Source organism: Thamnophis sirtalis, unplaced genomic scaffold (genome assembly GCF_051295495.1).
Source record: "Thamnophis sirtalis isolate CommonGarterSnake01/CBP01778 unplaced genomic scaffold, rThaSir2_p1.2 scaffold_5, whole genome shotgun sequence".
NCBI classification, from domain to species: domain Eukaryota; kingdom Metazoa; phylum Chordata; class Lepidosauria; order Squamata; family Natricidae; genus Thamnophis; species Thamnophis sirtalis.
The window spans coordinates 88025146-88097234 of NW_028261385.1; the positions used below are offsets into that span (position 1 = coordinate 88025146).

The window sequence follows — 72089 nt, forward strand, 5'->3', positions numbered from 1 at the left end:
TCTGCTGGTTTCCTATAGTTCCCTCCTATTCCATGTGTACTTTTCTCTTGAAGCCTTGTAGGAAGTTAGACCCCATTCCTCTCCTAGAAAAATGAAATATTTTAGGAAATATTAAAAAGGCAGAATATTAAATTTCCCTGGATGAGAAATGGATAAATATGTTTTAGGCAGTAAACAGACTCACTCTTAATAGCCTCCACCATCTTCAATAGCCCATAGCAGCTATCTTAAGAGATAAAGAGATAGCTAGGTCTATTCATAGGTAAATGCCCTCACCCAAGATTCAACAAAGGTAGGATTAACCCTCCTCCCATCTCACCTGGGAGGATTATATCACCTAGCAAGGCTCAACCAAGCCTGGGACTCTGGGCAGCCGACAGAGTTGCCCCTGCCTGGCCCCATGGGAATCTGACAACCAATCAGAATACAAGCTCAAATTCAAAAGCCCAGAGAGGGTATAAAACTCAGGCACTCTCAGCATCTCCCCACCACCACTTCTTCACCCAACATTTTCAAGGCATGTGATCCTGTCCACCATTAAAACCATCTTTCCAAACAGCCACCATCTTTCCAGTGTTTTTCTCCCCACTTGGAACCAGTGACGTGTGGTGAGCTTTATGGCTGGTGAGGCAGCATTTTTTTTAGACTTGTGGACTTCAACTCCCAGAATTCCACAGCCAGGCATGCTCAGTTCTGATTTAAAGCAACAGCATTTCCCCCCCTTGCAAAATAAGTTTTCCTTCATTTTTTTTCTTCTCCCTCTCCCTCCTTCCTCCCTCTCTCCCTCCCCCCCCTCTCTCAAACAGACACATGCACACAGAGAAGTTGGATCCCTCTCTCACTCACTCACTCTCAAACAAACACAAACACAGAAGTTGGATTGGATATATTTTCCAATGGCTTGAAAGTAGCTCTTCTGCCATACCCCACCTTCCCCTGCTGCCATCCGATCCGAGCCTTTGATTGCAGGTGGAGCCACGTTGCCTTTTCAAACTTGTAATCAGTGAAGCTGGGCTTATATACTTTTATCCAGCTGTGTGTGTGTGTGTATGTGTGTGTGTGTGTGTGTGTTGAAAAGGCAACGTGGCTCTGCATGCAATCAAACTTTTTGAATTCCTCCCCCTCCCCCCACACACGCACCTTTTCCAGCTGTTTCAGAAAGGATTTCAACTCTGCTCTTGCCTGCCCTCATGAAAAGAAAAAAAATGTGAAAGGAGAAAGGCAAAAGCTCTGAGATCAGACTGAGCTAGTTGCTCCCAGAGAATTCTAAAAAGCCTCTAAAAATGCACTCTACAGGAGGCAAGGGAACCACATACCTCCTTTGCATAAGGAATTTTTCGCCTTTTAACCCTTGCTTAACTCTGCTCAAGTGATCATAAAATTAGAGTAAAGGAGGCACGTGGTTCTCTCGCCTCCTCCTGCAGTTAAGCACTAAGCAGAGTCATCCACTGTGACTCTGTCAGCAACTACCTTAGTCTTTTTCCTTTTACATTTGTTTTTCTTTTCATGATGACAGTGGTGAGGCCCTGCCTCCCCTGCCTTTCCTGACTGAACATCCCTGCTTGGAACTGAACCCAGAAGGACATGTCTTCCAACAGCTTCTTCAGCCTTCTGGCATGCGGCTTCTTCTATCATCTTTCTCTGGCACCAGGCCTCGTTTCTGTATTCACAGTGGGAGGGACAGGACGACAAACAGTCTTCTAGAAAAGGCTCAGGGGCTGTTCAGAAGTATCGATCCTGAGCTAGGCCTTGTCAAATTTCACAAGGAAAACTACAGTGACAAGCCTTAGATGTAAGCAGTTCTCTGTTAGCAACTGCATCACTTAGCAACTGTTTGCAATTTCAACAGTAATGAAAAAGAAACTGTGATCAACCCCTCACATTTATAACTTCACAGATCTGTAAAGCAGAGGAATCCTGAAGTAAGATCATCAGCACAACTGCTTTGCTTAATGACCAAACTGCTGGTCCCAATTGTGGTTGTTAAACAAGATTTACCTGTATAGTTTAGGAGGCAGACAGCGTTCCTTTTCTTTTATGCAGGCTCAACTCTCTGGAAAGGCTTTTTTTGTGGTTTTAGGCCGCTGAACTTTTTCGAGTGATATGTCTGGGACTTGATGAAGTGTAAGAGGAATTTTCACAACAAATAGATGTGGACATTATACAACCCCAACAGCTTCTGCTTAGAAAAAGTAGTGTCTAGATATCTTCTGAATTATACTCCTGGTGTTGCCAGCACTTTTGAAATAGTTTTGCTCAGATCCCTGAACATCTAAGATTTAGGAGTAGAGAAACCTGACTCTTGTACATAGGCATGTAACGGCCCACCAATGCAACATAACTGCTTTTCCAGACAGCAAATGCTGCTGGATGTGTTTGATTTGTATCTGTCAGTTATCTCAAAATGCACACGGAGAGTTACCATTCCTGATTATCTTTGCTAATATGCTCTTTTATAATATCGATCCATTTGAATTTATAAGAGGAAAAAAACCATTAATTACTGTGTTCATTTTTATTATTCAGAATGGGCTTGTCCTCCTATTAAAAATTACATTTATTATTCAGTTCAGCCCTTCTCAATAGTCGCCCTGTAGTTGCACTGGGACTTCAGAATTCCAGGAATTTTAGTCCCAAAACATCAGAGAACAGCAGAGGTGTCATCAGGGTGAGAAAACTCATTCAATTCTTTTCAATAATTTCCATTTGCTTCTATTGCCCATTGCTTTTAGTGAAGGAATCAAATAAACTACCAAGGCAGCATGCAACAAAACGGCCAGATCTGTTAACTTTGCAACATTAAGAGCCAATCTAGTATTAAATTTCCAAGAGATTTAAATGGAATGGTTGTATTCAATATAATCTATTGTCAATTTAAATACCCATTTTCTATTTTCTATTATAAAGTGTATTTAAATCTCAATTCCATTGAGAATATCTCTGAATGAGTAAAGAATAAGCAATACATATTTGGAACTGTGGTCACTTTATTTCAGCACAAATAAAAAAATTATTTCAGTCATCTGTATTTGATTCATTTGTTCCAGAATGAATGCATATCTCTAGTCAATTTACTAATTCATCCTACTTTAGAGGCCAAAATAGATCAGGCTGTTCTATGTTGAATGTTGATGGCTTCAATTCTGTATCCTCTCCCTAATTTTTCCTACATTAATTTTGGCCACACAAAATGTGCATGCCTACCATATTAAAAAAATGTTTTCCAAATAAGACTTGGTTGGGGTGGAGAATTGTTGCTAGTTTCTTCTTGTTAAAATAATGAAAGGCACAGTCACATACCACATATCAAAATCCAAGAACATATCCTTTACTCACTCCAAATTTATGTTGGAAATATGAACAATATAAGGGGGCATTTTATCATGTTCAGTGGGATATATAAAAAATCCCAAATTTTTTGAAACAAATACATGCCTTAATTCAGAAGATTTCTAAATACTAAAGAATAATTGAAAGCAGAGGCTCTTCTTTTGCAACTAATGGACAGACAGAAGAATGCCATGTACACTGTCTTTACATGACAACTGCAGCAAGATTATAATATGTTCAAAGGTGAAGAGGTTCAACATACCCACAATGCAGAAATGGTGGGTGGAAATGATGGAACTGGCAGAGATAACTAAATTAACTTCTTTGGTTAGAAAAAAGATAATATCTACATTTATGACTGACTTTTGCATGGAACGGGGTGGTGGTGCATTAATGAATTCTGGTGTTCATAATTAGAAAAAAATGAGATAATAAAACAAAATAAGTGTTTCTGTTTATACCCATAGAATAAGAGATAACTTTGTAATCACCCTTGTATTTTCTGCAAAGAAAATCAGAAGCAGCTTTTATTTCTTTTTAACTTTTTTTCGGCACCTTTGACTTTTTCTTTGTTTACTCTATATTAGTTTTTGTTCGCTTACATCTTCTCTTTAAAATGTTTAATAACACTTAGATAATATCCTTTACTCACAAAGGGGATATTCACAAATAGTTGGTCTCCACCTCCTTGGTGGTGATTCTGAAAAACTGCCAAGTTAATTAGGAGGTCAGCAATATAAATGTTGAAGAGAAAATGCTGGTTTTAGACAGCTCATCACTAGGGATGTTGGGTTTTTTAAATGAGTTGTTCGTTTACAATGTTGGGGACAGGAGTGAAGAATAATCTTGCCAGAAACAGGGCAAATTCTCTTCATCCCAGGGTTTAATTAAGGAGATGGAACATTGGATTTTGTCAGCCAAACCTTGTGTAATTCCATCTGCTCTGAACTCAACAGGACAGGAAGCTTTGACAGGGCACTTGGGGCCTACATCTGGAAACAACATGTTTGAAACTTTTTTTTTTTTTTAATAAACCTCCACTTGGGGGGTGGGGGGAGAAAAGGGGAAAAAGTAACATGAAAAATAGATAAAGCAATTGAAACATCTAGAGGGAAAACAACTCACCCCAAAACAGGTATTTCTTTTAAAAGAGGCAGTTTGGAAGTGCATAATTAGCAGCTCTGGACAGTTTGTCTTAGGAAACAGAAAGCAGGAGACTGGAGTTTTTATTTTTTCAGTAATTCTGAAAAGATTTAAGCTTCCAGGACTGGCTTCTGTCACAATTGGGAACAAGCCAATTCTTTGTTCATTCTTACTCACTCTGTTAGGGGGGGGGAAAGGCAGGCAGGCAGGCAGGCAAGCAAGCATTTGGGGTCATTAAAAGCTGGCTTAGTCCCACAGTTGTTTTGTGACATGAAATCTCCATACTGTTTTCAGTACCAATATGGTGTCCTTTATTTAGTTTAGTGATCCGCCCGCTCTAAATCCTTAAAAATTTGTTCTTCATAATTTGTACAAACTAAGAACTCCTTTATTCATACACTTTTCAGTACTGATTTGATTCACAACTGCCTTCTCAGATCAACAAGAATCTGATTAATGAATCAATAAAAATATTTTTTACAGTTAGTGCAGAAAATTTTGTTTGGGTGAACATTTTCGTATCTTTTAATCCAATGTTTTATTACAATGAACATTTATTTTTAAAATGTATTTCCAGCGTAAAATGCAATGTTTAGAGTCCCCCCCCCCCAAGCCCCAAGCCGGGTAACTCAGTTAATTTCTGGCTACATGCAAATGACCTATTAAAAAGCATCATCGTTCCTTTTTTTTCTTGCCTAGGTTAACAATTGTGAAAGATTACCATTTTATTAAATTTTGGAAGACCAGATCATAATCAATTTCGTTGTATTTAAGTACAGTGACAATAAAGATTATACTTATACAAAAGAAATGATGTAGTGGGCCATTCTCAAAAGAAGGTTCTTATCCTATACATTCCATACTTAAAATACTACTTATTTATTGTACTATTAATACTAAAGGTACATTATTGTGCTATTAATTCAGTGATTATGGTAAAGTTTTCACTGCATTGTTCATGCATACAATTTTGGAGGACTAAATCAGGAATATTTAATATTTTAATAACCCATTATGCACACTTGCACAAAGATAATGCTGTCAATGCAAGAGCAAAGATATAGACACTGTTGAATGTATAGGATCATTTTAGGCGTTGATAGCATACCCAGTTGTATTCAGAGGTACCTAGCAGGATTTGGTTTTGAATAGTTTATTACGTTCTTACTCATTGTGATATCACCTCCCTCTATGTACTTTAAATAATAGCATAATGCAGTTGTGTCTAATACATAAAGCAGGTAATAAGTGTAGTAGTAATGGCAATAAACAATTTATGATGTAAATGGAATTTGAATGGGTTGCATTCAACAGCAACCAAGGTTTAGTTGGGTTTTCAGGGTAAAGCCATATGGCATCTATCATTCTGTTTCCTTTTCTCTTTTGACCTGTTATAGACGTTCAAAAGAGGCCAGGGTTGGGTTTCTGTCTGTTGTCAATTACTAGCACTAAACAGATATTGCTGCTTGGGCCCCTTAGGAGATGGTCTTTCTCCAATAAAACTCCAAGAGGATTGACAAAAACTGTTTCACCATATGCCTGTTTCAGCCACACCTCATTTGAATTTATAAGGATTGACTGACTATCCCTTCACACGATTGCTGCAACATCATACAACCAGCTCCATAAGTTGTAAGAGAAAGTATAATATAAGAGAGTTTTGTAAGAGAAAGCATAACATCAGAAATAGCTTTGAAGGAGAGATTGTTCTAAAACAGATTCTAAACTTGTACTTATATACTCCAAGCATGGGGAAAAGGTAGTTCAAAATACCAGCTCAAATGTACAGGTATTGGGTATTTTCATTCTTTGTCTTCAGACTCCAACTGGGAAAATCCAGGGAACTCCAATTTAAATTCTACAGAGGAATTCTTGAGTCTGTCATCTGCGCCTCCATAACTGTCTGGTTTGGCTCTACAAACAAACAAGACAAACACAGACTTCAACCGGATAATTAGAACTGCAGAAAAAACAATTGCTACCAACCTGCCTTCCACTGAGGACCTGTATACTGCATGAGTCAAAAAGGGGGCTGTGAAAATATCTACAGACCCCTCACATCCTGGACATAAATTGTTTCAACTTCTACCCTCAAAACAACGCTATAGGGCACTGCACACCAGAACAACTAGACACAACGAGTTTTTCCCCGAATGCCATCACTCTGCTTAAAAACTAATTCCCACAACAGTCAAATAATTTACTAAGACTGTATTACTATTATTCTTCTCTTCCTTACTAGCATGTATCTCTTCCAACTTATTACTACAACCATGTTGCTTGTATCTTTCAATTAATATTGTTTTTGTTTCCTAATACGAGTTGATAGCTTATTAGTAACCTTGACTATCACTAAGTGTTGTATCTTTTTATTCTTGATGAATGTATTCTATTCTCTTATGTACACTGAGAGCATATACACCAAAAAAAAATTCCTTATGTGTCCAATCACACTTGGCCAATAAAGAATTATATTCTATTTACATTCTATTCTGTTTGCTAAATTCCTGGAAAATAACCCTGCCTCTCCCAAAAATATTCAGAACTAGCTTAGCAATAGCAATAGCAATAGCAGTTAGACTTATATACCACTTCCTAGGGCTTTCAGCCCTCTCTAAGCGGTTTACAGAGTCAGCATATTGCCCCCAACAATCCGGGTCCTCATTTTACCCACCTCGGAAGGATGGAAGGCTGAGTCAACCTTGAGCCGGTGAGATTTGAACAGCCGAACTGCAGAACTGCAGTCAGCTGAAGTAGCCTGCAGTGCTGCACTCTAACCACTGCCCCACCTCGGCACATTCAGCTTCACTGAATCTCAGCCTGTCTCACTCAGTCAGGCTGAGAAGATACGCTACAGACCCCGTTAGTCAAAGATTTTTGACTGGTGGGAGTCTAAGAAGAGAGTCTTTTCGGCTGTCAGTCCTGCTTTGTGGAACATTCTGCTCCCAGAGGTGAGGAAAGACCCCAATCTCTTGGCCTTCCACAAAGGCATCAAAGCTTGGTCTGCAGCCTTGCATGGGGTGGGTGGGTACACCCACCCCACACAATTATGGGGTTGAGAAACACACACCCCATGCCTGTAATAATCCAACATTAAATGACCATTTTAGGATCTCCCCCCTTTTGATGTCTAATTGTCATTATTCTATAATTTTTTTTAAAAAAAGCTAATTTATTTTTTATTTTAATGTTAATTTTTCTACATTGTTTTACTTATTGGTTATTTATATTGTACTTCACCCAGACTTCCTTTTTGATGGAGATGGGTAGATAAATAAGTAAATAAATATTCAACACACCCACACACCCACATAATACATCCACAACATATCTTGCTCTTATATTGCCCTAACACCTGCCTGTGTTAGTATATCTATCTGCAACCATAGTAAAAACATGGGACTGTACAGGCTGCCTCTTAATATCTTAAAAGAAGTGCAATAGCATAAATCATGAGGTCAGATATTAACAACATTCCATATCAAATATTCAATGATGATGCCAAGTGGAAAACCTTAAGATCAAATCTTATCAGATGTGATAAAATATTCAAAGGGTATTTTTGTATTCAACCAAGATTGAAATGCTTAGATTGTATCTCATATGTATTCGATAGCAATGCTGGAGGAAGATAATTTGGGGGAGCAAACAGATTTCATCAGTTTCTAATCAAGCAGGATACCGTCCTTGCTGTGGAAATGTAGCTTCATTAAGTAAGAAGCATAAATACATCATATCACACTGGCAGTTAATGAAATGAGGAATCCTACTCAACACTCATCTATATCTTCATTAATCTCCAGATTACTGGATGCTTACATTCTTTCTTTTATGCTGTTCTGGAAAAAAGATATACTTAATCTATCAAGTTGATTTTTTCCTCTCATTTCTAGGTGGTTTGCATGTTAAACCTGTACACATATTTATATGCATTTTCCTTTACTTTGTTCATTTTTGGAATGTAATTTTACCTAATTTAATCAGATTCTGTATGTAAAAAAAGTTTCACATAAAAAAAAACTTAGGGATTTGAACTACATTATAGAATTCTGAAAATTGTTTTATCAACATGTAAATGCATTCAAATACCGGTACATATGTACTGAAGATTCAATAAGTGCTTTTGGCAATGTATAATCAAAAATAAAATGCAATGCCTCAATTGGTTCATATTGAAATTGGTTCATACTGTAATGCAAGCTGAATTAATTTCTAGGGGGAGAAATACAATTTTAATTTTGCCTAAATATGATGAATGTTAATAAAAATGGATACCTTTGACTTATATGCAGACCTACTAAAATACTTGTAATTTATTTTATTGTATGGTTTCCTGTAATTTCTGGTCAATTAATATATTCCTGTAGCATTTAGACATCAATATTTAGCCATCTCATCTAAACAGTACAGGTAGTCCTCAACTTATGATCACAACTGACCCCAGAATTTATGTTGCTGAGTAAAAAATTGGTTAAGTGAGTTTTGTCCCATTTTATTTTTCTCGCCACATTTGTTAAGTGAATCTCTGCAGTTGTTAAATTAGCAACAGAGTTGTTACATGGATCTGGTTTCCTCATTGACTTTACTTGTCAGAAGATCGCAAAAGGAGATCACGTGATCCTGGGACAATGCAACCGTCATAAATATGAACCAGTTGTCAAGCATCTGAATGTAAATCACATGGCCATGGGGATGCTGCGATGGTCATAAGTGTGAAAAACGGTCATAAGTCACTTTTTTCAGTGATGATGTAACTTTGAATGGCCACTAAATGAACTGTTGTAAGTCAAGGACTACCTGTATTCATATAGCAGGCTTTAATTTAAGACTCAGTCTCTCCCTAACCTTGTATTGCTTCTCTTCTTTATATCAGTTGAGACATCTTTCATATAGTGGCATTAACAAATGCTAACTGAATCTCATTTCTGTTCAGTTCGATTAAGTGAACATGTTAGATAAGAGAATATGCTTCTGATCAATATAAGAAGTCCAAGGAAATAAACACATAGTATGCATTTGTTCCCCAGGCATTTGTTTTTATATTTTTCCCTCTTTTTCTTTTTTGAATGATCCATTTTCTTTGGTGTTAAGCTTCCCCAATGAACAATATGTTTCCAATGAACTAGCATGATTACTATTTTCCAAAGAATTTCTTGTCTCTTGCCAGGGATAGCTCAGTAATTAATTCAATATACATTTTTTCCCCAACGGAGGAATAGATTTCCCACATTTATATAATTTATTCAATTATTTTAACATTGAAGAGATATGCCATATTCCATTCTCTACCTGAATCAATATATGAATTATTTACTAAACAGATTTAATCTATGAACAAGCCAGGAGACAGGTCAATATTATTCCTATTTTACAGGCACAGTAAGTCTAAGAACGTCTTTGTGTTTATAATTCTAAATTTCTAATGCAAAAGTGCCTCAAAAAATGGTTCTCCTTTTTCAAGTAATTTTTATTTTATTTTAATGTACAAATTTTTTCTTTTCTTTGGAAAGCTAAAAACAAGAATAAATTCTCTGTGGTGGGGTCAAAACTACTAGCTGTCATACTTCTCCCAACTGGCTAGGAAAGAAGCTGAAAGGACACCCATTCTCTGACAACTAGATTTATTGACCCTAAATTAAGTAAGCTATAATAAAAATTTCAGTAATGGATGTGTATCAAATATAAGCCTTAACATAATAAAACAAAGGATCATATTTGTGCACCTTTCTCCCACACCATGGTGTAATGGACTACCGGCCATGCTGGTTTTTTTGAGTGGGACAGGCAATTTTTATCTTTCTCAATTTAATTATGGACTAATTTGGTATGAGGCTGCTTTCATGTAACCGTGGAAGAATTTGTTCTCATGTAGCTTTGCTGGGGATGCTTTCTCTTTTGTAAGTTTCTTTCTTGTCCAGTGGACTGATAACTATTAGTTGTCGGCTGCTGTACTTAAAACCCTTGAATCATTCGGTGCTGGATTTGTAAACCGGCAAGCTACTCATTAGGTCCAAACCAGATATGCTGACATAATTGCCTATTCATTATTGGGTTTTTTGCTCCACTCAAATAAGAAGCTTTTCTTTTAATGCTTTACATACAATAGAAAATACAAGAAGAGTGTGAAAAACTGACCCTCCTTTCTGATTTTAACCATCCCAGTTACACTAGCTTCAAAAATTAGGCTAGGTAAAACATGTGTACGTACCCGGGGGGGGGGGGAGAGAAATAGCAGGAGAAGGGGTTTTTTTTGGCGGGAAGAGGAGGAGACAAGTGAAGTGGAAGAGGAAAAAGGAGGGGTTGGTTGAAAAAAAAGGAGGGGGGATTCTGTGGGGCAAGCCAGAGGGAGAGAAGTGGGATAGGATAGGGAGGGGCTTCTGTGGGGCAAGTATGAGGAAGGGCTTTTGGGGGGGGCAAGTGGGATAGGATAGGAAGGGCTTCTGTGGGGCAAACCTGAGGGAGAGAAGGAGATAGCATACAGGAGGCTTCTGTAGAGCAAGCAGAGGAATCCATGAAGAAGCAGTGGAAGGAGAGCTCAGCGGGCAATTCAAGAGAGAGGAGAGAGAACGAAAGGAAGGAAGGAAGAAGGGCTGACCAGCCACATGAATACCATCTCATCACATGACCCGCTGGCCATCACCCCACCATATGACCTGCCTGCTGAGAGGACACTGATCACTATGACACTACATGACCCAGGCCAGTAGAGGTGCCTGAGCGAGGGACCAGTGTAGACCTGTGGCTATATCAAGAGGGCCAGGAGAACCCGGACTCCAGCAGTCCTTTCAGGGTAGCGCTACACATGTTTTAAATGATAAACTGCAGAATAAGATGAAGGGAACAAGTCTCTTCCTTTCATATGGGTACCTCTTTCCTTATATTAACAAGAGTGTCCTCCTCATTTTGGTCTATCTATGGCTGCTATCAGGACTCTTATAATATGTAAATGGCCACTAAGGACTTCATACATGTAATGAAAAGGATCATCCTATATTCCTTCAGAAAATCAGTAACAATAGGCTCTTGACCTAGGGCAGCAAGATATCCCAAAATCATAACCTACTCTAAAATAAAGAATTGGATTAAATTGTAATCCCACTCCCTCATCTTAAATGCTTACATTTTGCCACAAGCAAAAATAAAAATGCTTGTGATTGTTATTTTAAAAATAGAATATCTTGCATTTTCTCCAATCTGTTAGCTATTGAATCTTTAAGATGTTTTGTTGTTGTTGTTGTTGTTGTTGTTGTTATACTTTATTCATTAAACATGAAACTTAGTCAACTGAATATTCAAAAATACATCACAAATGCCATTGACTGGTGCTAATGGTTGATACAGGTTGCTGCCAGCATCCTAGGTATCAACCAAGTACCTTCTTAAGATGTACAGTGCTCCGAGTAGCGCAGTTTTTTGCAGTTCCGCTGGTGTTATTGCAGGAAGCTGCAATTTCTTAATGTGTTTTATAAAATGCTTGGACATGGTGCCAAGTGTCCCGATGACAATGGGTATCACTGTTTGATGATGATGATGATGATGTCTATAGTTTATTTAAAACTATTGACAGAATATTTATTTAAATATTTATTTAAAACTACATTTAAATAAAATTACACACACAAGCAAGACTTTGGAGCTAAGCCATTGCTTAGAAAGAAAGATTTTCCTTGTTTCATTCTGTGTTAAGTCATAGTCCTACCAGTTATTCAACCAACAAATTGATAAACACATCTGTCTAGTAAAGTGTATACTTGTAACCTGATAAAATGTTCCTGGAGATTAAACAATGGCAGTTCAACATGTAAAAATAGGTGTGGGAAATATTTCAACCCTGATTTCAAAAGTGATCAGTTGAAACAATGAGTGTAGATTACAGACTCACACTCATAACCACCCTAAGATGCCCCTCCCAGAATACTTTGGCTTTTTGACAATTGCCTGTTAGGAAGGGTGGCACCACTGAGTCTGCTACTGTCCAACACTCCCTACATTACTCAATGGGGATTGACAAACTCCAGTGTACCTCCCAACCTTTATCAGGGTAGTTCTTTAAAGCAAGATGGATTAGGCCAGCCCACAACTTCCCTAGTGGCACAAAGTAAGGTGCCTGGAGCTTGCTGCCAGATTTCAGGGGTTACAGCTAATTTATCTTGAGAAATATAGCATACAGTACTTAGAGGAGAATTTTATGCAGCTTTCCTATCAACTACAGGTAGTCCTTGACTTACGACCACAATTGAGCCTAGAATTTATGTTGATAAGTGAGAAATCTGTTAATTGAGTTTTGCCTCATTTTACAACTTTTCTTGCCACATTTGTTAAGAAGGTCGCAAGAGATGATCACGTGACTCCAGGACACTGCAACCGTCTTAAATGTGAGTCAGTTGTCAAGCATCCAAATGAAAATCACGTGATTTGGGGATGCTGCAAAGGTCATAAGCAGTGGTGGGATTCAAAAACTACCTGTTCTGCTACCTGTTCTGTGGGCATGGTTTGGTGAGCATGACATGGCTTGGTGGGCGTGGCAGGGGAAGGATACTGTAAAACCTTCATTCCCACCCCACTCTAGGGGAAGGTTACTGCAAAATCCCCATTTCCTCCTGATCAGCTGGGACTCGGGAGGCAGAGAATAGTTGGGGGTGGGGCAGTGGTGGGTTTCAAAAATTTTAGAACCTCTTCTGTAGGTGTAGCCTGTTTTGTGGGAATGGCTCGGCGGTCTTGTGACTGGGTGGGAGTGGAGCCTTTGTGCTTCTTGCCTTCCCTCTGTGCGATTCCTTGCGGATTTGCACGGATCGTGGTGAGGGTAAACAAAAACTTTTCCCCTCTTTGGGAATCCCCTCATTGGGTTGTAATTTCTTTTCGGTTGGGAAAAGATGCTGGGTCTTTCTCGCAGGGTGGAGAGTGGGGAATTTCCTTTTGCACTGCAAAGCTGTTCTTGAAGGGGAATCTTAAAAGCTGTGAATTTGGGGTAGCACCTCAATTTTTCATCGGTAACAGAAATCACTGTTCACGACCCCAGGTTTTCTCACATTTGCGCATAGCAATTTTTGCTCACATTTGAAAGTTGCCCAATTTTCTTGGCTTCCTTCATCTTTTAACAGCAGCTGCAAGGCAGGCAGAAGTGCATTCATGGGAGGCTTCGTCTGTCTCATTCACGTGTTCTGGCAGCAGAGAACAAAAAGAGATAGGCGAGGGCAAAGGAGTCTGCAGCCTCCTTCATTCACATGTTCAGGCAATGAGGGGGGGGGGGCTTTCTCGCACACCTTCAGAGAAAGAAAGAAGGCGTGCGAGAAAGCTCCCACCCCCCTGCCCAAACATTTGAATGAAGGAGGCTGCAGGCTCCTTTGCCCTCGACTATGCGATCTCCTTTCGTTCTCTGCTACCCGAACGAGTGAATGAGGCAGACGGAGAATGCAAGGAGATCGTGTCGGGCAGGGGGAGCGAGCGAGGGGGGGCAGGCAGGAGGGAGCGTTCCGGTTCTGTGCCACCGGATAAATGGGTTCTAAAATGTACATTCAATTTCACAAACGGGTTCTAGCATACTGGTTAGAACCAGCTGAAACCCACCCCTGGGGTGGGGCCAGTCAAAGGTAGTATTTACTGGTTCTCCGAACTACTCTAAATTTCCGCTACCAGTTCTCCAAAACTGGTCAGAATCTGCTGAATACCACCTCTGGTCATAAGTGTGAAAAATAGTCATAAGTCACTTTTTCCAGCAGGTTTTCTTAAGAATGAAGATGAACAAAATATGAAAGGGGTTTTTTTCTGAGTTTCTACACATATCAATATCATATGTACCATGCTGGTCCAAAAAGGAATTTTGAATACCCTGCCTAGTGGTAGTCCTCAACTTACAACACTCATTTAGTGACAGTTCAAAGTCACAATGGTCCTCACACCTCATCCCCATGACCATGTGATCAGAATTCAGGCACTTGGCAATTGCCATGTGTTTACAAAGTTTGCAGCCTCCTTGAGTAATGTGATTACCATCTGCAACTGGCTTCTGAGAAGCAAAATTGATGGAGAAAGCCAGATTCGCTTAACAACCATCTGTTTCACTTAACTATAGTGATTTGCTTAACAACTGCAGCAAAAATGGTTGTAAAATTGGGGCATGACTCACTTAACAGCCACTTTGTTTAGCAATTGAAATTCTGTTCCCCGTTATGGTCGTATGTTGAGAACCATCTGTACAAAATTCAAAGAAGATATTTGAGAGAATGGATGAGCATTGAAGGTATGGACAATTTACAAAACATAACTCAGTTTATATAGTGGACACTAACCTGCTTCTACAGCTGAACCTATGAACATTTTCTCCTCTGCTTTATATGCACAGAAACCTATCCTAATCGTGTAAATATAATTTGTGTTACATATAACTTTCTAAAATTGGTCATTTTTTTTTCCTGGAAGCAGGCAAGAATAATACAACAGCAGAGTTGGAAGGGACCTTGGAGGTTTTCTAGTCCCACGCCCTGCCTAGGCAGGAAACCCCATACCATTTCAGACAGATGGCTATCCAACATCTTCTTAAAGGCTTCCAGTGTTGGGGCTTTCACAACTTCTGGAGGCAAGCTGTTCATATGAATATAAATTCACATAAATGTGCAAAGTCTGCTTTTCTGTTTTGAAGTCTGCATTGAGTTTGGATTAGGTAGTCCTCGACTTACAAGAGTTGTTTAGTGACCGTTCCCACTGAAAAAAGTGACTTATGACCATTTTTCACACATGACTTTTGCAGCATCCCCATGGTCACATGATTTTCATTTGGATGCTTGACAATTGACTCACATTTAAGGCGGTTGCAGTGTCCTGGAGTCACGTGATCATCTGAAAAGGAAAATTCAACGGGGGAGCCAGTTTCACTTTACAACCGTGTGACTAATTTAACAATTGCAGTGATTCATGTGCTGCCTTGTATCTATATCTAAGGTACTCTATGGTTTTTCCCAAGAAAAGATGTTGACCAGTTATTATTAATTGTCTATTGAATTTCTGAGATTAAACTTAATAATACCTATTATTAAGTATACCCTTAACCAGCCTGCTCATGCTAAGCAAAACTGAACAATGCTTATTAGATCCTAATATTGCCTTTCAACATATCCTTTCTTTTCTCATTCAAAAGCCCATCCGAAGAGAATTCACTCAACTTTCTAATAAAAGAGTGATCTTTTTCTGAACTGTTAATGTAGCACGACAGCTTGGATGTGGCAGTAAGCAGGACTCCAGTTTGAAGAGGAAAAGCTACATGGCTTTAAAAGAGTGCTGGATAGGGGAATTTTTAAGGATCTCTGACATGGCCATGTAGCAGGGATGAACAAAAATGTTGAGGATTCTACTGGAGTGACAGTTGAAATGCCCACTAACTGAAACAGTCCTGGAACATTTGAAATTTCTCTCTCTCTCTATTGCATGGTTGCTCCTCTCTGACCCCCTTCTTTAAAATGCCTATCTATCCTTCTTGGCCAGGTATTTCCAGAGGTAACTGAAATGTTTTTTTTTTGTTGGTTGTAATTGTTTACTTACTGATTTTAAAGCTGAATGGTACATTTTTCCCAATAGTAGCTCACAGGGTTCAATTCCATCTAGATTTAAACTTCATTTTTTTAAAAATAACCTGCAGTGTTTGGGGAAGATTTTACTATCAGATATCCCCCATTTCCTTAAGATGTTTCAGGGGTATTCTTCAAGTTTCATTTTATGGATAAAATTATCAGAAATTTCAACAGTTTTGATTCTTCTCTCCTTCACCCCAAGAAGCTCTATTGCCTTTGATTGCAAGTTTCTGCTTTTTTTAAAAAAAGGTTTCAGTAACATACAGAAATCTAAGTATATAAAAGAAATTTTACAAGTTTCATTTTATGAATACATTGACTGGAAATTTAAAGATTTTTTTTTTATTCCTCTCTCCTTTACCCCAAGCAATTCTGTTGCTGTCAACTGCAAGTTTCTGATTTTTTTTTTTAAAAGGTTCATTTAAAAAGAAATCTAAGTATGTAAAACAAATGTAAAGAATAATTAAGCTACATAAACATATGAGTAATGAAAAGAAAACTTTACTGAATATTATTTTGTGTTTTTTCTTCATGTTTTTTTTCACTCTCTGATTTCTCCTCGCCCACCCCCAACTCCCAATTTAGGGTGTTTAATTGTTTTTTTTTCTTTTTTTTTTAATTGAAAATTTTAGAAAAAAACCTTTTACAAATGTTTACCTCCCCCCCGCCCTCCCCACCCAAACCCCACCCCCCCAACCTTCCCCCCCTCCCCGACTTCCCAGAACCAATACAGGGTATAAATCTTTAACAAAGATGTTCTAAAATAAACTTTAAAAAAGTTAGTGTCATCTTTCATTTGAGCTTTAACTCCTCTTTGCTAGCTAACTCTAAACAGATTATATCATTCCTTGTTTCTTCAGTCATAAACTATCTGGAATTTCTTAGTCCCATATTTATTTTGAGTATAGTCAATCCATCTTCTCCACTCCAGTTTATATCTCTCATTTGAGTGATCCTTGAGTTATGCTGATATTTTAGCCATCTCTGCTAGGTTTATTACTTTTAATGTCCATTCTTGAATAGTAGACAAATCTTCCTTCTTCCAGTATTGCGCCACCAACAGTCTTGCTGCCGTTATTAAATGCAAAATCAAGTTAATCTCTATAACTGTACAATCAGTAATTATACCTAACAAGAATAACTGAGGGGTAAACTTTATCCTTTTTTAAAGAACATTTTGCATAATCCACCATATTTTTATCCAAAATGTTTTTACCTTTTTACAAGTCCACCATATATGATAATATGTAGCATCGAGACATTCACATCTCCAGCATTTAGGTTGTAAATTCGGATACATACAGGCCAGTTTTTTAGGATCTAAATGCCATCTATAAAACATCTTGTAAAAGTTTTCTCTCAAATTTTGGGCTTGTGTAAATTTTACATTTCTTACCCATATCTTTTCCCATGTATCCAACATTATTGGTTCTTCAAAATTTTGTGCCCACTTTATCATACAGTCTTTAACTAATTCTGTTTCTGAATCCATTTCTATTAATACGTTATATAATATCTTTATATGCATTGGACTTTGATCCCTAATTTGTTTTAATAAATTATCCTCATTTTGCATAAAACCCATTTTTTGATCTTTTATCCATCTGGCCTGTAACTGCCCATACTGAAACCATGTTTGAATTACCTTTTCCTCTTTTAGTACATTCAAGGGTTTTAATTGTAATACGCCTCCTTCTAAGGTGAGAAGCTGTCTGTATGTAATTACATCCTGTTTTTGTACTATATTTATGTTTTCTATTGCGTGTCTAGGAATTGCCCACATAGGTATCTTGTCATTTAGTTTGTATTGATATTTTTTCCAGACCCGCAGTAGAGCATTCCTTAAAATATGACTTTTAAAATTCTTATCTACCTTTTTGTCATATAGCAGGTAAGCATGCCAACCATATACCAAATCATGCCCTTCGATATTAATTATTCTATCATCTGTTAAGTTAATCCAGTCACTGATTACTGATAAAACTACTGCTTCATAATATAGTTTTAAATTTGGCAGTTTCAAACCTCCTCTCTCACACACATCTTGCATTATTTTTAGTTTTAATCTCGGCTTCTTCCCTGCCCAAACAAATTTGTTAATGCCCTCCTGCCATTCTAGCAAATTTGCAGCTTTTTTAAGTATTGGTATCATTTGAAAAAGAAATAAAAATTTAGGTAGAACATTCATTTTCACTGCCACTATTCTTCCCAACAAAGATAATTGTAATTTTTCCCAATTTTTCATCTCTGTCTGTATGCTGTGCCATAGTGGCTCATAATTATACTTATATAGTTTCCCATTTGAGGTTGAGATATAGACTCCTAGATATTTAACCTTTTTAACTATTTCACATCCTGTCATTCCTTTTAATTCTTCCCTTTGTTTAGTGTTCATATTTTTAACTAGCATCTTTGTTTTCCCTAAATTTATTTTAAATCCGGACACTTGGCCATATTGATTAATCATATTCATTAAAACCTTACTAGATTCCTGTGGTTGGGTTAATGTTATAACCAAATCATCCGCAAAAGCACATATTCTATATTCTTGGTGCCTAATCTTGATTCCCTGTAAATCATCTGATCCCCTTATTTTATTCAACAATAGTTCCAGGGTTATGATAAACAGTAATAGAGATAGGGGACAACCCTGCCTTGTACCTTTCTCGATTTTAAATGAGTCTGTTAAACTTCCATTGATTATAATTTGTGCTGTTTGTTCCTGATATATTGCTTTAATTGATTGTAAAAATGCTCTCCCATTTGCATTTTTTGCATTATTTTCATTAGAAATTGCCAATTCACTCGATCAAAGGCTTTCTTGGCATCTAAAAATATAAGCGCTGCAGGGATTTGATTATTCTTTCCCAAGTATTCCAGTATATTAACCATTTGTCACATTACTTCTCATTTGTCCCCCTTGTATAAAACTGGTTTGATCACTATGAATCAATTGCTGAATAACCAACATTAACCTATTCGCTAGTATTTTAGTGAAAATTTTATAATCTATGTTAAGTAATGATACAGGTCTGTAATTTTTTGGTTGACTAAGATCTTGATCTTCTTTAGGTATCAGGGATATGAAGGCTCTCTTCCAAGATGGGGGTACCTTCCCTTCCATTTGGATCTTGTTAAATAGTTCCTTAAGGGGTTCTACCATTTCTAATTGTAAATTTTTGTAGTAAGCCGATGTCAAACCGTCTGTACCCAGTGCTTTCCCTACCTTTAGCTGTTTAATTACCTGGAGAATTTCCCCCGAAGTTATTGGTTGATTCAATCTCTCCCTCTGCTCGTCTTTAACTATGGGTATTTTTTCTTTATCCAGGTATCTATCTATATCTAAACCTTGTATTTTGTCCTTCCTGTACAATCCTGTGAAAAATTTACAAAAGTCCTTTTGAATCTCATCCATTGATACACTTCCTTCCCTTTATAATGTAATTTCGATATATTGCGAGATTTCTGTTTCTTCCTAATCAGATATGCTAACCATCTACCAGATTTGTTTGCATTACAAAAAGTATTATGTTTTGCATATAACAAATTAGTAGCCACCTGGTCTGACATCAGCATAAATTGCGCTCTTAATAAAATAATTAGTTGTAGTAGTAGTAGTTTATTGGTCTTGTATGCCGCCCACTCCCGAAGGACTCCGGGCGGCTTACAATAAACAGGGGAAGGGGATAAATAGACAAAACAACACTTTAAAATACACAACATTCATAGTTACCGTGGGGCTGGGTATTTCAACAGCCCCCCGGCCTGCTGGAGCAGCCAGATCTTAGTGGCTTTGCGGAAGGTCGGGAGAGTAGTAAGGGTCCGGATCTCCACGGGGAAGTCGTTCCAAAGGGCTGGAGCTGCAACAGAGAAGGCTCTCCCCCGGGGAGTCGCCAGCTGACATTGGCTGGCAGATAGAATCCGGAGAAGACCTAGCCTGTGAGATCTGATCAGTCTATGGGAGGTAATCGGCAGGAGGCAGTCTCCCAGGTACCCAGGTCTGATGCCATGTAGGGCTTTATAAGTAACGACCAGCACCTTGAAGCGGGTCCGGAGACTGATGGGTAGCCAGTGCAGCTCACGGAGGATAGGTGTAACGTGGGTGTACCTGGGTGCACCCACAATCACTTGCGCGGCTGCGTTCTGGACTAGCTGAAGTCTTCGAACACTTTCAAGGGCAGCCCCATGTAGAGCGTGTTACAGTAATCCAGTCTTGAGGTCACAAGGGCATGAGTGACTATCTGAAGGGCCTCCCGATCCAGGTTGGGTCGCAATTGGTGCACCAGGCGAACCTGAGCAAAGGTCCCCCTGGTCACAGCTGACAAATGGTGTTCTAAAGTCAGCTGGGGATCCAGGAGGACTCCCAAATTGCGAACCCTGTCTGAGGGGCGTATAATTTCACCCCCCAGCCTGAGAGATGGAATACTTGGCCAATCTTTGGGAGGGAACATCAATAGCCACTCGGTCAAGGTGGCGCAGTGGTTAAATGCAGCACTGCAGGCTACTGCTAGATCAGCAGTTCAGCGGTTCAAATCCCACCGGCTCAGGGTTGACTCAGCCTTCCATCCTTCCGAGGTGGGTAAAATGAGGACCCAGATTGTTGGGGGCAATATGCTGACTCTCTGTAAACCGCTTAGAGAGGGCTGAAAGCCCTATGAAGCGGTATATAAGTCTACTGCTATTGCTATTGCTTGTTGGGATTGAGTGCAAGCTTGTTCATGCCCATCCAGACCCTGACAGCCTCCAGGCACTGGCACAACACTTCAACTGCTTCACTGAGTTGGCACGGGGCGGACAGATACAACTGCGTATTGTCCGCATATTGGTGGTATTTAATCCGGCGTATGATCTCACCCAGCGGCTTCATGTAGATGTTAAATAGATGGGGGGACAGGACCGAACCCTGCGGCACCCCATAGTTAAGGGGCCTAGGGGTCGATATCTGCCCTCCAACCAATGCCAACTGCGACCTGTCCGAGAGGTAGGAGGAGAACCACCGAAGAACGGTGCCTCCCACTCCCACCTCTCGCAACCGTCGCAGAAGGATACCATGGTCGATAGTATCGAAGGCCGCTGAGGGGTCAAGGAGCACAAGGATAGAGGGGCGACCCCTATCCCTGGCTCACCAGAGATCATCGATCAGTGCCACCAAAGCAGTTTCCGTGCTGTAACCAGGCCTGAAACCCGACTGAAAGGAATCCAGATAATCAGTTTCATCCAAGGACCGTCGGAGTTGAGAGGCCACCACTTTCTCAACAACCTTCCCTACAAAGGGCAGGTTGGAGACTGGGCGATAGTTGCTCAAAATGGCTGGGTCCAGAGAAGGTTTCTTCAGGAGGGGTCTCACCACCGCATCCTTTAGGAGGAGTGGGAAAATTCCCTCCTGGAGAGAGGTATTAACAATCGTCCGGATTCAGCCGCATGTCACCTCCCTGCTGGTTGAGACCAGCCAGGAGGGGCATGGGTCCAGTATACAAGTGGAGGCACTCACCGCTCCCATGGCCTTGTCCACTTCCTCAGGAGAGACAAGTTGAAACTCAATCCATGAAATACGCTCAAGACCTTCCCCCAGTACTTCGGCTGGTACCGTGCAATTGGAGTCCAGCTCTGTCTGAATCCGAGCAACTTTATCCGTTAACTACTGAACAAATTCCTCAGCTCTACCTTGTAAAGGGTCATCCGCATCCCTCCCTTTCAAGAGGGAGCGGGTTATTCTAAACAAGGGTGCGATTCAGCAGATGCAATAAGGGCAGCAAAATGTGCACGTTTCGCCACCCGTATTGCCACAAGATAGGCTCTGATAAAGGCTCTCATCAATGCTCGGTCTGACTCAGATTTACTGGCCCTCCAGCGGTGCTCTAGGTGTCTCTTTTGGCGCTTCCTCTCCTGGAGTTCCTCGGTGAACCAAGGGGCCCTCCTGGATCCGCTGCCTTGGAGAGGTTGCAAAGGCGCAATCCGGTTTAGAGCCCCCGCCGCCGCTGTATTCCAGGCAGCGACTAAGGACTCCACCAGATTGTGGACGAGAGTGTCATGTATTTCTCCAAGTGCCATCTGAAATTGCTTCTTTAATCTTCTTATCTCCCAATTTAGGGTGTTTGTTTTTTTTCCTTGTATACATGGAAGTCTTAATATGCCGAGTGGGGGATCTTACAGTTTAACTGAAAGCAATAGTTATAGGAATATGTATAGCATGGAAAATATACATTAAGTACCTTTCTTGCTATATGTACTGTATATTATTAAAAACAGAGTACCCAGATAATTAAAAGATTGAACTTAAACAAGTGTCATCAAAATAAATAAAGGAAATAAAGCACATTAAAGAGAATGAGTGAAATTAATTTTCATAATTACGTGTATTTATACATGCAAATTCAGAAATAATATAAGATGTTCAGAAATAAGACCTCTAGCATCATTTGACCACTATCCTTGTTTAGTCTCCTGTCCAAAATGCTAACACTCTTTAATGGGCAGCTTCATGGTCCTTAGTTGAACACTAATTAATTAATTTTAAAAAAACCCATACCTTGGTCATTCTGGCTGGACTACTGTTTCAGAAGGTGGCAGCATGCACAGTTTTGGGTGCCCCAACTCCACCCATTTTACACCCCTATTGAGGAAGCTACACAGGTTCCCATTTTTCTTGCAAATGCAATTCAAGATACTGGTTATTACCTTTAAAGCCCTACATGTCTTGGGTTGTCCACAGGAATGCTCCCCCCTGAGAATATCTGCTTGGGAGAGTAGGCATGCTCCAGGTTCTTCCCTTCAATGTTGTTACCTAGTAGGACTTATTAAGGCACCAGGCTAGAAACTGGGAGTCTCTGAGTTCTAGTCCCACCTTAGGAACAAAACCAGCTGGGTGACCTTGAGTCAGCACTCCTGCTCAGCCCTAGGAAGAAGGCAATGGCAAAATACTTCTGAAATCTTGCCAAGAATATTGCCAGGACTTGTCCAGGCAGTTGCTAGGAGTCAACGCTGACTTGAAGCACCCCCAAGAAAAAAAGCAGGACCAATGAAGCATGTCTTTTCTATGATAGTCCCTATCCTCTTGAAAGCCATTGCTCTTGATATTTGGCAGGCCTGCACCCTCCTAACCTTCCTGAAGGCCATCAAGGGCTGAATCTTTCCCTTAGCACCAGGATAGGGCAGGGGTGAAATTCAGCAGGTTCTGACAGGTTCTGGAGAACCGGTAGCAGAAATTTTGAGTAGTTTGGAGAACTGGCAAATACCATCTCTGGCTGGCCCAAGAGTAGGGAGAGAATGGAGATTTTGCAGTATCCTTCCCCTGCCATGCCCACCAAGCCACACCCACAGAACCAGTAGTAAAAAAAATTGAATTTCACCACTTGGATAGAGTGAAATCAGGGCCAGAAGATACTGGTTTGGCTCCATCAAAGGAGATGGGTCGTGGCACTAAGTTTCTGTTTTTATTCCTTCTTTGTTTGCTTTTTAAAAAATGATATTTGGTTTTATGTATTTGTGAGATGCCCAGAGTTGGGTTTTTAAATGAGCACCCATAGAATTCAAATATAAATAAATAACCTTTGTAAAGTAGGAAATAAGACTGACCTCATTTAAAGCCATTCCATATATTTATTTGTGTTTATTTATCATATTTCTATACTCATATGATTATGGATGCTCAATTGTCTCTTTTCTCTTTTATTGATCCAGTATCACTAAACGAGGAGGTCCCTGGGAACATTGCTACAAAGGACTTGTATCAAACAACCAAGTCGCCTGATACGTCTCTAAATTGCATCTGCCCTCTCTGTTCCAGAGCTTTTGGCACTATGCTGCATGTAAGTCCCTGTTTGCACAGCTTCTGCTTTTCTTGTATACAGGACTTGTTGGAAACCAAGGCAAAATGTCCTTCATGCAGGCAGCCTTTCCATTCGGTTTCTCATCCTACAAATGTTCCTCTGAAAGAGCACCCATCCACAAAGCACCACAAAGCAAAACTCTCCTCTTTTTCACCATCCAGAAAGAACCCCCCAAAATTTGGCCTCTTGCATTCCAAAAAGAACTTGGACAACTGTTCATCTTTACCTTCTAAAAGTCAATATGAAGATCCCATCACTTTGTCTTGTAAAGAATATTCTCCCTCCCTTCATTTAAAGAGACCCTGTAAAGTGTCTCCTTTTGGATTGCCTTCAAAAGACAATCTACCCACTTGTGAAGTCACAAATTTTCAACCCCAGCATGAATGTCACCATATGAGGGTTTTAGGAAAGAAGCCAGATCACGTGTCCATACAGATAGAAGAACCTGAGCCTGCATTCAGATCTACTGAAAACTCCCTGAAATTTGGTAACAATGATCTGGAGAATTTGTGCTCTAGAATAGCAACTTCCAGTTTGTCTACATCAAACTTTCTAGAAGACATATTTATGCTTATTTCTTCTGGGGCAATGATATTCATATGTCTTTATATCTATTTAAAATTAGTTCTTTTACATAAATAATAAAAATCAGATTTGTTTGTGAAAACACTAGGCTCTGGTTGATAGAAAGAATACTTCCTGAGTCATCACATTCTGATATAACATGTGATATCAATGCTTTGATATTCTTTTTTTAAAAGATGTGTTACACACAATGACAAATATACACATGGCCAGAGGTGGGCTTCAAAAATTTCAGCAATGGGTTCTCTGCCTGGTTGCTGGATGGGCGTGGGCATGGTGGCCATGGCCTAGTTGGCCTCCTGCACCATGATGGGGGTGGGTGGGTTTCTCTTTCCCCAGGCTCCAGAGGTTTTTCTTGAGCCTCTGGGAGGGCAAAAACCCTCAGGCTCCAGAGGCTCTCCGGAGGCCAGAAATGGGCCCGTTTGCCTTCTGGAACTTCTGGGAGGCCCATTTTTCCCGGGGTGCACGCACACACACACACACATAACTAAAGGGGAAACTTCTTCTGTATCAAGTTCCCACCAAATGTAAATAAAGTTATTGTTTTCAAACCTAGTTTAAACTCAAACTGAAAATGATCCAAATAAACAATTTAATTGAACCTTTGTGCCAAAGTCCAATTTTTTCAGTTTGTGGGCCATCTGAATAGATATGAATAGACCTGAACTCACACATAAATACAAACAGGTATTTCATGTAAAAAAAAAAGAATTACTAAGATCTTAAAGATCTAGTATAAAACCAAAGAAGTTATAGTTAAGTATTTGATATGTTTTCCATTTTGTCTCTACATGTCCACTTAACAAAACTGGGTCTGTGAAAGGAAGGAAGATGTGTGAATAAGATCACAAAGTTTTGTGAAAGAACAGGAAAAAAACAGGTTCAGAGAAGGGGTTAAATCTTTAACACTGACAAGCCCTGCATCGGCCAGCAAGAGAGATTTAAGGTCACTACATTTGTCCAAAGAACTCAGCTGATAGCGAACAATCTGTCAACTTTCAAAGATGCTGGACATTCTTTTGCTTGGGCTGAAATGTCATATGTTTAAGACTGCAATTCTATGCATTTCTCACTGAACTCAGTGGGACGTCTTGACCCTAAGGTGCACTGCATAGCATTAGATTCCTAAGAAGCAAAACAGCTGCTACCCTTTGTTCTTTTAAAAAAAAATGATTTCCATTCAAGGTGAGTGTTTTAAGTTTTCCCTGTTACACAATTGTACACAAGATCATTAAGTCATAAGCAATGATCACTCAGCACTGGGTAAGTATATGTACCAGATCTATGGGGAAGAAAGGAAATTAAAGAACAGCTTACTTCAATGTGTTTTAGTTTCCTTACCTAAAAATATCTGTAGCTTCTACCCGTTGCAGCTGTCAGAAGCCTGAGATGGTCATCTTGCTACATATTCTTCAGCTGTTCATGTCAAACAGCCAACAAATCATTGGGCTCAATATACATTAGTTTCATTCTAGGATGGATAAAGTTATCATGATGAGTCTGGTGATATTACAAAATGCTAGACTAAAGAAGTTGGAGAACATCTTTTATCAGTCTCCATAACTTTGTTAATTAAATTCAATCAAATGTATGTGAGGTTTCATAATTTGATTGAAATGTCAGTGGGAAAACAACTGGGACTGTTTGTTTTTAAAGTGTAATTATTATTTTTCTGTAATAATTTTGACTCCTCTTCCATATGCATCTCATTCAAGTGAGAAAACATGTGAACTTGTTTCTTCTCCCATTAGAAAACAGGAAAATGATTTCACATTTAATTAGCATATGGCAAAATGTAAAAAAAAAACCACTTCACAATTATATTCTCAATGAGGAACATGAAACTATTTACTCTGTTTACATATTCAAAGGTAGACTATTTATATAGTCAATATATGATTGAGTTGCATAGCAAAAGTCTCTGGGATTCCCTCATATGCATTCAGAGGGCAGGTTTTCACAATATGCCGTACTGTCTGTTTTGGAGCACCACAGCTACATTTCAAAAAGGAGAGCTTTCTCCATTTATGGAGGAGACTAGATATGTTGAGGCCTAATCCTATTGAGGATTGGCCAGGTCTTGATTGGATCCTTTTGGTTCAGCTGTAAAGCAAGGAACGTTTTGACACTCTGGAAGAGCAATAGAGGACCATTCTTGCATCCAGGTCTGAAGCAGACTGAAGTTGTTATCCAGCAAGCTCTCCTAATAAGTGGAAGTCTGGAGTGAAGCCTATTTGTTGGGTCAGTAAAATCTGCTTTGATCAGCAGGTTTCACATTCATTCATCAACACAGATCCAAACCATCTTCCCTAATGGCAATTTGACAAGGGAATGGGGAACTCAACCTCCTAAATCTAGAAGGTTTATTTGCTAGTTTTTCCTACTTTAACCTTCAATATAAAGTAGGACTTAGGTCCAGACGTGTTATTTAGTTGGTTTGGACTGGTTCAAGTGAACCAGTAGCGCTGACAATCAGTTGTCCCCATCCACCCGCCCTCGCCCTATCCTGTCCTTTATTTCCTGTTTTCCACCTCATCTGCATTGCACGGCAAAGCTGATTCCCACCCCCTTGCTGTTCTACCTATCATCCTGACTTGTAAGATAAGCAGCTGAGCTTCTAAATCCTCCATTTTCAGCACTGTGTGCATGTGCTTTAGGCGTGCATGCATGCACGAAGCGCACGCTCACAGTGGTGTTATCCCACCACTGCTTAGGTCACAATAGAAGCAGCAAACTCATGCCCAGTTTCTTCCTGTGATAAAGCCAACAGAATCCTGCCTTCATAATCACAAAATTCTTTATTCCCAATGAAAATGGCAGAAAAAAGAAAGAAGGAAGGAAAGAAGAAGAAAGGAAGGAAGGAAGGAAGGAAGAAAGAAGGAAGAAAGAAAGAAAGAAAGAAAGAAAGAAAGAAAGAAAGAAAGAAAGAAAGAAAGAAAGAAAGAAAAAGAAAGAAAAAGAAACATTATAAATACATATTTCCCTATCACAATTCCCTAGATGAACTACTGGTTACATTTAGCTCAAGGTTTTAGAGTGGATTCTGAATTATAGGCTGTACTCTCAACATGGTTTTAGGATTAGGCTTGACTGGGAATGAATTTGACAAGTGAAAGTCACTCCCATTATTGTAATAAATTGATCTGCTGATGAGTTTTGGATTAGCTGTGGCAGCCATACCCTGCAGGATTATCTCTTGGTATATAAATTCCAAGGGATTCCTAAATGCATTGCAGTTTTCGGGAGATGGATAGTGCTTCTGTTGAAATTCCAGTTTCACTCTGCAATGGCAAGATGAGAAGGGTCATTAACATTGCTTCTGCTGATCTCCCTGTGTTTACAGGGAGCCCAGAAAGTTCTCGAGTTCTGTGAAGAAATCTGGACAATGATGTAGGCTGATAGGCATAGTGAGTGCGATTGGACGCAAATAATACATACCTACAACTACTATATGTTGTTCAGTCAGCCAAACAAAATCATTTCTTTGTCATTATCACATCTCTAGTGAACCAGCCAGCACATTTTTCCTTATAGATCTTTTTTGTAAAAGATAATAATAACTGCTTCAAAAGTTACATTAACTTCTTCAATGAACTGATTCCTTAAAATAGAGATATCTTTCTTCATATTCACACAGAAGCCAGAAAAATGTACGGTGAGGTTTATGGCTGGTGAGGCAAAAAGAAAGAAAGCGGCTTTTGCCCGCCCCGCCGCTATGTTGGAGTCGGACATAGCGGCAGGGAGGGCAAAAGCCGCTTTCTTTCTTTTGCGGAAAAAGAAAGAAAGTGCCAGCCCGCCAGCAGAGGCAGGTAAAAGACCCGCCTCTGCTGGCAGGCTGCCCTGACACAGAGAAAGAAAGCTGGCGGGCTGCCCCCCCCGCCTCTCCTACCCCCTTCCTTCTCTTCTCAAACAAACTCTCTCTCAAATTGAGAGTTTGCTTGAGTGAAGAAACACACACACACACAAATTACTTACAATTACTTACAAATTACATTAATTTTGAATTCCTCCCCCTCCCTCCGACCAAATACCTTTTCCAGCTGTTTCACAATCACAGAGGATTTCAACTCTGCTCTTGCCTGCCATCATGAAAATGTAAAAATATAAAAGGAAAAAGGCAAGAGCTGCTAAGATCAGGCTGGGCTAGCTGCTGCCAGAGTCCCCAAGGGATGACTCTGCTTAACTGTTTAAAAAAGCCTCTAAAAAATGCCCTCTACAGGAGGAGGCAAGAGAACCACGTGCCTCATCTACATAAGGAATTTTTCGGCTTTTAACCCTTGCTTAATTCTGCTCGAGTGATCATAAAGTCAGACTAGATGAGGCGCGTGGTTTTCCCGCCTCCTCCTGTAGAGGGCACTTTTAAGAGGTTTTTTAACAGTTAAGCACTAAGCAGAGTCATCCACTGTGACTCTGGCAGCAACTAGCTCAGCCTTTTTCCTTTTACATATTTTTTTCTTTTCATGATGACACTGGTGAGGCTCTGCCTCCCCTGCCTCCCCTGACTGCACATCACTGATATATATATATTTTACTGGAAAAAACCCGAATACAACAAGACCAGCATACAAATTTGTTCCCTCCCCCCACACCCTTCTTACATATACTAGCTGAACACAGAAAAATGTTGAACTGAAAACCTTCATTTGTCCCATGCATTTGTACTTTGTTGAACAAGATAAATTTTGCTGGTTCCTGTAGCCACCTACAGTGTAGATCGGGGAGAATTCCCCATATTGGCTGGGGAATTCTGGGAGTTGATGTCCACAAGTCTTAAAGTTGCCAAGGTTGAACACCGCTGATATGGATGGTAGTTTTGTGGTTATAGATGTGCTTTCAGATACAGCCATATACATATGTAAGAAGACTCAGCAGTTCCCAAGAATCATTGAGAAGAATGGGGGAAATCATCTTCTCCTTCCCATCATCGATCTTCTATGGTAACTGGGGATGAAGTTGATCTGCTCTGTCTAATGCACATCTGTCTCCTCTCATTGTGTCTCAGGGAATCATGGTTGAAAGACATGGCTGACCTGTTAATCTTCATGAGTTCCGATACTTTCTTTTCACAACATGAATCTGCAGTTATGATGCTCAGCATGATTAATTGCAGACAACATTCACAGGATCCTTTTCAATAAGTGATAGTTGGATCTTTCTGATTGGGTCCTTGTTGTTTCTTGGAACAAACCAGGGGAACCTTTTGGCTTGCACTGCTTGCTTGCTTGCTTGCTTATTCTGTCACAGTCCTTTTGATATGGCAATTGTGTATACCTGTAGAAGTCAGTTCAACAGAACAACTACACAAATGTTCTTAACACAGAGGAAGACAATCTTGGTCTCATTGTTGGCCCTCCTATGTAGTATTACAGCCATACACTGATGCCATCTTGCAGAGAGATTTAAGAAATGTGAGGTGCTGAGATCGAATCCTTGGACTGGTGAGGCAGAAAAACTCTGCCCCCAGCTTCATTTTACAGATCTCATCCTTCACTTCTTGCCTTCTTCCAACTTTTTAGATGGTCAGACAATTTACCTCACCTCAACTTCAAGAAGGAAATGGCCAACTGGATTATTCGGGAGTTAGTTATTTCATGTTTAAAAAAAGGAGCAGCCAGATATTCAAGGAGAGAACTCGCTTAGGAATGTTCCTGTGCTCCTGAGTAATCAAATTGTTTTCAGGAATGGTGAACAATACAGCCTCAACACTAATAGAAGACATACAGAGGTGGGCTTCACATAATTTAACAACCAGTTCACCTAGTGCAGAACTGAAAATGTGACTGTGCGGGGCTTCAAACACATGCTGATTTCATGCACACCTTCTCAGGCAGCTGCGGTGAGTAGAGTGGGCTAGGTGTGGAAATCAGCTGGGCTGTGTGGGCAGGGCGAACAAACCAGAGAATAAGATATATAGGATGGGATAGCGCCAAGAAGTGGAGGGGCAGCCGGTAGTTGGAACTACCGGTTTGCTTGAACCGGTCCGAACCGGCAGCAGCACACCTCTGAAGACATACAATCAAATGGTAACCAACTAATTTTTACAGAAAATAGGAGAAATCCTCAGAGAAAGGACCCTATTTCAGCATTATGTTAAGTATTTGATTTAGTCCATCTTTCTTATAGGAGCTAATACATAGCACTGCCTCCTAATTTTCCCCACTCTGACAACTCTGCTTAATATACTATTGCAAAAAGAGCGTCTGGCCCAAGTCATGCAGAAAATTTCCATGGCTGAGGGTGGACTTTAAATCTGGATTTCCTAGTTTTAATCCAACACCACTATGCTCAATTGCTCTCAGTTCCCATTAATCTCTTTATGCCTTCAATTGATACTCCCAAAACGGGGATCAGGTCATTTTGACACTCTAATGTTAAATCTGTCTGGTAGAATACCTCACTGGTGTTTGGAAAATTTGTCAAAATGGACAGGAGAAGTTACCCTGCTTTCCTAAATAGCAGATCAGTATTTTAAGGTCCCAGATACCTAGACCTGGTATGCTATTACAAATGCAAGTGCTTTGTTTATTTCCTCATTTTAAGGCGTGCCTTGGTTCCTCTGACTTTTCTTAAACTTCTCCAAGTTTAGAAAATAGAATATAACACTAATTTCCCCACTCATCCCACTGAGATAATCAGTATGTTCAGCCAAGGATTTTTTCCCTCCCCTAAACTAAGAGAAATAGCAACTGTGGTTGGCCCTGGCTTAGCCTTACGGCCTATAGCACTTTTCCTGCATGAGGCCAAGGTTTTAGATTATTTTTAAGCAAATCACAAATATCCAGTGTGGATTAGTTACTGAGCCAGGAGAGATTAATCAACAGCATTTCCTTAATCATTTAAGTATAGGCCAACAGCTCCCACAGAGCCGATTCCTGCATTACTTTAGGAAACTCTGTATGGAGACTTTTCTGACTTTTAGGCACCTGAATCTGTAGTGCAAGCTTTTCCCAAACTTATTTCCTTCCATGTGCATACACTATTTTTATCTTTAGAGATTTAGGCAAGTATTGTGATATTGTGACGTTATGAAATAAAATACTGACTTTTATTTTATAAATAAAATAATGAATACCCACCCATCCTCAAATCAATGTATGGACGTGTCGATAGCAAGAATGCTTTGCATCAATATAAACATAGGGAGAGGTATAGCAAATAATGCTGGAAAAAGCTAGATTTATCTCTATTTCCCCGGGCCCCAATTTCTTTGTCTGAGCAAATTTTTGAACTCTGCCTAAAATTTCTTGCCTAAGGGGGTACCATGATGGGTATATACATATATATTATCTTTATGTCTTATAAGATAGAACTTGTAGCAATCCAAAATCATTGATTAAGTTGTACATATGATGTGTGTGTCCGTGTGAAATACAAAGAGACAAGCTTTGATTATATGCTGACCAGTATTCTGACTTTTCTGACCTCACCCCCAGCATACTGTATACATAACTGTATGCTGTTCTGTAACCTAATGAAAAATTATGTTCTATTTATCCATTTTAATGCCCATAATTGTGACATATGGATGGACATTACTCCCAAATGTATACACAGGTAGTCCTCGACCTATGACTATTTGTTTAATGACTGTTTGAAGTTCTGAAGGCTTCAGAAAAAGTGACTTTTGATCCATCCTCAAAGTTATGACCATCAGGTCACCTGAACGCAATGGCTTGCATTTGCAACAATTACAGCATCTTGCAGTCACATGATTGCAATTTGCCACCTTCCCAGCCATTTTCCTACAAGCAAAGTCAATTGTGGAAGCTGGGTTCTGTTAATGATGTCATGATTCATTTAATGACCACAGTAAAATGATTATAAAATCAAATCATTCACATGATGACTTATGACCACATTGCTTAGCAACCAAAATTCCAGTTCCAATTGTGGTTGTAAGTTGAGGGCTATATGTATTTAGTTCAATAGCACGCTAGCTACCAAATTTACATCCAAGGTTTCAGGTCTGTAGTTATATTATATCAATCGGTCATTAACTTTAGAATTGCGCTAATAAAACATTTAAAGTTGTTTTAGTTATCTGTGCAGGTTATCAGCAACCCTCAAATGAATATATAAAGGGAAAATATTCAAAGCACATATTTTCCCCATCTACACACAAGATGAACATAGAACTTATTCTTCTCATGCCTTCAGTTCTCTCAGCATCCCAGTTTTCTAACCTTTTAATTACCAGGATATCCATCCAACTCAGAGGAAATTGTTTATATGAATTATTTATTTAATTTACATGCCAGCCATCTCATTATCATCTCATCTGGGCAGCTGACTGTCGTAAACAGTGACATAAAACAATTAAAACATCAAAAGATTAAAACAGTAGGCAGCAAAACATTAAATTAACAAAACAGCAAATAAAAGAACCAATTTGTATTTGGGGTGGAGATGAGAACTTCTACTAGTCTACTAGCCAAATAAAATGCCCCATTGAGGCCATAAACTAGTTGGCAGATCCAGGTCTTCAGACCCTTTTTGAAGAGCAAGAGGGATGGCCGGGGGGGGGGGGGGAGGGATTTTACCTCAAGGGGCAAGGTGTTCAAAAGGTCAGGAGTATGCCCCTTCTACCAGACTGAGTAGAGCAGGCCAATCCCATCAAGATGAAACAGTTTCTCAGGTAACCTGGACTCGTGCCATAAAGGGCATTAAAGGTTATGACCAATACTTTAAATTAGATCTGGAAGCAAAGCGGCAACCAATACTGTTTGTGCAGCAATAATGTAAGGTGTGCCACCCTGGGGGACCTAAAACTGTTCACACTGCTGCATTTTGTGCGAGCTAAAGCTTCTAAATACTCTCTCACAGACATTTTTTTGTCAATATTACATCCCAAAGCAAATGGATTTCTCAGTGGTTTCTGATAATTTAAGGAATATTTGGTGCAGTCTGCTAAATTTGTGATATTTGGGTGATGAGAAAAGTCTGTCCTACTTAAATTTTTCAGAGAATCATAAGGCTGGAAAGGACCTTAAAGGTCTTCTAGTCCAACCCACCGTCCAAGGTAGGAGTCCTTATACTTTAATTGTTTGTCTTATATTTTCTTGAAAACCTCAAGCAATGGAGCACCTACAACTCCGGGAGACACTTACTGTCGGTTCTCACTGTCAGGAAATTCCTCCTTATTTCCAGATTGGATCTCTCCTTTGATGAACTTCCACCCATTGCTTCTTGCCTTGCCTCAGGTACTATGGAGAATCAATCAACATTCTCTTCCCTGTGGCAGTCCTTCAAATATTGGAAGATTGCTATCAGGCTCAATCTGTGAGGATTGATTGTCTGACCATTTTCTTATGTACAGGAATTGTCCAAAAAAGCCAATTGTTGATCCTTTGAGGGTGCTTTGAATTTGCAAACATTTAATCACTTCCAGGCATGTAGCATCCTAGTGTCCATAAATGTCAAAATAGATAAATCCTGGTGGCTTTTAAAGTTCAGGAAGTGGAGAATGTAAAGGCTGATTGCCTGGCAGCATCTTGGTTGTCTGCTTGCTCCCCTGAGATCCATTTCCATCTTTACATCCATTGTTTATGGAACAACATAAATCATGGTTGTTTCTTCTCAAAGAGACGTTGTTTGTAACAGTCGCCCTTAGACTAACCATTTCAGAAGAAATAAATGCATGTGCTTGCTTGCTCTTTCCTTTTTTTAATTTCATAACAAATAATGCCATCTGTAGTCATTTGAAGGGCAGATGTCTAGAAAGCAGCCTGTGTTCTGTGAAAATTGAGTTGCCCAAAGGCACTTGCCAAACAATAATTTACAGTCTGTCTGAACTTTGCAGAAACAGGTAAACTACAGTGCACAGGGTATACAGCTGAAACGGAGTCTTAAAAGAGATAACTTAGCAACCAACCTATTTCTGATGGTGCTAAAGAAAAGGGTTATTTCTTAGATCTGTCTCAAGAGATTTGGAATGAATCTGCTCATTAGACAAGTGTCTGGCTTTCTGACAAAATCTTAGCAGAAACTTTCAGACAATTCAGTGAGGCTATTAGAGTTCAATCCCGCTAGAAGCTGTCAAACAAATAACATGACAGGTTTGGTTAAGGATCTTTATTGTACACTAGGATGATGCCATGTAAAATAATCGATTGGCTTCTGCCAGGGTGAAATTGAAATTTTCCTGTTATACCCAAAGGCAATTATACCCATGAGTCAAAGATTTGCTGAGCAGTCCTTAATTGTTTATATAACTGACATCACTGCTTTGGGAACGGCTGGCTCCTTAGCTTCTTTTCCATACCAGGAACATAAACTCCAACATGAACTCATGGGAGGGGGGGAATATTGAAAGACAAAATCAATGGTATGTACAGAACAGTCATCTTCAGATATATCAGAATGCTTGCTGGCAGGGGTACAAACATATGAGGAGAAAAGTAAGGAATATGAAACTCCTTCTGTCATATGAGGCCTGCCTAAAAAATTATTTTAATTTGCAGTGCAGAAAAAAGGAAGAGTTTACTGCATTCCATCCACCAAAACTGAAATAAAACAGACTTAATTTTACATATGAATCAAGCCTCTGCATTTTTTAATGAATCTTGACGACATAGCTTCCTATGTAAGAAGCAGTTTGGGGTCCTTTTTTTTGTGGTTGCCAGAATTGATTTGCTCCAAATCTGTTAGAAATTAGTCTAGAGTTTGTTTATTTGGCAGGTGTGAGCCAAAGTTTTCCTCCTTGGGATGTTTCTTTATCTACCAAGGAATTATGTTAATATAACATTTGTAATTTTTTTTTAATTTTCTAGTTGCTCTGATCTAGAACCAGACCTTTAGGCCTCTAACTTTGACCATGCATTTTTTCTTCTTCTCCTGCTTTTTATTCCTGACAGTTATTAGAAAACCTATTCTCGTCACACTCCAAGCTTAACTTCAGCACCTAATTTATCTCTTGTAGGTTCTACTATGTTTTGTTTTTTACTTGTGCTAGGACCAGACTATATATATATATCTCAAACTTTGGCCTGCTTTGGTGGCTGAACTATCGGGTTCAGCAGTGGTGGGATTCAAATTTTTTTACTACCGTTTCTGTGGGCGTGACTTGGTGGCCGTGGTGTGACTTGGTGGGCGTGGCTTGGTTGGCGTGGCAGGGAAAGGATACTGTAAAATCTCCATTCCCAACCCACTCCACGGGAAGGTTACTGCAAAATCCCCATTTCCTCCCGATCAGCTGGGACTCGGGAGGCAGAGAATAGATGGGGCGGGGCCAGTCAGAGGTGGCATTTACCAGTTCTCCGAACTACTCAAAATTTCCGCTACCGGTTCTCCAGAACTGGTCAGAATCTGCTGAATGCCATCTCTGATGTTCAGCCACCAAACATCTCTAGGAGGAAAAAATAAAAATGACCTTGTCATGTAAGCAGTATAAAGTCACCTTCTACTCTTCTGTCTTAGAAAGAGAGATTTAGGTCACTTCACTGATTCATGAGTATCAATGATAATTTGCATGATGACTCTTACTAAAAATAGATAAGACATATGCCTACAAGGAGGTTATACTGAGTTCCTTCTTTATATTGGAATTTGGGGCTCCAGGTTGGTGCCTACCATACAACCCTAAAGCTAACTGTCATTCTACAAAATTCAGGATAGGAAATTAAAAGTACACAAGTTAGGTTACAACAACAAGTGAACTTTCACATTTTGTTAAAAACAAAACCAACAACTCCATTAAGGGGAGCAGGTGGTTATGTTTAGCCTAAGGATCACATGATATATTCCAGAATTTTCATCTTTCATATTCCCAGTTTATACAAAGGGAATGCAGAGAGAAAAAAAGGTGTGTGTGTGTGTTTGTGTTTGTGTGTTTGTGTGTGGGTGTGGGTGTGTTTCCCAGGTAAGCTGAATTCTTGCCCCTTTGGCTTAGCAGTGTCTGATATTCGGTAATGTACTTTCACACCAGGGCTGGGTTTCGACCGGTTCGCACCGGTCCCTGCGATCCGGTTGGTCGCCGAACCCGGAAGTAAGTAACTTCCGGGAACGGCGAAGGGCACCCCCGCGCCCGCGTGCGCCCGCACACCCGCGCCCGCTCCTTACCCGGTTTTTTCGAATTTCGTGCTTTCCACGCATGCGCAGAACGCTTGCGCGATCCTCCAGGAGCAGCTGGAGCATCGCGCAGACGCTAGTACGCATGCGCGCGCCACATGCGTGTACGAGGACGCCGCGTGCGTGCACGAGGACGCCGCGTGCGTGCACGAGGACGCCGCGTGCGTGCACGCGCACGCCGCGTGCGTGCGTGAGGACGCTGCCGGCCTCGTTCCAACCGATCCGGTTGGAACGGGGCGAGAAACCCACCCCTGTTTCACACATAGAAGTACTTTTCTCTTGACTGCTACAGGCTGCAAAACTGCCAGAACAGCAACCTTAGCATAAGGAAAGGACTTTATTCATCACTTGAAAATGCTGTTTAAATTTGGCAGCTTGAATTTTGGCCAGGAGATGGCTGTTTCTTTCTACCAGGTGATGGATTATAAATCCTATTTGCAGCTGACGTTTAACTCCAAATCAGTCTTGCTCCTAAATTTTTTGCCATTACACTTCCCTTTTGTGCAATCTTAATGTATGCACCTCCCCTAAAAGTCCAAACTCCAAACCACTAATATGTATACAAAAAACCAAAATGAACACAAGTGAACAATAAAAACAATGCAATTAAATTTTAGGAAATCCTAATTGGTATTAATTGGCTTGTTTTTCAACCCTTTGGAAGAACCTGTAGAGAGGTAGCCTGGTTCTTATATAGATAGGCAGGTAGGTAGGTAGGTAGACATAGATAGACAGAGAGACAGACAGATGGATGATTCATTGATAGATGGATGGATAGATGATAGAGATAGAGATGATAGAGATGGAGATAGAGAACCACATGTGAGATGTGGATACAATAATTGCAGAATTTGGAACTAGGTACCATATTACTAATGTAATATCCAGAATGAACAAGCATATGGCTATACAATCAAAGATTGAAAAGCCAGGAAACTGAAGAGGAATACTGACACATATTCTGTAGATTGGAAAATGCAGGTAAGTGTACAACGCATACGGAGGCTTGGGGAGGGTGAAAAACGGGCCTATTGGAAGTTCGGGAAGGCCTGAAACAGGCCCGTTTCCAGCCTCCAAAGGGCTTATGGAGCCTGGGGAGGCTGCTTTTGCCCTCCTGGGGGCTTGAGGAAAGCCTCCAGAGCCCAGGGAGGGCAAAAACTCCCCGGTGCAGGAGGCTATGGTGCAGGAGGCCAACTAGGCCATGCCCACCATGGCCACATCCACCTAGCAACCGGGGAGAGAAGCCCTTGCTAAAAGTTTTGAAGCCCATCCCTGACCTGATCACAATTTAAAAGAAGGTTGAGTAAACCTTGAAACTTGACTAAACAAGCCAGTTGAGAAATATATTTTATTGCGTCCCATACAACAATATTTTATAGATAAAAAGCATGTACAAAACAAGAAGAGGGACACAAATTGAGCTTTAAAAAGTACAGAGAAGTGTGGGAATGATGTTACTGCAAAACTGACTTGAGTGAGCACTGACTACGCATCTTTTGAGAAAGCTCACTATGAACCCTGGTTCTACAGAAGGCTGTACCGATGGAATCCAACAACAGCTGCTAGAATTTGCTCCCATGCCAAGACATTAGAGGCTTAAGCCATTTGTCTCTGTGGGTTGATTCACTCACTTCAAAGTAAAGCAACCTTAGGAGGCAATGCGAGAAAGAGAATCCTTTCATTAAAAAGGAAAAACAAAATTGGGGAAGGGTGCGAAAGGGGAAAAGAACAGAGAACAAAGGGAAATGAGCAAATAGCAGGCATTTCTAGACACAAAATATACAGAGCCGAAAGGGCCACCTATCCTGTGCTCAGGCAAAATAAAGAAAAAAGTTATATTTTACCCAAATCAATGGCTGGCATGATATCAGGTGTTAAAGTTGTTTTTAATAATTCCTAGATGAATAACACAAGAATCAAGTTGAAAGGGACCGGGTAGGTAAACAGAAACAGAAAAGCCCAGTTCTACAAAGAGGAAGGAGAATCAGGAAAAAAATAAACTTTAAAACAAATTTAAAGGATACCAAATAGCAGAATAACAGAGTTGGAAGGGACCTTGGAGGTCTTCTAGTCCAACTCCCTGCTGAGGCAGGAAACCCTACACCACTTCAGACAAATGGTTATCCAACATCTTCTTAAAAACTTCCAGTGTTAAGAGCATTCACAACTTCTGGAGGCAAGTTGTTCCACTGATTAATTGTTCTAACTGTCAGGAAATTTCTCCTTAGTTCTAAGTTGCTTCTCTCCTTGATTAGTTTCCACCCATTACTTCTTGTTCTGCCCTCACGTGCTTTGGAAAATAAGTTGATTCCCTCTTCTTTGTGTCAGTCCCTGAGATATTGGAACACTGCTATCATATCACCCCAATCTTTCTTTTCATTAAACTAGACATACCCAATTCCTGCAACTGTTCTTCATATGTTTTAGCCTCCAGTCCCCTAATCATCTTTGTTGCTCTTCTCTGCACTTTTTCTAGAGTCTCCACATCCTTTTTACATCATGGCGGACAAAACTGAATGCAGTATTCCAAGTGTGGCCTTACCTTACCATTATAAAGTGGTATTAACACTTCACATGATCTTGATTCTATCCCTCTGTTTATGCAGCCTAGAACTGTGTTGGGTTTTTTGGCAGCTGCTGCACACAGCTGGTCCACCCTGCTGCGCCATCTACTGCAGTGGCGGGATTCAAAATATTTTACTACTGATTCTGTGGGCGGGGCTTGGTGGACATGGCAGGGAAAGGATACTGTAAAATCTCCATTCCCTCCCAATTAGCTGGGACTCGGGAGGCAGAGAATAGATGGGGACGGGGCCAGTCAGAAGTGGTATTTACCGGTTCTCCGAACTACTCAAAATTTCTGCTACAGGTTTTCCAGAACTGGTCAGAACCTGCTGAATATCACTTCTGACCTACTGACCTCTCCAGTCTCTGAGTATACTCTGTAATTATGCCCTCATCCAGCAGCTTCACATAACTACAGTACTAGAGTTATGTTTTTTTTAAAAAAAAATTCTGAACAAATCATGCACTCACTATTGTATGTAGGTAGAAGGTTATTATTATTTCTTTAAGTTTTAAATATACTTGGCACAACTATGATTTATTTGGTTGGATAGAAATTCTAGCAGTAACAACAAAGATGATTACAAGCCTGAACATCAAGAAACCAGACTTATTATATGATCAAATTCATTCAGTGCTTAAGTTGTACCAAAGAATGAGTCCAATTCCATTCAAATTAGGGTGTTTCTTCCAGAATGTATAACCATCCATGTTTAGTAACAGATTCAGATGACTCATTCGTGTTCTTCTGGGTGTTTAGAACAAACTTTAGACGTGAGAGAGAGAAAGAGAAAAGGTCAAATGTAAGAATTAGGAACATGCTGCTGATTACATTTTGTCTGTCTTTGGAGTCTTTCTTAAAATGTCTATTACAGTAACACATGTTATTTTATCAACACACTGTGTCCTTTACAGTATTATAATGTCTAGCTGGAGCCTAAGAATAATCTGAAAAACATTTATAAATAAACCCCAAATTTCCATTTGCCTTAGATTCCAGATTAAATGTTGATGTATCCTACACTAAGGAGCTATAATAGCTCAATGTATTTAGCAGCTGTTAGGTTATTTCTAAACAACTGTGTTCAAAATATTAGGGGACAATATTTTTAAAAATAAAATCCACCACTGATTCATTGTGCATAGAAGTGTACAAAGCAGTTCAACATCTTCACAAAGCCACAAATGGAAGTATTAAGCAAAATCCATTGTGGTGTGCCTTTCTCTTATCAAAATTAGAAAATGATCTACTGTGTTTTCCTGAAAATAAGACTGGGTCTTATTTTTTTTAACCAAAAGACCCATTAGGTCATATTCTCAGAGGGTGTCTTATTTTGCAGCCGTCCACCCATTCCCTCCCACCATCTGTTTGCCCACAGCCACAAAGGCTTACAGGGCTTCCCAGGGCAGATGCACTTTTCGCCCAGATGGAAAAGCAACGAAGACTTAAAGCTTCATCTGCTTGCAAATAGGACACTTTAAAAACATGTTGGTATTAGCTGGCCATCCACTCTGTCCCACTGTCTCTCTGCTTTCCCATGGCCATGCTGGGCAGATACCCGTGCAGGATGTCAGGATCGCCCGCCTTACCCCTCCCCAAGCCTCTGGCTCCACCTGCTGCAGATGCCACCGCGGAAAACTTTTCATGAGCCTCCCATGTGCTAGGCAGTCAAGCAGCACATCCGGATCGCCTGTCTCTCGCCCTGTCTCTACCTCTGCCTTCTGATTTATCTGCACTGCGCCCAGGAGCTAGCGGGTTGTGGCTGCTTCCAGACACCATTGGCCCCAATGTGCTCGATGCCGCTTGTGCTGGCCACACCTATCTACTTAGACCTATTTTTGGGGTAGCGTTTATATTAGTCCCACCCCAAAAAATTAGACTAGAGCTTATTTTTGGGGTGAGTCATATTTTTGGGGAAACATATTGTGTCTTAATGGCTTTGTCCTGGTTTGGATTTTGAGTGAGGACTAATCCCATCACCCTCAGGCTGAAGGTCTTTTGTCTAGTAGATAAGATGGCCCAGTCTTTCTTAATAGGCACCTAATATCTGCTGGGGGCAGGGAGTTTCTGTCTTCCTTAAGATTTTTATTTATCTTTTAGGGGAAATATTTTGTCCTATCTTTTTTAAATATTTCTCAAGATATTTCATTCTTCTAGGAGAGGAGTAGATCCAGTACGGTTGCAACAGGCCCCGGTGTCCTCCACATGAACGTGGGCAGCATGTGCATGCGTCTTGCCATCCAGCGACGCCTTCGCGACTCTCCAGCGGCTTGGCGGAGCATTGCGCAGGCACTGTATGCGCCGTGCGCAGAAGCGCCGAAGAGGTTAAAGACAAGTAAGGAGCGCGGGCGGGCAGGAGGGTGGGCCCTCCAGAGCACCGTACCGGAACATTACCCAGTGCTCCAGGCAGACTCCGGTACGCCCGTACCAGGGCGTACCGCCTGCAACCCACCACTGACATAATCCCGGGACACTGCAACTGTCATAAATATGAACCAGTTGCCAAGCATTCAAATTTTGATCACATGGGCATTGGGGATGCTCAATGGTCGTAAGTGTGAAAAACACTCATAAGTTGATTTTTTCACTGATGTTATAACTTCAAACTGCCACTAAATGAACTTTTTTGTAAGTCGAAGACTTCCTGTATGTGGAGGAATGATTCACACTTCTCAAATTCCTGATGTAGGATTGTAGCATCTCAACATAGGAGAAAGAATATAAATCCCCTTTCATCTGATGGAATAAAAGCATAGCCCATTATCAAAATCTCTTTTTAGTTCCTTCAGAATTTCTCCGACTCCTTTAAGATTATCCCAGATCTTTTGTATTGTATTGTATTGTATTTTATATTGCATTAGCCAAGGACAGCCTGGGATACTTTGAATCTGACTCTTCCCCACCCCAGTTAATGAAGTTTTGTAAAGCCTTATCACAACTGTTTGTTGGCTTTCATCCAAACACTTCAGTTGTTTTGCTTAAGACACTCACAAGTTTGCCTTGACTTACTGCAACCTTCCCAAATCTGGTGGTGTTGCCCAGATGCATTGAGCTACCATTTACATCATTCCCCATCAATGTGGGATTAAAATGATCAGGAAAGACTACTTTACAGGATACAACAGCAAGTCTGCTTTTGACAATAGCTTCGGTGTTGGAAGATGGATTTTTTTTCAACATTTAGAGCTGCCACTGCCTTGCTTATTATTTCATGCTTGCTACATTCCCCTTCCAGCATTGAACAGGGATGGGAATCCTCTTTCTGTAGGGTAATAAGGACCAGCTGTTTCCATGAAAAACACATACACACCCTACGGCAGGAAACTTGTCCAATAGGGCATTTTTATTGATGTGTCACTGAACAAAAGGCACACCCACATTCTCCTCCCACCAAAAGCATCTGTTTCTTGTTGTTTGTACAACAAATTAAGAAAAGAACATAATAGGAGCCCAAAGACTCAGTCTAGTCCTACTCAATCTCCTTTCCTTTCCAGACCGGGCAACCAGAAGTTCATAAGAAATTGAGCAACAGGAGAAACGTTTGTCTGGACATTTACATTTTTCCCTCTCTTTCTATTATGTATTCTTTTAAAACAGTAAAGTTCCCAATCTTTTCGGAGTTGGGTGACTTCAAAAACCAAATAAAGTTGTACATGCTTCTAGTATGGGAGGTAGTACTGTGTTCCCCGAAAATAATATTTTCTTTTGACCCCGAAATAAGCATTTGGCCTTATTTTGGGGGAGGTCTTATTGTTTTTGAGGTGGCAAGTGTGGTCAGCTCATGGCTTCTGCTGTGTTGCAATATTTTCGGGGAGGGCTTATTTTAGCACATGTGCTCAAAAGCACGATTGGGCTTATTATCCCGGGAGGTCTTATTTTGGGGAAAATGGTATGTAGTATTACAACAAATAACTTCAGGAAGGAATTGGACAGAAGAGCCCCTCAAAAGTCACTGACAATGATCAGGAGTCCAGAGACTAACTCCAATTTGAGGAACAGGGTATATTGTTTAACTTTGAGAAGAAGGAGGAATTTGATAGCACTGGGGTTTCATGCAGAATGGTATTTTCTGCATGAAACCCTGCCTCGAGCCCTTTTGCATTTTTTGAAATCTTTGGAAGGTTAAAGGGCAAAACACATGCCATAAACTTCACAAGGCAGCTATTTCACCCCTTCAAACCCTTGGAACCTTCTCTGAAGGAGTCCTGGCCTTGCTTACTTTTGAACTGCATACTGACATACTACATACTGACATATGTAAAACCTTACTCAGCTTTCAGGTTCCTAATCTCTCCATGACATCACTCTCAACATAACCATTACTGTCTTTTTCATTAATTCCCTCTAAAACTAGACTGGGTCAAGTGAAGTTTTAGGGTCTGGGGCTCTCATCTTAATTTCCATATTCCTTGACAAGCAAAGCCACCCACCAATTTCATTCTCATGAGGCCGGCCAGCCACCCACAATTGCGTGGTTCCCTGTGCTCCCCCATGCACAGCCATAGAGTCAAGTTTTAAACCCTTAGAGAAGGTCAGGAAAATGGTTGCAAATCCTCATTTTGTCTCTGCATAAGAAAAGAAAAAGAAGCAACATCGGTTGGGTCTTCTGACCCCAAAGCAGGAGGATAAATTTTCTGACAGTTAGAACAATCAACCAATGGAATAGCTTGCCTTTGATTAGATGACCTACAAGGTCCCTTCCAACTCTGTTAATCTGTTAAAAGTGAGTAGAAAATAGGCTTCTATATCTGGGCTAAGCAGCAGAATCTCTTCCATGTCCTTTAGCAGAATAAAAAGTCCTGCAATGCATTAACTAAGAGACCAGAGCTGTAATAAGCAGCAGCAGAGAATCCCTCTCTATAGCACACTCTCCCATTGCAAAATGCAGGGCAGTCTTCCACCAGACTATGCATTCTCCCCTACATACATATCAGCTGTGAATTAACAGCTGACAGACATATATAGAGGAAGATTTTCCACTATCAGTCTCCAACTGGTGTGCTTTCAAGTTATGTTTGGCTGAAAGTTTAGTGTTTTCAGCAGTAGACTGTTAAACCCATGTGCAAATATAATGGCAAGATTGCACCATGAACTCTCTCTTCTGTAGAACATCATATGGTCCTCCTACCCTTAGTTGTTGGTATGGTTTATCCCTCTTTTAAAATTAGTATGATACGATAACAGAATAACACAATGACAGAGTTGTAAGGAACCTTGGAGGTCTTCTAGTCCAACCACTGCTTGAGCAGGAGACCCTATACCATTCCAGACAAGTGGCTCTCTAGTCCAGCACCCACAACTTCTGACGTCAAGCCAGTTCCACTGTTTAATTGTTTTCACTGTTGTAGGTTGCTTCTGTCCTTGATTAGTTTCCATCCACTGTTTCTTGCCTTGCCTTTTGGTGCTTTATGGCAGCCCCTCAAATATTGGAACACTGCTATCATGTCATCCTTAGACCTTCTCTTCACTAGATTAGACATATCCGATTCCTGCAACTGTTTTAGTCTCCAGGCCCCTAATCACCTTTGTTGCTCTTTTCTGCACTCACTCTATATAGGAGACTCTAGTAGATAACCTGACTTTCCTGCTGTCCCAAACCAAATAGTTATGGAGAACAATATCCAGGAACTTGAGTAGAGGAGAAATACTTGAGTTGCCCAAAGTCTCTAGTAGAAAGTTGGCCATTAGGAGATAAGTGAATCTCACCTGCTTTGAACCACCATGCTACTGACTGAATAGTATCACATTGCATTTGTGAAAGAAAATATCTGGGAGAGGAAAAATAAAAAATTAACTCTGGAACAGATATGGACAACTTAATTTCTTCAAGTAATGGTTAGGAATCAGAAGCAATATGGCAGGGATGCAACCGAAACAAGGATGATTATGTCTTGGTTAGATTGTGCCTTTTGTTGCAGCTCAGGGTCATTGGCCTTGTGTAGGTAGTAAGTATTGGCAATAGTTAGCCAATCTGACAATATTGCTAAATTTATATATTGCATCATCATGACATAATCTAGTTTATTTATTTTGGGCTTAGTGGAAACATTTGTGAACCATTTGTGGTGGTTTGTAACCATTGTTTGTGAATTTAAGGTTAATCCAAGAACTACTTCGAGTTCCAGAATGATTTTTATTGCAAGTTATAGTACTACATAGTGCCATTTTGTCTCTTTGGAAAAGCAGCAGCACTTAGACTTAGATACCACTTCACAGTGCTTTACAGCCCTCTCTAAGCAGTTTTCAGAGTCAGCATGTTGCCCCCAACAATCTGGGTCCTCATTTTATTGACCTCAGAAGGATGGAAGGCTGGGTCAATCTTGAGCCCATCAGGATCGAACTCCTGGAATGAGCAGTGGATTAGCCTGCAGTACTGCATTCCAACATTGGCTTAAGAACCAAGAAAGATAGCAAGTTGTGGCCTATTTCTTCAATAGCAAATTGGATTCTTGGACAACTACCACAATAAGGTCAATTCATCTAGCTGTGTGTCTGTCTTTCTCCAGAGACACATCAATTTAATTGGTAATAGGACAAACCCCGATTATCTCCTATAAAACTACTATCTTTTTTTCTGAATGACATCTTTGTAAAAGAAAATTATAAGGCTGTATTTTGACTTGTCATTCATACAGCCCCATAATTAAGCCAGAAAAAAGTTGGCAGCTCTATACTTCCCATCCGAGCCCCTGTCTGTTGCATCACATTTTTCATTCTCTGCCTCACAAATGAATGTCTTTTTTTTTTTTTTGCTTATGGTTATGAAACATTAGAAAAAAGATTCTAGGAACTTGTTACATGAAGTGCACTTCTATTTCTCTTGCTCCTTTTCTTGAAAGCTCTTATTGCCATAACAGAAGAATATGTTTTAATAAACATTTATCCCAAGAACAAGTGGAAGAAATGAAAATATGTTGGTTTTTTAAAAAAACAGACATAAAGCTTTGAGGCACCAGAATAATCAAACTAATTTGATTATTCAAAAGGTCCAAACTAATTTGATTATTCATTTATTGCAGTATAGAATTGCAAATTATGAGGCTTCATTCCAGTTAGCACTTAGCTCACATTCCATGCCTGATATGCCCTAATATAAAGCTTCCATTTTGTAAGACATTTCCACCTTCCAGAACTGTCATATTTCCTTCCTTAAATGAGTATACAATCTTTATCCCCTTCTTCCTCATGCTAGGTGTGACCATATTATGGAATTATTACACTTCTTTCTGAGAGATAATATCTACCTGCTCCTTGATCTAATAGCTGGAGGAAAAAGTAGCCCAAGAAGAAGAATCATCTGTTTCAAAGCTTGGCCTTCATTCAGTCTATTGCTTCTTTTAATTCCAAGATCTGATTTGATGTGTATCTTCTATCTTCTGAACTTGCTGCCTTTCACAAGATAATGTAGACCAGTGCTGGCTAACATTTTCCAGATCAAATGCCCAAAGCATGTGCCCGAACCCACAAAATGCAATGTGCATGCGCCCCCACACTCCCCCCATGCATGCATGTGCAGCCCCCCAATGTGCCCCATGCATGCACCCCCACAGATGCACATATGCCCCCGCATCTGCCCTGCGCATGGGGAGCAAAGACCCAAAGACCAGCTGGCTGGTGGGACGCATGCGCACATGCGTGGTGGAGCTGAGCTGGGGCAACGGTTTGCGTGCCCACAGAGAGGGTGCTGCATGCCATCTCTGGCATGCATGCCATAGGTTCATCATCATGGATGTAGGTTAAGATGAGGTAGTATAAAAGTGGACTTTAAAAAAATGATTGGTACCAAGTACCAATAAGTACTTGGTACTTATTATACAAAAATCTAATAGCCTCAAGATAACTTGGTGTTGCAGTTTTTCAGAATTCTAGCCACCACATCCAGTAGACATCAAGTTGTGAAAGCTGCCATGAGTCATTTTGGGCAACAAAATGCAAGGCAACAGGAGGATGAGATCATACTGCTGACTTCCCGTCATTATATGAACCACTAGAACCAGTTGACCTGTATTTGCAGCTGAATGGCCACAGAGTTTCAGTTGAATCCACTCTAAATAGATTAATGGTTAGTAGATTAAACTAATTAATTAATTAGTAGATTAGATTAGTGGTTAAGGCACCAGCTAGAAATAGGGGAGTCTGTGAGTTCTAGTCCTGCCTGAGACATGAAAGCAATCTGGGTGACCTTGGGCCAGGCATTTCCCCTAGTCCAATCCAGTTCACAGGATTGTTGTTGGGGTGGTAGGGATGGGTGGGGAGGAGGAGGAGGAAGATGCATTGAATATGTTCGCTGCCTTGAATTATTCATAAAAACTATAAAGATGGAATTGTAATAAATAAATAAAATGCCTTTTGAAAGATATTACATTTAAGTGTTTAGGTGTTGTTGTCAGTTGTGTCCTATGCAGTAATGTATGTGAGGATGATTTTGGAACGAGACTGTCTTCCAACACTGAACAGTGAAGGGAAAACTACTTACTTCTCATACACTTGGGAATAGCAATAGCATTTAGACTTATACACCTCTTCACAGTGCTTTGCAGCCCTCTCTAAGCTGTTTACAGAGTCAGCATATTGACCCAACAATCTGGGTCCTTAGCCTTCATTCATTCCAAGGAAGTGTATCCTAATATTGTAATCTGAGAGACAGCTTCTGCAGAATATCAGTAATAACATATGCCCCAGCTGTTTACCTCAGTGCTTCCATGTTGTAGAAATATCTTCCAAGGAGCAAATTGCCCTAGAACAAAGTTCTCAACCTCAGCAACTTAAAGATCTATGAACTTCAGCTCCCTATATCTTCCTGTTAGCATGTGAGTTCAGTCCTGTCTTGTGCACTCACAGCACTAAAATCAAAGAATAAATACTCTTGCTTTCTCAAGAAACAAACAAGCAAACAAAGGAAAATAAAATGAAACACTTACAATTTGTCCATCCATACCCCTACTTCCTATTGTCTACATTGGGGAGGGGGGCAAGAGGGAGGGAGGAGAGAATGAGAGTAATTTCTATCAATTGAAAATTCACCCTTGTCATTGAAAGTCACAATAGGCAACTGGAGTTGAGAAGCTGAGGAGACAAGAGACAAGGGTGAGGCAAGAATTCCTGTAATTGAGGGAGCTGACCTGCTTACAAGTTTAAAACAGTTTATTTTTCCCAAGAACTCACATGTTCTGCAGTAGAGAGATGCCTCAGATTTGAACACTGATGCCATCATGGGAATGGTGAGGTCAAGCATTGGTTTTGAACTGGGACTGAGGTCTTATGTGGAAGTACCCAAAGATTGCAACCATATGCACTTTTAGAGCAAGACTTCCTGGAATTTACTTTATTCCAAAGTTCATAAATTAATAGACCTCACTGCTTTGGAGAAATGTGAACTGGGAGCCTGAAAGCACACATCTGTTCTTGGGAAGTCTTGAATTCATAATGTGGCTTTAATAGTAACGCCTCTTTGATCTTCAGGCCCTCTTTCCACAATATACAAATAATATTGCTATACGTTCAAGTGCTTTTCTCTGGCTTTCTGTAATAAAGAAAGCTCCTTGGTCCTGCTAAATACTATATGTGTACAGACTGTATTGACTAATTCCATGCCTTATGGTGATGTCAGCACAGGGGGGGTAGGGTAGGAAATAAGTTTAGCAAAAACTGCAGAAAATAATTTTACAGAAATCCATCTATAAACCTTAGATCCATTCTATGGAATGTTTTCTCCAGTGTCCTCTGTCCTTTTCAAAGATTATTTAATTGAAAAACAATACATTGGGAAGCTGTCATGCTGCCAATGAAAGAATGAGCATCCGTCACCATTTGCATTTCCAAGAATCTGCATGCTGCCTCACAGTAAAAGTACTTTTTCTCTAAAACAATGGAGTTGGGGGTTTCCTTTCTTGGATTTTGAAGGAGGCACGTCTGACCCTGGTCATTCTGAAGCATGTTTAAACAATACATGCTTGTGTTACAATCCAATATTTTCTTTAGAAATGTGGCTGCAAATGTGAATTGGAGACCATCTTTTCCAGTTTGTCTTCACCAAACTCTTTTGTGACTAAGTAAGCCTCTCCAGTAGATATTGGAAAAGAATGCTCTCAAATATGTACTCAATGTTTCCAGCCAATTCCAAAAGATTGTGGAGAAACAAAACAATCTGTACCAGGATGAGATAGGTGATAGATAGATAGATAGATAGATAGATAGATAGATAGATAGATAGATATAAATTAGATCAGAAATCAATTCTTCAGTTGAGAGCATATAAGTGACTGACTGTTTCTCTACTTTATAGTTCCTTCCCCCCTGCCCAGGTAGTCCTTGTCTTACAACCCCAATTGAGCCCAAAATTTCTTTTACCCATTTTACAACTTTTCTTGCGACAGTTGCTATGTGAATCAGTGCAGTTGTTAAGCTGGTAACACAGCTGTTAAGGGGATCTGGCTTCTCCATTGACTTTACGTGTCAGAAGGTCACAAAAGATGTTCACATGACCCCGGGACACTGCAATCTTCATACATGCATGCCTGTTGCCAAAGGTCCAAATTTGGATCACGTGACCATGGGGATGCTCTAACGGTCGTGTCACTTTTTTCCATGCCATTGTAACTTTGAAAGGTGACTAAACAAATGGGTCTAAGTCAGGGACTACCTGCACATGGTTGGTACCAGGAGAGATCAGCTTTATTGCTTTCAGAATAATCCCTCCATTGTGAAAATATTTTGACCTGCAGTAGCCAAATTTCAGAGCCAATGATACGTTGTTGTTCTTGTTTTGGCATTTTGCTGATAGAAGGTTTTGTCTTGCTAGGTCAGAGATGCCCTGCCAATGCCAATAAAAAAAAGGAAATTAATGCAAGAGCTCTGTCAGTTGGTTCAGATGTGCTCATCAACCACAGAGATGACAGCACATTTTTCTATTTAAAGAAATGCAGGTCAGCTCTGTTAAGATCTGCTGAAGGGAGAATGAGGAGGCTGCCTATCAAAACTGTTCAAAATGTCTATCTTTGATGCTTTAAAGCTGAAAACCTCCTACATTTTCTATAAAGAAGTCTTCCTTCAGGAAGATGCCTTCTGAAGGACCATCTATTGAGGTCATTTTTAGTAAGAAATACATACTGTATTTTTCGGAGTATAAGATGCACCTTTTTGTCCCCTAAAAGAGGGTGAAAATTTGGGTGCATCTAATATACCAAATGTAGCCCTGCCCACCCACCATTTGGCCTCTGCCTCACAACAGTTTACCTCCTTGCAGCAAACAGAGAAAATGGGGCTTGCGGAGGCAGCAATAGACTATGGCCATGATGGCGAATCTATGGCATGCGTGCCACAGGTGGCACATGGAGTCATTTGTCAGGGCACACGAGGGTTGCCCTGTCAGCTGTCCAGCGTGCATGTGCACGCTGGCTAGCTGACTTCATCCTTCTTTTGAGGCCATTTTTTGCCCTCCGGAGGCTTCAGGAACTTCCCTGAAGTCTCCGGAGCACAAAAAAATGGCTCTATGGGCAAACTGGAAGTTCGGGAATAGACTTCTGAGTTGCTCGTAGGGCTGATTTTAGCCCTCCGGAGCATTCAGGAGCTCTCAGGAGGCTTCCCTGAAGGCTCCAGAGGGCAAAAAATGACACTACGAGCACACCGGAAGTCATTTTTCACGCTCCGGAGGCTTCAAGGAAGCTCCTGAAGCCTCTGGAGGGCCTCCAGGGGGGCTATTTTTGCCCTCCCCAGGCTCCTATAAAGCTTCTGGAGCCTGGGGAGGGTGAAAAAAGCACTCCAAAAATGGGGGGAGAGCTGATTGTGCACACATGCACGCATAGCATTATGGGTGTGGCATACCCGTGCACGACCCCCTGCACTCCCCCCGCTTTTGGCACGCGAGTCAAAAAAGGTTCGCCATCACTGGGCTATGGCAAACCCTGCAGCCTGAAACAGCTGATGATTGAAGCCCCCCCCCCCCCCCCCCCCCCCGGTAAACTGAAATTGAAAGTGAAACTTGCTGTTTGCTGTAAGGAGGCAAATTGCTGGGAGGCAGATTTTTTTTCTTCTTCTAATCAGGCTAAACTGAAACAGGCTGTTTGCTGCAAGGGGGTAAGTCAATAATTATAAATGTCTATAGAATGTTGAAATTATTACACTTATTTTTTAAAGACTGCTTTATTATTGTTCTAGACTACTTAACAAAATGAAGATGATTTTTTTTAAAAAAAATGCTTGATCTGAAGAGGCCCAATGCTATTGTATCTTCTTTTAAATAGCAGAGAATAATATATACTTCCAGAAAGCCACATCAATTTTAACAGCATCTGTACAAGTATAGTCTGAAATGTAACACCACAAACAGTGTATATCTTCTGTACTATTTGCTGTTTGGGGCAAGGAGGCAAATTGCTGGGAGGCAGAGACAGATTTTTTTTCTCTTGTTTTCCTCCCCAAAATCTAGGTGCGTCTTATACTTTAGAGCATCTTATACTCTGAAAAATATGGTACATCATAGAGCGGTGGCTCTGCAGTTAAGACACTGGGCTTGTTGGCTGGAAGGCCAGCAGATCAGGTTCAAGACCCGAGACTCGCCTGCTGCTTCTCGCCGATCTAACACCCAGGGCTGAGTATTAATTTCATCTAGCCACAAAAATAAAAGATAATAAAATTACCAACTTTTCCTATCGTTTCTGTCCTTGCTATGGTGGCAAAGCTCCATTGCCTTCAGTGGCAGTTTTGGATGGCAGAGTGAGCTAAGAATCCTTTAACAAGAGCACAAAACACCCCTTTCAGCATAAGACAATGTTTTATTTTATTCCGAGTGGCATTCGCTGTCTTGAAACATTTCACCATGCAAAAGATACAACACTGCTGGCATACAGATATGTAAAACTTGTTCACAACTGCAATGACATCACACAATCAATGAGGACTCATCTTAGGATAATGTCTATATTGTCCAGGCTCTCTTGTTCCTGCCTCCATTCTTTATTACTTTCTTTTACAATTACCGAAGTATCTTTGCTTTTGTTTTACTCCCTGAAGACCTTCTGAAGAAATAAATCTACATCCTAAATGAAATTGATAATTTAGATATTTTTCAGATTTCCCAAGTATTGGTTCAGAAATGCAACAGTGCTCTATAACCTCTCACTCAGGCTATTTCTGAATTCAGGTCTAATGCTCTTTTGAATGAATGCTAAACCCATGTTCAGTAATAGCCTGATTATTGCAGCTATGGAAGAGAACTTGATGAAGCAGGAAGAAAAGCTCCAGTTCTTCTCACAATCCTTCCACCATGCTGGGACCTTGGACCTTTGTTTATGCAGGAGCTTTACATACATGGGAATAGAGCTGCCAGAAGAACCCACTCTTTTCATTTTTAAACTACCCATCTGAGGATCTGCTAAACCTGTATTTAAGCGATCAATTCAGCACTTTTTCTAAAGGACTTGCCAGATATTAGGTGAAGAAATAAACCTAAGGGAAAGGATACTATGTGTTTGGTCTCTCCTGCAGCTCAGGACAAAATGACTATGGAGCAGCATGCGTCCTTATCTCTTTCGATGCCTCTGCGAGCCTCCACAATGCTCCAGTTGCTCGGTGGAGTGTCGCGCAGGCGCCGTGCACTCCGTGCATGGAAGCATCAAAGAGCTCAAATACAGGTGAGCTCAGGTAGGCGGGTGGGCCCTCCGGAGCACCATTCCGGAATGGTACCGGGGCGTACTGCCTGCAACCCACCACTGGTGCTTCATCACTGGGTGTGTTTAAGAAGAGACTCGACTGTCACCTATCTGAAATGATATAGGGCCATGATGGCAAACCTATGGCACGCGTGCCACAGATGGCATGCAGAGCCCTCTCTGCGGGCATGTGAGCCATCGCCCCAGCTCATCTCCATCATGCATGCGTGTGTGCCTCCCGCTGGCCAGCTGGTTTTCAGGTCTCTGCCGTGCATGCATGGGGGTGGGGCACATGTGGGAGATGTGTGTGCATGCATGGGGGCGTAGGGAGCATGGAGGGTACTAGGCCCAAAACAGGGTGCAAGAGGGTGCACACACGCATGTGCAGGGAGGTAGGGACACAGCAGAGGTGTCATGTATGTATTGCATTATGGGTGGAGGCACACACACACACACACACACAAGTGTGCATGCATGCACATGTTTTCGGCACATGGTAACAAAAAGGTTAGCCATCACTAGTATATAGCTTTTCTTGCTTGAGCAGAGGGTTGGACTAAAAGACCTCCAAGCTCCCTTCCAGCTCTATTCTGATTAATTAAGGAGCTCTTAGATTGCTTGGTGAACTCATAGCTATAGTGGCTGGTTTACATAGGGTGGCACTAACTACTCTAGCTATCAGCTAGGACTCTTTGGAAACAGAGGCTAAAATTCTCTTTGGCCATCAGTATGCATGGCATGATCCTCTCAGATCATTCGCTCTCCTTCTCTCTACTTGGCAGTGCTTGGCCCTTCTCAGAGTTTCTCACTGCTGTTGAGGTCCTGTTGAAGTAACGTTGACATAAGAGTAGATAATCACTGTGACACCAGCCTTTGAGGTCGCCAGAGGACAAAGCTGCCATTTGTTGGGTTTCACACATTGTGTGTCTTTATTCCTCAGCTCAGTGGTGGCTTGTAAAACCCACAAATAATTGCACAGCCGGAGCCTGAACAACAAGCAAATGAAAGCATTTTTTTGTTTTCTTGTGTTGGTAAACTGATAATATGGGTAGCAATTTGTTGGCTTAGAGACCAAAATGATCTAAATTAGCTTATAAAATCAATGCAGCTTTGATGGCTCTGAAGCAAAAGAAAACAAGAGAGTTTCTGGGTGAGTGCTAATAAATCAGGCAGGAGACATATATTTCAACATGTAGTAGAGTTACAACTCCTGGTGCATGGAATATAATTAGATGATAAATATTATTTTTATTATACTAGAAAATCATTTCTATAATACAAAATGATAAATGATAGACAGATAGATAATAGACAGACAGACAGACATGAGAGAGAGAGAGACAGAGAGAGAAACATGTTTTGTTTGCATTATAATTATCTATCACTGGTGGCACAGTGGTTAGAATGCAGTATTGCAGGCAAACTCTGCCCACAATCTGGAATTACTTCATCTGTATTATATAAGGCAGTGAAATATTATAGGAAAGTACAAAATTTTATCCTTCGGGATTGGGCGGCATATAAATTTTATAATAGATAGATAGATAGATAGATAGATAGATAGATAGATAGATAGATAGATAGATAGATAGATAGATAGATAAATAAATATCTATCTATTTGGGGTCAAGAGAGTCATATATCAGAAAGATCCACTTCAGCTATACTAAAATAATGACTAACAATATATATTCTTCCCCTGAATTAATATTTCTTCTTCCATTGACTGAGTTATTATTGTCTAACACAGTGTTTCTCAATCCTGGTGTCTTTAAGATACATGGACTTCAACTCCCAGAGTTCCCTAATCCATATGGCTGGCTGGGAAATTCTGGGGGTTGAAATATACATATCTTAAAGTTGCCAGGATTGAGAAAAACTAGTCTAACACAGGACTCTTCTTCAGATCTTATCACATCCAACTATGATTAGTAAGCAAAATCTGAGATAATAGTATTATTCATTCATTCATTCATTCATTCATTCATTCATATTCATTCTTTTTATTTTTTTAATGCAGCTTTCCAACTGACTCTGGAAAAAACAAACATAATAATACTATTTAAAAATTATCCTATTTTTCTCTGTTGAGAAAAATACATAATGTAGTTCTAAGAAAAGTTACTCAGATATCTAAAGCACCATACAGCAGTATATAAGTCTAAGTACAATTGCTGCTGCTATTGATATCCATTCATCCATCCACCCACCCATCCAACCATCCATCCATCCATCCATCTTTCATGTTATTTTAGCTATCTTCAACTTGGGTCCTAAACATCATGCATCAACTATTTCCAATTTCCAACAAGCCCTATAGTGACTACTTGATAGAGAAAATAATGCAAAATAATGCAAGTAAAGTTGGCAAGAGGATGGCACAAGATTTACTGACAAAGGGGGATGGCTCATTTTTTTCAAAATTGTACTCAAATTATCTAATATTTTCCTAAGTGGAACAAGATGTTGATAGACTGGATGGATGGATGGATGGATGGATGGATGGATGGATGGATGGATGGATGGATAAAGCAATATAAATTAACAGATTCATCAGTCCAGACTGAGAACTTTGAAACCTGACTTTCAGCAGAAACATCTGAGCTTGAATTTTGATGTAAGTTTGTGCCAGGTTTGTGTTGTGAACTGGAGCTGTCATTTCTTCTTTCAGACAGGCAGTTCATATTTAATTTCTTTCAAAGATATTAGACAAGAAAATACAGTCTTCTCTGTGTTAGAAATAACTGCTGAAGCTAGATGGTGCAGATGAAGTCTAGTAAATGTCCCTTCTGAATCTAATCATTATAAATAGGCATTTAAATATCTAACACTAGATTTTTTTTGTTTATTTATTTGTTTCTATGACATAGTAGAACTTGGAGCATCAGAACTTAGGACAATTTAATAAATATAATATTTTTTAGAAGGGTTCTCATGGCTATCACAGTTTTAGATTGTTCTGGGTAAATCCACTTACTACTGTTTGGTCACTGGGAAATGGGCATTTTGATTGGCTGGCTGGCTGGACCTAAAGGGATTTCAATTTGTTTCCAGATACAGTTCAAAGTGCTGGTAGCAGTCTTTAAAAACTGTTTAGACCTGGATCACTTTTGAAGGATCACATTGTACCATCCCATCTACCTGTTGAAATTGTCCTTGAAGGCCTCTTTGTATTTTAATAGTCTCTGTGGTACTATTTTCAATAGCTGGCCCTTGCTTTAAAATTCAGAGTTACTTCAGAGTAACTAACACCTAACTTCCTCACTAGGTACCTTCTAGAAATTGTGAGGAACATTATTGTTATAAAGGATTTTTTGTTGTAGTTCTTGTTAAATTGCAGTTTCAATATTTTTTGATATTTTTATTCCTGCTGTGTTTGTCTGTTGCAGTTTTTTATTTTTTCCATCTTTTTTCTGAGTCTCCCAGAAATCTGTGAGTGAAATCTTAAATGTTTAAATAGAATAATAAATCACATTATAGCTGCATATATAGATATATCTACTGTTATATATGTTCAACATATAATATACTCACTGACTGTAAAGTTGACCCAGTAATACTTTGATTTTTCATTTGGATCTTTGTAGACCTCAAACCAGAAAGAAAACATATCATTTGTAATAGCATAATGCTGTATCTTAAGCATTGTTATTGAATGTTATACAGGTAGTTCTCAATTTGCAACCATAATTGAGCCCAAAGTTTATGTTGCTAAGTGAGACAGTTGTTAAGGTTTGACCCATTTTATGGCCCTTCTTGCCACAGTTGTAAAGTGAACCACTGCTGTTATTAAGTTAGTAGCATGGTTGTTAAATGTATCAGACTTCCCTGTGTTTGTCAGAAGGTCACAAAAGGTGATCACATGACCCTTGGGCACTGCAACTCTCATAAATATGAGTCAGTTGCCAAGTGCCTGAATTTTGATCAAGTAACCATGGGGATGCTGCAATGGTTGTTAGTGGGGGGAAATGGTCATAAGTCACTGTATTCGGTGCCATTGTAACTATGAACGGTCACTAAATGAACAGTTGTAAGTTGAAGACTTCTTGTACCAGGATATCTATGGGTACTCAAAAATCAGTTACCAGAGTTAATTACATAATCTTGCATTAAAACCAGTGGTGGGTTCCGGATCCCGTTGCAACTGGTACAGTGCAACGGGGCCAGGCGCCCACCACGTGCACGCATGTAGCATGCGTGCAGCACACGCATGCATACCCACTGCCCGCTCCAGCTGCTCAGCAGAGCATTGCACAGGCGCCATACATGTGCACAAGTGCCCTGATCGGCTCAAATAGCGGTAAGGAGAGCAGGCACCGGTATGACCATATTGGGGCGTACCAGTCATATCCCACCACTGATTAAAACACATCTTATATTGGTTTTGTCTCCTAAGAGTACCTAGCTGTTCTCTTGAACAAATGTATCCTGCTATATAGCTACTAGAAAGATCAACTAACTGGTCAAATTTTAGGTTTGTTTGTTTATTAATTTTTAATACATTTTCATGGCTGTAATATTTGACAATACAAAGTGCAGACATCCTCTAGCACTTTCACTGCCTAGCCTTTATAGCTCACACGAATAATTGCATTAGAAAAAAGAGGTGTCAAAGTGTGAGTCTAATGTCACACTTGGGATTATCCTGATAGCAATCAATTAGTCTGGAAGCTCTTATCACAGAAAGCTTGGCCATCGATGGCTATTAGTGTTACATATTGAAATGAGTAGCTGAAGTTAGTGCCTGAAGTTCTCACTCAGGTCCACTGTTGAAGAGGGAAAATGCTTAGTTCTGATTGGTTGAATGGCTGACAACTTCCTAAAAAAGGAGCGCTGTCAGCCAGGTTATTGTTGTTCATATGAGCTGAAATAAAGAGTTTTGCTGTCATTTCCATCAAAATATGGAAATGTTTATGCCAGAAATGTCGCACTATGTCCATTGTTTTTAATGTTTATTTAATTAAAAAAACTTTTTAAATAAAAAAAGAGTTTTGCTGAAGATCACTCTGGTTTTGATTCCATTCTCACCCCAATTTAACAATTAGTAATGATGGCTATGTGTTATCACCTCTGTCAGATGTTCTTTCCTTTCAGTTTTGCGGTAATGCAAGTTATTCGGTGCTGTTGCCTTTGGTCTCCTTTCAAAGTTGTTGTTACTGCCCTTTGTTCTCACCTCTCAAGGGTCAAGCAGAGTTCTCTGGCACTGCGCGTGAGGGAACATATGCATCATTTGTAGATGGTTGCATAGCTGCTGCATTCAGAATATTTGTGAATTTTCTGGCTAGGGGCACTCAAACAGCAAAGCACAGAGCAGCAAGTCAGATCAACCAATCAGCAATGCAGGATGTGCATCTCCACTCAATGCACAGTCGGAATTTGGGAGGTGTTTCCATCAACCTATACTTGCACATCAACCCCTTTGCAACTTAGGTATGCAGTGATGGCTATGGGTGGTTGTGGGCAACTCTATATGTGTCTTTTTGTCTTCCCTGGAATATCCAGTTAGCCACACCTGGAGTGGACTGGTAATTTAGATAGGCCTGAAGGCTGATTCAGCCTGGCTCCTGCGCTCTTATTGTATTTGAGCGTTAATAGAAATGAAGACCTTATTTAGGCTATTAGCATATGACTCTATGTACACATCCAGACATCAATCACCTGAATGCCTGGCGTTTGCTCATTCTAATCCCTTTGAACCTGTCCTTCAGGGAACCGGGATCCTGATTTCTTTATTTTCATTTATATCAAGTATGTAAACTGAAGAGATGTCACTTGATATATAAATGCAAAATATTTCTTCTTGACATTTGTATTTTGTAGATAACATTTGTTCTAGAAGCTCAAGCATACAGGCTAGATCTAAATAAGCCTCGGTGCCAAATGACAGGTTTAAGAAGTTCAGAATGAATTTATTTATAATAAAGTTGTCCCTTGGCAAGCCCAGATCATATAAGAATTGTGATCCTGTTTGCTTGAACATATTCATTTTCAAAATACTCGACATTTTTTAAAAAGTACATCCTGTCTTTTACAATCATTTTTCCCTCCTGGCTCATAAAACTCTTGGCAGATTACAATACGATTAAAAATAAAGAAATCAATCCATAAAGCCAAAGTCAATGATATGTGGCAACCCACCCATTCGGTACCTCCTGAGTTTTCTCTTTCTACTTCTCTTTCAACAGTACTGCTGTTCGTTACTACATATGAAAGCGGGAGCATTAATGGTTTTTTAAATAAATGAAATATTAGGGTTGTGCAAAATGTTTCGGCTTGCAACATTCTAAGTATGAAATGGTTGCTTTGAGTGTTTTAAACTCCAAAGAAACATCAACTAGGATTAAGCAGCTTTTCGTAATCCTAAGAAGCTAATTTATTAGGATAAGCAAAAGCCAGTTCTGTTCTCAATGTCTTAACCTCATAAAGCAGGTGTGGGGAAGTAGGGCCCTTTTATGACTTGTGGACTTATCTCTAAGAATAAAAAGGGCCCTAGTTCTCCACCTCTAGCATAAAGCAATGCAAGTTAAAATATAGTAATTACAAAATGATTTTTTTCTTCAAAGTTTACTTTCCACCTGAGATTTCATACCAATATATTTTGAAGGATTAATTTATTAAGCAGTGAATTATGAATATTATCTTCTATGCCAGACTGTATATTTCTGCTCTACATGGTAAGTTTTGAAGATATTTGACATGGGCAGACATACATTGAGAAAGGAAGAGGGAAACAGGCAAAAGTCTGGGGCAATGACCGCCTTCTATTTCACTGACCTTGTATCAGGTCTTAAGAGAAAACTGGGAGCTTCTGTCCATGATCAAAATGCAAAGATTGTAATGATAAGCTAAATGTGTCTTTTTCATGCAAGTCCCACGAGGGTCAAAAGGTGATAGTTCAATTCTGCCGAACAGAACTCCAAAGCAGTAAGACTGAACTGATGGAGGACAGGACACTCCAAAGGAATTTTAGCTGTTAAGATATTTGGAAAAAGCTAAGAAGAGGAAGTTTCTTCCTGCTTTGTGCCCATGTCTAAATTCCATCAAATATTCTGGTTTTATCTGGAACATGTAATTTCAAGGGCAAAAATAAAAATACACTTCTAATTGAACTTTTTTGTGTGCTCATAATCAGAATTGTCTCTGTATTGTGTATAGCCCAGTCTCCACTACTAGATGTTAACTTTCAAAATCACATATAAGCATTGGACAATGTTGCTTCGAAACAAACAGCCCACAATGGCTAGCATTTTATGTCCACTTGCCTGCAAAGGTTTTGAAATCTCACATGTTGGGCACGAAAGTGATGTATTCCCCTCAATGTAATATTCAGAGATTCACTGCCTTGATATGTTTAGCTATCATGTCTAAAATCCATTGACAATAAATTTCACTAAACAGTAAATTTCTTTAAACTTTTCAAAAAGTTTAAACTTTTGCTTCAGAACAGGGAATTTTAATCATTGATTGACAGATCAAGAGGAAAGGAATATAGAAGTAGTTTTTTGGGGGAGTTAAGAATTATACAAATATAATCATATTATAGTACATATAATATGTAGACCAAGCACAGCTGTTTGTTGTAAGTTGAATGTGCTGAGGTGAAAAAACTCTAATTTGAGGGGCTGTTTTGATAATTCTATTACAAATTAACAGAATTGAAAGGGACCTTGTAGGTCATCTAGTCCAACCCCCACCCAAGCAGGAGATCCTACACCATTTCTTTTTTTTAATAATTTTTTAAAATTTTCAGACAAACAGAGACACACAACACATATAACATAAAAGCCTCTTCAATTACACACAGTGTGTTGATTGGTTACAAAGTTTTTCTGAAACCCTACACTATTTCTGACAAATGGGAGTCTAATCCCTTCTTGAAAGTTTCAAGTGATGAAGCTCCCACAACTTCCGAAGGCAAGCTGTTCCATTGGTTGATTGTTCTCACTGTCAGGAAGTTCCTCCTTATTTCTAGATTGAATCTCTCCTTGGTCAGTTTCCATCCATTATTCCTTGCCTGGCCTTCAGGTGCTTTGGAAAATAGCTTGACCCCTTCCTCTCTGTGGCAGTCCCTCAAATATTGGAACACTGCTATCATGTCTCCCCTGGCCCTTCTCTTCACTAGACTAGTCATGCCTAGTTCTTGTGTAAGTATAAGTATAATCTTTATTGTCATTGTACTTAAATACAACGAAATTGGTTTTAACCTCACTGGTGCAAAATTATAACAGAAACGAAAAAAGAAAGAAAAAGAAAAAAACTAGCGTGTGCTAATCATTGAAGTCATTCAAGCTTTTTATGGCTGCTTTCTTCGGAACTGGGATAATTGTGGCTGCTTCCAAGTATGATGGGACTTACATCAAGCATGATATAACCATTCTTCATATGTTTTAGTCTCCGTCTAATCATCCTGGTTGCACTTTTTCTAGAGTCTCAACATCTTTTTTACAGTGTGATGACCAAAACTGGGTGCAGTACTCTAGGTGTGGTCTTACTGAGGCTTTATAGAATTATATAAAGTTATATAAAGTTATATTGTTAGAGCTCCTAATGTTCCAATAACTATAGAGAAAACTTTTGCAGGTTTATTCAATAATCTCTGTATTTCAGTTAAATTCTTATATTTTCCAGTCTTTTCCAATTTCTTTTCAGCTAGTCTTCTGTCATATTGCCATATCTAGTAGTAAAACTTAATTTTACTAAGAAAAAAAAAGGAAGATTGGTCTAGCGGTTAAGATACTAGAAGCCATGAGATTATGAGTTCTAGTCCTGCCTTAGCCCTGAAAGCCAGCTAGTTATCAAGTTACTCTTTCTCAGCCCAACTTACCTCATAGGTTTGTTGTTGTGGGGAAACTAGGAAGAGGAAGGAGTATGTGGTTTGAAGGCAGAATTAAAATAAATAAATATTTTTTTCAAGTACATAAATTACAGTGCTATTGCATTCTAAATGTTGGTTGATAGTTATAACTGTCTATCACTTGTCACACAATGGATAGAATGCAATATTGCAGGAAAACTCTGCCCACAGCCTGAAGTTCAACCCTGACAGGGCTCAAGATTGACTCAGCCTTCCGTCCTTCCGAGGTCAGTAAAATGAGGATTCATATTCTTGGAGACAATATGCTGAATTTGTAAACCACTTAGAGAGGGCTGTAAAGCACTATGAGGCAATATATGTCTAAGTCCTATGGCTACTTTTACTGTAACTGCCTTAGCAACAAAATCTTGCAATTCTGAATGTGCTTTCCCCTACCTCAATTTATATTAATGTGTAAACAAGTGGCCAAAGGGCATTGTCCATTATCATGAAACTGGCCAGCAACTAGAAGCATGATAGTGGTGTTGGCCACAACCTGCCAAAAACCACATTGTGGTCTGAGATTTCTTTGACTCTATGTAGTATTCCTGCTTCTTCACCCTTTACAAGCAACTTATTCTTCCAGAGCAGACCTTTCCTGATACAGACCAGAAATTTGTTTTCAAACATTGTTTAACATTCCAGAGCAGGGCTTTGCTAGTAAGGAAGAGGATTTGTTTTCCAGAATTGTATATCACTCCAGAGAAAAGCTTTTCTGAACACAGCAAAGTCAGTATTATTAAAACCTCATTGGTGCTCTCTTGCTAAATAAACATCCCAGCCAAAATATTATGAGACTGTGTTGAGTTCTCCATATTCTGCCGACTGCAGGGGGTTTAATAAAGCCTTGCAGAAAAATAAATGTGTGTGATTTTGACGAAACCTACTATGTGCCTATAACTTTTCAATGAGAAGAGATCATGGTCTAAAGCGACATAAAGAACAGGGTAGTGCAAATGTTTAACCATTACCTCTCCCCAAGTGGACCAATTCACACAAAGTAGTAATAGGAAAACCAAATGTAGAAATAGATTTTCAGTTTTTAGTGCAGCACAATCTGTCCTTCATAATGAATGAAAGTTTTATTTACGAATGGCAGTATACATTAACTCGTGCTTATTATTTTAGATGTATTTCTTGGTTTGGCCTTAGGGGAGTTCTGCTGCCACCATAGCTAACACTGCCTTAGTCACAGTAATGCTTCACTCAGTTGGATTTTTCCCTTTAGGACTTGAGACACAATATGTATGCTAGAGGGGAAGGGGGGGGCATAAATAATAATTAAATAGTCCATGCCAAGCACTATTCTAAATCACTCTGATTTATATATGATATGTTCTTATTTTGTCATGATGACAAGTATGGAAATGGCCAAAGAGTAGACAGCAACATTGGATCAAACTTTTTCACTTTTTTTGTAATCTTCTTCAATCTTCTTTCCTCTCTTTTTCTTTTGATCACAAATGAGCATGGGGCCTAGAATGACAAACTAGTTCTGAAATTTGAGGAGCCATGCCAAACCTGAAAGCAAAGGTGTCATTGCCATAGGAAAGCATACCAATTCTCTAGAGCTTTGGGACAAAAATGGAACATGTTTTTCCAATGCAGAATGGGACAAGGAAAGAGACAATGTCAAAGTTGCATTAATTCTCAGCCTGGTCCATCCAAGTGTTGCATAAAAGTTGACACGTTTATGTATTTGGTTTCCTATAGAGTTTGCTTGATATTGTGGTGAATGCCCAGAGCCTTGCAGTTTAGCACCCTATAGCAAACTGTCAAATATCTAAAATTAATCTCAAAGATCACCAGAACAAACTCTGGCAATAAGCAAAGTACTATGCCATGTTTTATTATGGTATAGTACTTTGGTACTAATAGATAAAGTAGATAATCCATTCTTTAGAAATTGTTGGAAAGATAGTAGACAGGTTAGATTGTTTTTTCTCCATGGCAATGCTTTAAAAGCCAACAATCCTGGAAAACTATTTATAACATAATTAAACAATTTTGATGACATTTTTCTATTAAATATTATCAAATCTCATATTCCCATAAAGTATAACAAACTGGCTTTGAATATTGTAACAACTGCTAGGATTGTGTTTCTTATTATAATATATACTTCTCTCTGTGGAAGAAGGGCAAATTAATTTGTTGGAATATACATCAATGTCAAAAATATTTGTAATTGAAAACAAATCAGGTACAAAATTCAGTTCAACATGGAAACCATTCTTGGATGACAATTCTACATATGTTCTTGTAGTATATCTGAAGCTTAGATTTTCTTCTAGTGTATTGTGTTAAATTTCGTTGATTTGCTAAAAAGAATTTACATTAAGCAAAAATAATTATAGTCTCTCACACTGATTTATAATTTATACCACAATGCCTATTGCTATTAATTATTGCATATTGTCTTGATCTCAATAACCATCTGAAAATTTAAATCAAATTAAATACTTTAATATTTAGAATTAGATTAATGTCATTTTCACATTTTTATTTTATTCTGTAATCTTTGTAAATCTCACATATTTATTTTTTGTTTTTCCTGTTTTTCTTCTTAATTTTCAGGTTTTTTTTCTTTTTTTTGGCTTACAAATAATTAATAAAATGTTCTCATTTGTTATTTTCTGTGATTTAGAATTCAATACATCTCGATTATTCTGTTTTGGTTATGTTCTATATTGTATTGAAATTTTTAGTGATGAAACCACTGACATCAATCAGTGCAGCTGGTGTTATAGAATGAAATATAAATTTTAAATTGCCATTTAAAGCTGTCACAATGTTTGCAATCCAGCTTTGAGACAGAAAAGAAAGAAATAAGTTTGGCTGACACTGAATGCTGCTGCAGTGGAGAACTTTTGTGAGACATGCTGAAATGTGAACAGGTCCAGCAAAAATAAACGAGAGCAGACAGAGGAAATTAATATTAAGCACCATACACTTCACTCTCATCTACTTATGACATCCAGCCTCTGATAGATTATTCCTCTGCCAGAGACAAGTTATCTTTTAAAAGAAAAAGAAAAAAAACTCCACCCCTTTTTAAAGTTGAAGTAGAGTTATACTACTAAAATAATCACATTATCTGTCTTCTTTCTGGTATTTTAAAACTACAGTCTTTTAAAGAATACTAAGTGATGCCGGTTAATAAAGTAGGATGTAGTGGTGACAATGTGAGATCTCTGAAGGAGTTTTTGTTCCTCCAGAAGCTACTGCATGTAATGTTCAATGTGACACAGGGAGAACAGCTATATGGCCCCTTTTATTATTTTACATTAGCAGAATTTGGCCACAGGAATGAAGGAAGAAATTCCTGAAGCCAAGAAATAGGATGCAATGGAGGCCTTGAAACTCCTGAGGTAAAAATGTTTCCATGTCCTTCCTCAGCCCTGTGGCCTATGAGGAAAGCCACGTAGATTACATTTATTTATTGATATAATTTTAAATATAAATTAAATTAAAGCCAATATAATTCCCATTTGTTTGTCCTGATCCTGCCTTTATGTACTTGTGTGTGTGAAGTATAACTCTCAAGCTGTCACTCAAAGTTTAAGACAGGAATGTCTACAGAGTCTGCAGAGATTTTCAGTCATCCAGGTCATGATTGTCCCAAAGGTGATTTTTCAGGAGGCAACTCAGTGGTGGGATTCAAACAGTTCGCACCTATTCGGGAGAACCGGTTCTTAACTTTCTAAGAGGTTCAGAGAACCGGTTGTTAGAAGAAATCTTCTTTTGGTTTTTTTCTGCTTTACAGGGCTAATCCTGTAAGGAAGGCAGGAAGGAAACATTCTGGTATTGTTTCTAGCTTAATCTTTATTGCCCTACTTACAGAAACTGCCTCTCCGGTTAACACTTATTATATTGTAACAGCTAAGGTAAAGTGCCCATCAACCTGAGTAATGTTGAGTTGGCCACGCCCACATGGTCACATGACCACTAAGCCCGCCTACCCACCTGATCATTAGGACAGAGAACCGGTTGTTAAATTGTTTGAATCCCACCACTGAGGCAACTGGACTTTCTTGTTTTTCCTTTGAAGACATTTTGCTTCTCATCCAAGAAGCTTCTTCAGCTCTGAAAGGATTCCATCCCCCACGATCTGTCAGTGCTGAAGAAGCTTCTTGGATGAGAAGCAAAACATCTTCAAAGAAAAAACAAGAAAGTCCAGTTGCCTCCTGAAAAAGCACCTTTGAATGATGACAGAATGTGGTCAAAAGATCAAGAGGGCAGCTACAAAAGTGGAATCAAAATTCTGCCCATTTTTAATATGTATTGCACACACAACATGCATAAAAAACAGGTGGAGTTTTGATTGTACTGTCCTGGTCACCATCTTGAGGTTTTTTTTAATCACACTCTGCAGATGGTCCTAGACATAGAGACACCTTTCTTCCATCAAGCTTCCAAGATCAACTTGAGATGCTTCCCAGAGTTCAGGAATGACAATCCAGCCATCCAGACAAATCCAGACAAATTATCATAGAAGAAGGTCATTGTACCCATGATACAACAGAAGTTTGACCAAAGCTTGATCAATTTCAAAAGAGACGTGGAAGAAGGGGAGGGAGCAAAGACGATGCTGCTTCATTGAAAGAGAAGCAATTTGAAAAGCCTGCAACACAAAGTGAAAACCAACTGAGGTTTATAGTAAGTGTGCTGACCTCATGGAAGAGAATAACATCTCTCCAGTGAAGATAAGACTGGGAGGGCTGAACTGAACACCACAGAGAACAAGGCGTTCTTAAGAACTCTAAAGAATAGAGTTACTTGAAGAATATTGCTTTGGAGGAAAAAGCTGAGGTACAGAAGCAACATAGCAAAGCCTTAAAAAGTCAGAAAGGACAGTTTCAATGAGCTCTGCCTACAGATTGAAAGGCCAAGAGGTAGAACATTGCACATTCAATCCTATAAAAGCTGATGTCTCTACCTACCAAATACTTCTGCACAACACAAAAGTAAAAACACTCCGTCCCCTCCAAAAAAAACCTACAACAATGATGTGAGCTGTTCTGGGAAAATAGTTGAAGGACAGCAGAACAATTAAAACAAATAAAGAAAAAGATAAAAGCCCCAGTTTCCTTGACTGGAGCAAAATGTATGTCAGGGGCAGAAATTATCAGAAAACATCTGTTCTAATGATAGCTTATCATCCTGGATGCTGCCCTTATGAAAGGTATTATGGGTTGTTACTGAGGACAGGGTTTTTGTTGTTGTTTTATTTGTATTTTTTTCTTTGGTTTGTTACAGAATTTCTACCCTGCCTTTTGGTTCAATTCTAAGGGAATTTTTCATTCCAAGAGAAATTTACAGTACTAAATAGAAAATATCACAAAATTAATACAATGAAAACTCATAATTAAAAACTGTGGTAAAAATGCTGTACAGCAACTTGGATTATATAATATTTTAATGTTGTGGTAATAACCAAAATGATAACATGGGATCTCAGAGACACTGTTTAAGATGCCCACCCCCTAAATGGTGCTTTCCCATTACACCCATCATTCCAGGCCATTGGGGATGATAGGCATTGTAGTCTGATATTTCTAAATGATAAAGCTGCTTAAGAGTCAAAAATCTGCTTTGTTTATTGATTGTTATCAGGAAATAAAACCATAAGACAAAAAAATCAGAAAAAAACCCAGTAAAACAAATCAGGATTACACTATCATGCCATTACTAAACAGATGGGATCACTAGGAATTTCATCCCATAAAGGAGAATATTTGTAGCTCAGGGTTGAAATGGGGGATCCTTGGTGTTGTCTGAGCTTGCTTGTTTTCTTGCAGATGTTTCATTACCCAAACTAGGTAACATCATCAGTGCTGGGTAATGAAATGTCTGCAAGAAAACAAGCAAGCTTGGGGAATATCAAGGACCCCTCATTTGTATCTCCATATATTTTCAGGGATGAGTGGCTGCTTGGTGCCCACGGTGACTATTATCCTGTAAGTATGCAAAAGTGAATATAATTTAGTTTCTGAGTGCCTTATCTCCAGGCTTTACTTGCAAGTTTTCCTGCAGGATGATTGATTAGATCCCAGTTTCCCAAGTAGTTGACATCAACTCCCAAAGATGGATGGCATTATTCAAGAGGTCAATATTGTTAACTATTATTTGTAGTACCTGTTAGTTAAAGTAGCATATATTAAATCATGTTCATATAATAATTGTTTGGAGGTTGATGAACAATCTGAAACTTTATGAAGGAATCAATAAACCAAGGAGTTTTGGGATCTTTAATCCTACATGGAACTTTTGATGTGATTTTATCTTAGAAACATGAGTTTATAAAATGACAAATCTAGTGTTTTGCCTATATACCTTAATGCTCCAATTATCCAATGAATGGACATTTATTTATTTATTTATTCATTCATTCATTCATTCATTTACTTTCTGCAGCTGCCCATCTCATCAATGGTTTTGGATGGCTTATTTCTTTATTACTACAATCAACTATTTTGATACAGGCTGCCTAATTATTGTGAAGTTCTACCCACAACTGTAACACACGACAATCATGTATTGTTATGCAACACATAAGAATTATATAATACATAATACATGATTTTCTAGAATAAACTTCTTCAAGAATTATCTCTCCATAGTCCCCTGCTTGAAAAGTGGGAGAGAAATATTGGCATGCAGTGCTCACTGTTAGTACAGCTGAGTTAAAGCAGCTGTGAGCTGCATGAGAATTAAACCAGCCCACAGCCTAGAGCTGGCAAAGCGCAATACAGAGCAGAATAAACAGCAGGGCTGAGATACGTAAATAGCTCCTGATGTTCAATCCAGCCCAGCCCCAAAGGCCATTAAACAAGCCTTTGGCTTGTTCATTTTTATTTGTTTTTAGAGGAATAATGAATTTTCCATCTGTATTCGGTGCATTGTTTTCTAGCAACTCCAGAACTAACAGTTTTGATCTGGTCACCTTTCAAAGTTGGTTAAAAGGTTAACCTGGGGATGGGGGAACAGTAGGAAGAGGAATCCTTCTTCAGGGAATCAAAAGAAAATCTACATTTCCAGTCAAAATTTAACATAAAGGAGACCTTTCTCAAGCCTGGTAGAGCCATTCGCTCTTCTTACACTGCCTCTAAAGATTTCAGCAAAGCCAAAAGAGATTTAGAAAGGAGATCAGTAGTGAAAGCAATACTAATTACTATTTTAATTTGAGTTTTAACCTCTGGCCAGAGTTACCAGATGGTTTATTATAAAACAAAATGTAAAAAAAAAAAAAATGAACCATCCATGGTACAGAATTATCTGTGTTTGAGAACCAGGAAAGGTGACCTAACAGGTATGGGGTTACTTTAATATTTGCCTGTTCTTTTAAATAATAATTATTCTCAAAATGAGACAACTGTTCCTTAATGCTGAAATTTTGGCAATCTGAATCTCCACTTTCAAAACAGCCATTTTATTTCAATTCTGTTGAGTCACAGGAGGGTAACCTGACCTGGACCAGACCAATAATTAAATTACTTAATTATCCCACTATTTTTCAAACCATGAAAGGTCACATGAGGGCTTCTAGAACTTCAGCAATCTTTATCCACACTTCCTAATCTACAATGGCACCCAACGAATCATGGAACGCTGTGTATCTGATTAGTACTGTACCTAGATAGGAAATTGTGGGAAATCCCAGTCTACAGTCTATAGTGGAAAGGGAAATGAAAAGAGATTCAGAAAAGAACAATGGCAAGGCATTTTGAGGTGCTGCCAAGAAAAGTCACTAGGTAACAAGTACTCTCACTCTATGAAAATGTGCATCCCTACACAAAAAGTTCTTTGGAATCAATAGGTTTTCTGTGACCTCCAGATGCAATTACTGTACTGAATCACCAGGTTCTAGAGGGTATAGGGAATGGCCTTTTGAAGGATGGAAGGCACAGCCACTTCCAAGGCAATCATCAGATAAGTGGGATTTGAGCCTGAGCCAAGAAAACAACTTGAAAAAAGTCTCACACAAAGATAAAGGGAGGGAGGAGGAAAGCACATTCAGACTTGCAAGATTCTGTTACTAATAGACATGGCAATAAAAGTAGTCCCAGCCTATATAAAACTCCCTTTTTATGACCCTGTAATCCCTTAATTTGGAGTAGGGTCAGGGAGACTGAATGGAGCTGAGCGCTTACCGGCCGGATGCCATTCCTGACACCACATAGAGTTCAGAGCAGATACTTTTTCTTTGCTAGGAGAGATACATCTGCCACTACCTAGGATTGAACCCTCAACCTTCCAAGTGGGAGACGAGCATCTTCACCACTAGACCACCCCACTGCTCTTAGTCCTGACCTACAATATATGGCATAGGTTTATTAGTCTGGCCTTCCTTATAGGACTGACACATGGTGGGGAAAAGAGATTGGTTGAAAAATTCAAATAATTCAAACATTGCATTATAGTAAGTAATGTAAAAAGTGACTGAGAACATTCAATATTTAGGTAAAATATTAAGGCTTCTAGTGATCTCCTATCCATTCTACATATTAGTAACCCATATGCCTGTGAATATAGCAGCATTTGATGCATTAGCTCCTTATAGCATTGTGACCTAGTAGAATTATTCAAACTCTGGAGATAAATTAATTGTCTGCCTCTCTGCTTGAGGTCTAATCTAAAGGTATGTGCATAAAAATAATTCAGGATTAAGCTGGCACTATTGTTATTACTACAAATTTTAGGCGCTTTTGAATGCCTGTGAGATATATCTTGTTTTAAATTGCATGCTGTACCTATCAGAAATTTAAAAACACCCGGCTACAACCTTTTACTGCCTACATATCTTGATCATTCCTCAAATCAAGAAACACTTTGTTCTTTTGTTACAGGCCCGATCTGGTTTTCTTGGAGTTGTGGATTACTTCATTCCTGAAAATCACCAAGGGATCTTCTTTTAAAATTGCTCTAGCAAATATATTTTCCAGGTAACAGAAACAATTCTAGGGGACAAAAACAATACAAGAACCCACTGTTCTTCCAAATTATTCAAGCAGGGTTGTTGTTTTTTTTGAACTTCATTTTTAACTTTTTATTTTTATTCTCTACGTAATAGCATGGTGGATTCTTTAAAGGGACATGTCTTTGTAAGGATGTTGATTAGCCTACAAGAGAAGTTTTTCAATCAGCAAAAACCAAGTGATAAAGCAGTTCCAGGCTTGCTCTTGGAACATCTTAACTCTCCAGGCAGCAAACTTATGTTTTAGAGGTAGAATTTGGCATCATTCTTGCAAATCCCCAATATGAAATAAAGTTAAATACACTCTAATTTCTTATTTACCCTAATCTGTTGTGCTGTAAGTAAGTGTGTAGTATAGAATTAGAAGCCTGTATGTTTTTTAGAAACTGCAGCTCCCTCCCCCAGGGTGGGTTCCAGCAGTCACTACTGCCAGTTTGCTCGTGGGTGCGCTGCGGGTGTGTTTGATGTGTGCTGTGTGCGCATGCACAGTGCAATAAAAATTGTTCTGCACTTGCGCAGAAGGAAAAAACAAGATAGCGGCGCCTATGGTGCTGCTCAGAAAACTGGTTTGGGGGCCTGGCAGGCAGTGACCCAGGCCGCCAAACCACTACCAGGCCGAATTGGTCTGAACCAGTAGGAATCCACCACTGATTCCCCCCCACCCCCACCCAATAAATGCAGTTGTAATGTAATTGTAATGACATTGCAGAAATTGAACTGTCCTTGGTGCTCTCTGGACTTGGTTGTTTTCTTGCTGTTATCATTACTAGTACTGATGATGTTACCTAGTTTGGGTAATGAAACATCTGCAAGAAAACAACCAAGCTCAGAGAGCTGAGTAGTACAGGTGACTCTGAGGAGACAGATAAACCTCCAAAGGGCCTCAACTACTCTCTAAAACAATGCAAATGACCAGCTGTCTACAAGGAATATAAATTCTTCCATTCTCCACCATCCAGTCAGAGCTGGAGAATAGTACATATCTGAAATTGACTGTTTCCATTTCCAGTCCTTGCTCTGTATTGGTTGTCCCTGTTCCCAGTCAGTGCTATTACTTGGTTTCTCTCCAAGGTTATGATAGACTAATATAATTTGCCTGCCTAGAGGCTGTCCTTGGGATATTTTCAAAATAACAAGAAAAGCATTACTTGAAAAGTAATGGTATAGCTAAAGATGACTTAGAACTGCCTCATTCATGGACTGGGAATGAGATGAAGGCCAGAAAAAAAGATATTGGCATGGCAAGCTGATGCTGGGGGTAGCTGCATATGGAAAAAAAAGTTGAAAGAGAGAGATAGGGAGAGGGAGGAGAAAGAGGGGAGGGGAGAAGAGAGATTTTCTGTTTTCAAGTTCATTTATAACTGTATATTATAAGTAAATACAATTTCCTAATCCAACATTTCCCAGATAATTCTATTGGAGGATAATACTGTGAATCCTTCCATTACAGCTGTTGGGAGCTGCATTTTCAGAGATCAAGCATGATGGGTCGATTATAGTACATATCTGAAAATTGACTGTCTCCA

The 72089-nt window shown here is 39.6% G+C and overlaps 1 protein-coding gene across 1 annotated transcript; it reads left to right on the plus strand.

Annotated features, from left to right (window-relative positions):
• The first annotated feature begins 23677 nt into the window (after nt 1-23677).
• LOC148045458 (uncharacterized) lies at nt 23678-24645 on the plus strand. The gene has a single exon (XM_087717014.1). It carries the CDS (start codon nt 23678-23680, stop codon nt 24506-24508), a length of 831 nt encoding a protein of 276 aa, XP_087573140.1. The 3' UTR covers nt 24509-24645.
• The last annotated feature ends 47444 nt before the right edge of the window (nt 24646-72089 follow it).

Coding starts and splice junctions, on each gene's coding strand:
- LOC148045458 (XM_087717014.1), top strand. CDS start 23,678: ATGGATGCTCAATTGTCTCTTTTCTCTTTTATTGATCCAGTATCACTA.